Source organism: Hibiscus syriacus, unplaced genomic scaffold (assembly GCF_006381635.1).
Source record: "Hibiscus syriacus cultivar Baekdansim isolate YM2019G1 unplaced genomic scaffold, ASM638163v2 tig00002237_pilon, whole genome shotgun sequence".
In the NCBI taxonomy this organism is placed as follows: Eukaryota; Viridiplantae; Streptophyta; class Magnoliopsida; order Malvales; family Malvaceae; genus Hibiscus; species Hibiscus syriacus.
This window is the reverse complement of record NW_024061918.1, coordinates 4,468,863-4,540,951: the sequence shown is the minus strand read 5'-3', so window position 1 is coordinate 4,540,951 and position 72,089 is coordinate 4,468,863. Positions and strand designations below refer to the sequence as shown.

General features: G+C 33.1%; 3 protein-coding genes and 1 pseudogene across 3 annotated transcripts; 2 read left to right on the top strand and 2 right to left on the bottom strand.

Annotated features, from left to right (window-relative positions):
• The first annotated feature begins 29,725 nt into the window (after nucleotides 1-29,725).
• LOC120139281 lies at nucleotides 29,726-39,741 on the top strand (annotated as a pseudogene).
• A 6,417-nt stretch (nucleotides 39,742-46,158) lies between these two features.
• Nucleotides 46,159-47,556, bottom strand: LOC120142356 (PRA1 family protein H-like). The gene is made up of 4 exons (XM_039157067.1): nucleotides 47,088-47,556; nucleotides 46,740-46,876; nucleotides 46,325-46,396; nucleotides 46,159-46,247 (listed from the first exon to the last, which is right to left on the bottom strand). Exons 1-4 carry the CDS (start codon nucleotides 47,525-47,527, stop codon nucleotides 46,174-46,176), a joined length of 723 nt encoding a protein of 240 aa, XP_039012998.1. The 5' UTR covers nucleotides 47,528-47,556; the 3' UTR covers nucleotides 46,159-46,173.
• A 1,803-nt stretch (nucleotides 47,557-49,359) lies between these two features.
• LOC120142337 (ribosomal protein L11 methyltransferase-like) lies at nucleotides 49,360-51,889 on the top strand. The gene is given in 8 exon segments (XM_039157054.1): nucleotides 49,360-49,484; nucleotides 49,549-49,632; nucleotides 49,721-49,861; nucleotides 50,029-50,094; nucleotides 50,691-50,858; nucleotides 51,169-51,205; nucleotides 51,208-51,473; nucleotides 51,626-51,889. Coding segments are annotated over 7 exon segments (867 nt in total). The 5' UTR covers nucleotides 49,360-49,484; nucleotides 49,549-49,551; the 3' UTR covers nucleotides 51,734-51,889.
• LOC120142347 (protein yippee-like At5g53940) lies at nucleotides 51,826-54,562 on the bottom strand. The gene is made up of 5 exons (XM_039157060.1): nucleotides 54,467-54,562; nucleotides 52,709-52,752; nucleotides 52,324-52,432; nucleotides 52,170-52,225; nucleotides 51,826-52,084 (listed from the first exon to the last, which is right to left on the bottom strand). The coding sequence occupies exons 1-5, from the start codon at nucleotides 54,560-54,562 to the stop codon at nucleotides 52,000-52,002; spliced, it is 390 nt and encodes a 129-aa protein (XP_039012991.1). The 3' UTR covers nucleotides 51,826-51,999.
• Between the last annotated feature and the right edge of the window lie 17,527 nt (nucleotides 54,563-72,089).

The following is a 72,089-nucleotide window of genomic DNA, read 5'->3' as shown; positions in this document are numbered from 1 at the left end:
AAATTATTTTTAATCCTTACTAAAGTGTAAAAATATGTTAAACAAATTTACAAAGTATTTCGAGCCTTAATCGAGTCAAAAATCATTTCTTAATTAAAATCAAACCAAAATGGCCAGATTGCCCAAAGGGAACCGATTCCCCCTGAATGGTTTGGCTCCGAGAAATAACAGAATGCTCGGAGGGAACCGATTCCCCCTGTTCAACGGTAAAAATATTTGAATTTTACACTAAGGTAATCGATTTCCTATGAGGGGGTACTGATTCCCCCCACGCTCCAAGCAGTTTTATTAATTGTTTTCACACTTAAACGGCTCCATTGACTCCACTAATCATCCCCAACATTCAGAATCAATTAAAGGAGTATTTAGACAAGCTTAGAAGCCATTGATCAATAACAAGAAACAAAAATCAACAAGAATCAAGAGAGAATCAAAGAGAAAGCATCAAACCTCAAGTTTGAGCATTTTCAAGCCTATTTCATTCAATATTCTTTTTTACTTTCAAGAACACTTATTGTGCTCAATTGTATTATTCTTGAGTGTTCTTTCTTTGTTCTAGAATTGTACAAAAATCTTGCCTTGTGAGGATTTTCTTGTAAGTTTGCAAAATTTGTATTGTTCTCTTTGGGAGAGAGTGTTCTCAAGAATTTGAGGTATAATTCTTGAGGGATTTGTAAGGTTACTCTTTTTCCTCAAAAGAAAGACAAATTTGTGAATTTGTGAAAAATCTTTAGTGTGGATAGATAAGGTAGTGAATGTAGACTTTGGTTGAGAAAGTCGAACCACTCTAAACCGATTTGCAAATATTTTCAATTTTCTGCAAAAGCTTCCACCGAAATTTTTATTGCCAATTCACCCCCCCTCTTGGCCTATTTCATCGATCGATTAACTCAACAGTGAGAGAATTAAAAATTTTGATTAGAAGTAACAAGTAATGATGTGATAGTGACTAAATCATTAGGGCATGGTTCTCAGGTGAATAAGTTGTGTTGAATTCGTTTGAGGTACGAGAAACTTATTCTGAAAAATATATAAGGAGTTAAAAATGGCTAATTAATAAGAAATAATATAGAACAAGGTTCTGTGCAAGTAGTGTTGACTATCAAGGTTATGTGAGGTTATGTGTAATAGAGTTAAAAAGATCGGAAGAAAATATCAAGTTAAGCTAATCAAGTATGACGTAGTTTTGTTTAAGGTTGTGTATCTTGGCCATGTAGATATAGTCAAGAGGATAAGGATTTGTATATCTTAAGGAAGTTTGAGATGTAGTAGAAAATTATGATATGATAAAAAGAATGTTGATATTTATTTATAGATTAACATAAGTAGAATTTGGAAAAGATTATGTGTATTGTAATTCAAATAAGTATTGCATAAGAGTAAAGGTTTTATCTATGTTGTAAAGCAATTAGAGAATGATGAAAGAAATAAACTGACTTATGATCTTGAGTTAGTGATGATTGGGGTTACCGTGTTGATACAACCCTATTATCTACATGGTGAATGACATTATACGAATTTCTAAAGGTCGAATGTAGGTGTAGAATCGAATGAGTGAAAATAAAAGTTTATTAAATGCAAACACGAAAGATTAAAGTAGAGAAAGCAACATGGGAACGTTAAAATATATGTGTAGACAATATCCCCATCTATTTGTGTAGTAAAAATTCAAGGGCGAATTTTCTTAAGGGGGATATTTGTAACATCCCAAAAACAGGGCTAGTGGCTAAAATATAAGTTTTTGAAACTTTGTGGTTAATTTTGAAAAATTTAAAAGTTTAGGGATTTATTTTGAATATTTTTGTGAATGATTGTTTAGCAAATATTAAAAGAGGAAGGGCATTTTGGTCTTTTGGTAATTAATGAATTTAAAATTGGTTAGTGGTGTATTATATACACAAGGAAGGAAATGAATATTTACAGAAAAATCTAGAATCCTTTCTTCATCCCTTCTTCCTCTTCTCTACGTGAGTGTTTGGCTAAGGTAAGATAACTCTAAGTTTGTTATTTCTTGAATTTTTAAGTTGGTTTTGATTCTTGGGGTGTTAGAAAAGCTTAAGGAAGTTTAAATAGAAGTAAAAACCAAAAGATATACAAGTTATGGGAGGTTGAATATAAGGGGTTTTTAAGTGAATTGTTGAGAAAGAGTTTGTAAATGGAATTTGAAGTCATATTTGACTTGTCATCAGTCAGAATAAGAGATTGAAGAGTTTAGAGAAGATTAATAACAAAATTGAATATTTGGTAAGATTTTTAGTTTCAAGTATTCTAGTTAGATTTTGGATGTTAAGATGTATTAAAGTAATATAAGTTGATTTGAATAAGTGTACTTGAGTTCAAAGGTTTAAAAAGATAGTAAAGTGAGGAAGTTGGAAAATTTTTGGAAAATTTTTGGGTAAAATGAATAAGTTCCGAGCAAGGGGTATCGATACTGGATGAACAATACCGATACTTCAAAGTGAAAATAGGTGATATTTGGGTATGGGTATCGATACTGGATGGACACTATCGATACAATAAGTTAAAAATTGATGAATCCATTAAAGAGTATCGATACCAAAGTAGTAGTATCGGTACCAGGGGTATTGATTCCAATGTTAAAGTATCAGTACCAGTTTTAGAAACAAATTCTAGAATGTAAAAAGGGTATCAATACTGAAGTATATTATCGATACCACAATAAGGAAGTATCGGTACTGTACCTTGGGTATTGATACTATTCAAAGTGAAATGGTGAATTAAGTGCTTCGTTTAGCTTAAGTTATTGGTGATTGATTTGTAGTATTATGAATTTCGATATTCATTTAAATCGTATATTTGTGTAGACATTGAACGAAGGCATGATCCGGACGATTCAAAGTTGTAAGATCGATCTAGAGTGCTAAGTGTTTTGCTTTGACTAAGTGAGGCTAAGGTGAGTGCATACTACTATAATATATGGTGATATGGGAAATAAGACTTGCGATGAGTCTATTTCCAATGTTAGATTGCATGATTTTATGAATACAATTATATTATTGATATGGTTTCTATGTGTACATGAGTACATACATATGTATATATGTTACGTGCATTGTTATTCATGAGCTATTTGTTACATGTTATACTTTGTGTTACATGATCTATGTGGATATATGAGAAAATGATATAAGCTATGTGATCATGACCTATGTGAATACATGTCTGTGTGATAACCTATGTAAACTGATGTAATTGACCTATGTGATTAAATGAAAAAGTGAGATAAGCTAAATAACATTGACCTATGTGATTACATGAGAATATGATATAAGCTATGTGGTAATGACATAAGTGATTATATGAATATGTGATATAAGCTACGTAACAAGGACTTATGTGATTATATGTCTATGTGATATTAAACTACATGATTATATGAATATGTGAAATTTGTAAATGGTAAAGCCCATAAGTATGTGATATGAGAGCTAAGGGTATAATTGGCATGCCAAGAGTCGAGGGTTTTACACGGTCATTCGGGATAATTCTACGTGGTCCTTCGGGACAGTTCTACGTGGTCCTTTTGGACAATACTATGTGGTCTTTCGAGACATTTCTATGTGGCACTTTGGTGCAATTTCTACGTGGCACTTCGGTACAATTTATAGGAGCTGTGATGATAGCATTTGTGCACAACCTCAATGCACTCACATACCTTAAGTTCTCAATGATATACACGGACTATTAAAAGAAATGATATAAATGAACAGTGAATGATAATGATAATGAGAATCATGTTGATGATGATGATATATATATATTTATGCATATATGCTTTTGTTATATGAAATGTTCCATAGTTTCTTTTTATGCGTTTATGATATATTTAGAATATGTCGAAGTGTTTTAGGATTTTTTTCTCAAGAATGTACCATGGGATGTTAAAAAGAAATAACATGAATAAAAAGTGCATAATATTACATGTTCTTATTGGGTGAAGTGTATGATAGTTTATGTACTTATTATGTTTATAAAAGTTAATTATGTAATTACATGTTTTAATGTTCTAATTAAGCATTATATGCCTCACTAAGTCAAAGATTTAGCGTGTGAGTGTTTCACACGTAGGTACAAAGAAACAAGGAGATTAAAGCTAAGCAAGTCAGGACAACATACCCTACTTGAAAATCATATCAGAAAAGATTTGAACTGTATGTATTTTGTTATATTAAGTTTAGTTGGCATGTAATTAAATGTTTAAATCGTATATGCTCTGATCGGTTTTGTAAAACCAGGTGATTATATTTAATGTAAATTATTCAGTTTTATTTTAATGTGCATTTAAATTTTCAACTATCTTGTAAAAGTTAATGATTTGAAAAGTCAATGTGACACCTCAGATTCGTATCCGGGTCAGATACGAATTGGGGTTGTTACACTGGTGATACTAGTGATCGCAGGTCCATGTCTGGACATTATGTTTTTCTTGGGTGTTGTTTGGTTGCCTGGAGTTCGAAGAAGCAAAAGAGCATAGTACAGGAGCATTATTGATACTGCAGCGGTGGTTACATGGTTTACAGCTTTGCTATGTGAACTTGGTGTCTCTCTACCAGACGAACCTGTCATTTGTTGTGACAATATAAGTTTTTGCTATGAGCGTCAATCCGATGTGTCATGCTCGCTCCAAGCATGTTGACCTGGATGTCCACTTTGTTCGGGGGAAAATTGTTTCTAGTCAGCTTCATGTTAGTTATGTTCTAGCTGGATTTCAAGTTGTTGATGGTCTGACTTAGTCACTGGATAAGGCAGTGTTTGAACAATTCAGAGAAAAAATACGAGTGTTACCGTGTTGAAGAAGAGAAAAAGAAGCGGGGAGAATGTTGAGATAGCTCATGCAGTTTTTGCACGTGCGTAGTAGGGCTGCTAAATGCTATTTGTTAGTCTGTTGTAAAACGGTTTTGAAGCTGTTAAGAATTGTGTTACAGCTGAGCTATAAGTAACAGTACATTGTAAATGCAAACAATATTATTAACAATAAATTCCTTTTACTCATTTCTTGTTTCTGCAAGATTTAGCAGTGAGCCTCGTCACTCAGCATCAAACACACATACGTTCCGACCCAACCATATATACCATAGTAAACTCCCAGAGAGAATCTCACAATCACTTACATTGGCAATAAACCTCGAATCCAACTGCAAATTAACAATGAACCATGTTGTCAAGTCCATGGTTAAGAACTCATCAAGTCTATCCGTCCGCACAAACATGATCCAGATCATATGGGTTTACGGACAGCCATGGAAAACATGGTTTACATCCTCCATCACGTAGGAACTTATCGGACAGCATCCGTCATTGGTAAACTGTCAAATTAAGCCGCTGTGAGTTTTTCATGAGTTTACAGGAATTAGCAAGCCAAAGGAAGATCTTGATCTCCTACAGACCCCGAAATCCATTTATCAACCACCAAACACAGGAATCATTTTCCACGCTTGCTCCCGCCTGAATATGATAGGCCGTCTTAATCGAGAAATGCAAATCCGCGTTCCCCTTCCAGCCTGTGAAGTCTCGGGCAACCAAAGAAGGACCCCTAGTTGCTGCAATTCAAAGTAAAATACACCAAGGAAGCAAGTGCTGAAAACGGTTCCAATGCCATAGTCCATTACCTGCCCCCATGTCTGCGACTTTCTCATTACCAAGCAAGTAGACTAGATGATCAGGAACATAAAAGATCAACGGGTAGATTCTGGTAACCAACAATCCCTCCAAAAATCTATAAAGGAGCCATTACCAACACAATGAATTACGTTGTCACGCACGTCCCTCCAAACCATGCAGATACCTTTCCAAACACGAGAGCAGTTCTGCCTCAAGGGATGCTCAAGAATCAAAGCAGAACATTTGTATGTCACGTAAAAACCAGACCCATAAAGCTTCCTTTTTGGTTATATTTTAGTTGTTTAAATATGTGATACGGCCTTAAATAACTTTAATTGTTTAAATGTATATTTACTATAACAATCAATCATACTTCGAACATAATAATATGATATAGCAAATTTTATGAAACATAGTGAAAATAAATTACAATAAATGTATGTAAGATTGCTAACATCGTAGCAAATTTTATGAAACATATCGTGATATTAATTGGTATTACGTATACAACAGTTTAAGAATTATGTATATTTACTATTATCGTTTTTAATAATATATATATTCTAATCAATAAATTGAAAATAATCTTTTAAAAAAAATAAAGCGGTCCATGTACATTTCGGTAGGAGTAAAACGATTAATCTTTTAAAATTTTTATATTCTTTTATAGTTAAATGTTGATGTAAAATTTTAATAAATTTCTAGATAACTGATGTAAAAACTAATATTGATTACGAATAAATATATATATATATATATATATATATATATATTTACTCTTTTATTCTACTTATATATCTTTTAAATTGTAAAAAATAAATAAATTTTATGAATTTAAATTTAATAAAAATATATAAATTAGAAATAATAAATAATATATTTTCTATGAATTATTATATAAATATTTTCATTTGAATATTCAAAATTCAACTTGTTAAAAAAAAGAAATATATAACAATGATAATTTGGTAAAATATATATTTCAATAATCTTTTATTCATTCAACCAAACACTGTAATCTTACATTCCTACTAAACCAACCAAACATAATAATATAACATTCCCAGTAATGTGTCAGGTAATGTTATATTCCGGTAATCATATTCTCAGAGGTAATGTTACATTTCATAAACCAAACGGCCCCTAAGTGTAAAATATCATTACTTTTATAATAAAATTTATAAATTCAAAATAAAATGATTTATAAAATACATATATGGGATTTATTGAATAAAAAAATTATAAAGTAGACCGGCTTACAAATCTAAGTGGGAATTACTGACTAAAAAATTATAAGAAAAACATAAAACTCACACCATATAGCATCAAATGGCATAATTCTTAATAATGACAAATACAAATTTTATCACTCCTAAAGTACTCTATTAATCTAAATACAAGAATACTTGTATGATCATATAAAATTATTTCTACAAATTATATGATATAACTCATAAGGACATAATAATCTTATCTCATAATAGGGTAAATAATGACTAACATATAATCCCACCAACTTTATATAAATGCAATTTAAACAAGGTTTGAAGTATGGATAAAAAATAGTATAATCACGTCGATTTTTGAGATTTTTGTGGCCTTCCAGCGAACCAAAAAATTAGGTCCCTAATCAGATATTTAAATTATAGCTTATATTTGTGTCTTCGGTTGCATTGTTTTTATCACTATTGCAAACATAACAGATGATCTCGTGGTCACTGCAAGTATCGTGGTTGTGAACTTTTAATAAATATGTTATTGTGGACATAACGATTGCGGATATCGCGGTTTCAGACAATATCGTTACCACTGCCTAACGATCATTGTTGTGGTTACATATTGTTATTTAAGTAATTGTTTCTAACAACAAGTGTTGAAAAAAAATATAAATTTTAAGGGCAACTCCATATTAACAAATATTAAAAAATAGGTCTATAATAACAAATATTAAAAAAATAAATTTTAAGAGTATGCTCATAATAACAAAAATTGAAAAAAAATAGACCTTTATTAAAAAGTACTTAAAAAATTAAGCTCATAAAAACAAATAAATATTAGAAAATAAATTAAATTTTAAAAGCATGTCCCTAATAACAATATTGATAAAAATTGGGCTCTTAATAATAAGTATTGAAAAATTGAGCCTTTAATAGAAATGTTAAAAAAGGCAAAAATTGGACAGTTATACAAATATTACAAAAAATAAATTATAAGAGTAGACCCCCTAATAATAAATATTAGGAAAAAAATGAGCCCATAATAATATATATTAGAACAAAATTAAATCCTTAATGACAAATGTTAAAAATAATTAGACTATATAATTGATACAAAACTATTTTTTTCTAAATATAATAGGCTATAAAATTTCTTGGCCTTGGGCAGGTGCCCCTCCTACCCATGCCCAGATATGACTCTGAGTATAATTTAATTTAATATATTAAAAAATTATAGTTTTCTCTCATTGGTGTGTCGCTTATCTATTTTCCTTTTTATCTTTGTTGATTGGAGGCAACACCAACTTTAATGTAACTTACCGACCGTTGGTATTCTTTATTGTCTTTTTCTTGTATTGTATCTCTATTTTTTTTGTTTTTTATTTTCAATAAGTTTGCATGTATGACACGTTTGCATATGTTTTTATAGCACGTTTTCTTCTGCCTTTTGGCATGCTTTAGGTCGTTTGACTATTTTTTTCATTTGTCTTTTGTAAGGGTTGATTTGACATCGCCACAACTGATTTAGATTACGCTTATCTGATATCTTGTTGATCTTCCCTGCTTTGGGCCCTCGAATTGGATTTGGTACCCGATTTGCATTCGTATATAACTTTTTCACGTTGCTCAAGTATGATTTACGATTTGTCGGTTGTCTTTCAATAGCTTGGTCCCTTTTGTGGTACGTTTGCCAATGTGATAAGATCTGTTTGTATCAATCATTGTTCGAACTTCTTGGTTAGATTTTTAATCTTTTCCTGTATGGCCCTTGTGTGATCTTAAGTTGTTAGTTTTATTTCAATGATTATAGGAAATTTTCTAATTATGTTCTTAATTTACTATTGTGATCGTAAATATTTATTATAATTTGGAATATTTCTTATTTTAAATAAAATTAGTTGTTTTATAAAAAATAATAAACAAGGTTTGGCTCATAAAATATGATGCAAGAAAAAGGGCATAAAAGTAATTAAAAGACGAGCTTTTTCCTTTTCGCCCTGCTGATACCGTAGACGATATGTTGGATTTATTTTGAACATATCACACTAATAATACATTATGAATAAGGTGATCTTTGGCTTAGATGTAATAAGATGATCTTTGGTCATGAATTTATCGTTGGTGAAGACATCCTTCAACGAAGCATGCAAATGCAACAGGAAACCATTTATGCTAGCCTCTCCTTTCATCATGTTGATTCAAAATTGAGTACATGTGGAGGTATGAGATTCCACAAGTCATTGGATTGTTGATTTCTTCAAGTCTATCGCTTAATAATCAAATAAATAAATATATTCTCATAAAGATAAATATACGAGATAAATTAATACATGCAGATAAATTATCTTACATGATATACACATAAAAGTAGTGAGCTTAATACAAGATAATATATATTTAAAGATACGAGATAAAAAAATTAGTGAGTAAGATCAATAATAGTAAATTTGAACTAAATAATAATCATAAAGATAAATATACGAGATAAATTAATACATATAGATGAATAATTAATTCATCTTTTTTAATAATTTTGATGTGAATACAATATAATATATATTTAAAGATAAAAATAATGATAAATTAATACACATGAATAAATAATTATTTATCTTACATGATATTTCAAAAAATAATTATCTATCTCCTTTTTAATATGATCAAAATCTTAAAGCAATCTAATATTATTTATATCAGTTTTGATATTTTCATTTTTTTTAAAAAAATTATTTCTATATATTAAATATGTTTTTTTATTTTTAAAACATAAAAAACGTGAAGTTTTTCTATAAAAAAACAAAAACATTTTATGTAAAGCTCATAGAATATAATAGAATAAAGGGTAAAATACATCAGATATCATTGATCTTTGTTCGTTAACTCATTAGTACTGCACTTTAGTTTTACATTCAATTGTATTGCTCCGCTATTAAGTTAGTAATGAGACGATGACGTGACTTGCTATTGTGATCCACCATCCTAAAATGACTTAGTTTTAGTGCGATTGTTTTATCATTAAAACAATGTCGTTTTAGACATTAAACTTTAAGAGCGTATCGATTTTATCACAAACATTTTAAACATTTAACATTTTCTGCACTACACATTCCAGTCGCCGATAGCCAATCACTCATCGTCTTTCACACTAAAATTAGTATCAAAATATTTGTATTTTAACTATTCAATTATATTTTAAAAAATATTTTGATCAAATTTTAAAGATTGAGGGTTGAAGTGGTAAAAAATAGTTAGAGCGAGAGTGGTAAAAATGATAAATATTAGAAGCTAAATTTATTATTATGCATCTAAAAGTAATATATCAAATTAATTAATTAAACATATAAGTTAAAAGAAAAACATTATAAAAACATTAAATTTTTTATTTGAATAATTTTGAAAACATTATTCTTTTATTTAATTATTCTAAAAGATTTGGCCCTAGATTTAAAACTATTAAGATTTATTTAATTATTTAAAAAAAACAATGCCAATAACCCTAGAATATTATGAGCTTTTTTTATATACCTACTAATATCTAGTCTATTAATTAATTAATCGAGATTGAATACTACAGAAGTAAAAATATTATGAACTTTTTTAATCTAATATAAAAAATTAAAATAAAATTGATGTAAGAAATTAAAATATTTTATTTGAGGGAAAAATAGTAGACGAGAATTTGATTGGATAATGATAAAATATGGTTGGATTTCGCTGTCTCGCGGACGCTGTACTTGTCCTTTTTTGTGAAATGACAACCGTAATTAAAGGGCCAAAGAAAATTGGTGGTAAAATTAATTAACCAGTCAACACTAACATTATTATCTTGAATGAGTCGTAAAATGTTAGGTTGGGTTTGTTTTTTTTCAATTATATTATATATATTAAGTTTAATTAGAAAATTATCAAATTTCTTTTCTAGTTAATTAATTTTTTAAAAGAAAACGAATCTTGCAACACCCTCAGATCGATACGGGTGACTTAGTCCGATCTGGGGTGTCACATTAGGGCTACATGAGCAAATTTTTTGTTAAAACATATAAAATCATAAAATAATTTATAAATAAAATACAAGCCCAGAAAATCATTCATATATTACAAACCGAATTAAAATCATACAAGTTCCAGACTCAGTATATATAAAAAAATCAATGTGACCTACATGCCACCGAGTTACACATTGTACCGTACTCTGCAAGAAAAACCAAAAGAACTCTCAATATTGAATTTGCTAGCTACATTGGATTGATTCTTTTAACCTGAAATGGTGAGTAAAGAGTGAGCTTTGGGAAGCTCAGTAATACAGAACTACCATATGACTGCAATAGACCTTCAGGTATAAGTAAAGCATGAATTTTCTTAACGATACAGACATCATAAGGTTCTACCGACGAGCTCAGATTTCATTAATCATTTCTTCATGTAATAGTCAGGAAATCAAAATCTGAAGGAAATATCTAGATAGATACTCAGGAGATTGAGATGAAGATTCTAGTATGTTCTCTCCAAACCAGAATAAATGTAATCATAGTTTAAAAACAATAGTAGTTTATTTCAATAAAAAAGGTTTTAAAATCACTGTAATACCCGAATACTCTATATGCAGTCCCCCAAAACAACATTCATAAGGACTTACCCTAAGCACACATCAAAGGAGCCACCCTAAGGGAGTACCTTTGGTCCTATGGACCTACCCAAGGGTTTCCTTAGGTCCGTAAGGATTTACCAGCTTAATTAGAGCTAAACCTCTGTACTTTAGACTCATATACATATAGTATCCAGCAAAATTCATATTGAGCAATACTTTAATATCAAAATCATGATTCAATAAAAAGTTGTAAAAATGATAATGTAGTTATTTAAATCACATAAATGCCTTCCACTCATACACCAAAATACAGTCCCCATACTGAGGGAGTATCTTGGTGCCTTAGAGTCTATCCAAAGGTCACCTTAGGTCCGTAAGGAATTACTAGCTTGATCAGAGATGAACCTCGATACTGCAACCTACCCAGATAGTATCCCAAAAAAACAGTTCAAGTGGTAACCAGTAGTTCCATGATCTATACTTTAGGCATATCAACCAGTAAAACAATCATTATATCAATTTATAATTTCAATACAAATAAAATAGTCATGTAGCATATAGGGAACACACCAGAAGATTCAGTTATTTTTTGGAGGCAATTGATCGTTATCAGGAAGTAAAAACATAACTTCTGTAGATTGGACGAAATTCAGAATCGATGTCCTTATAAAAAAGGTTCGTTCATTAGCAGATCTAATCAACATTCATAAATTGATGTTTCAAAAAAAATCATTTAAGATTCGAGTGTATTAAAAAGTTACTCATTAACCTTTACATCATAATTATTGAATATCTAAATATAACATGAGTGTTTCCATTATCAAGGTAGATAGAGGTATTTTGGACATTTTAATTTTTGATGGATTCTTAGTAACTTAATCCAATAAGGGTAAAATGGTAGTTTGCATTATTCTGAATTTATATCGAATTATCATAATTTCGAGTCAAATCATACTAACCGATCGCCACCTTGTAAAACTTGTCAATAATTCAAAGTGATATACTTCACGAATAATCACTTCTTAATATTCACTACTGAACAGAGCTAGAGGAGACGATCAGGTATTCGATGGTATTATATAATTTCTATGATGTATCAGTATCAAGAATATTAACATACTTGAGTTATCCTCCATAACCTTTAGGGATGATACCACATAAGTTTATTGGTGTTTATAGAATTTATCCAAAGATATTCACTTATTCCAAGTCGTTAGGATATTTAGGTCACTTCAACACTCGAGGTTACTTCGGTCATCTTAGAGTTCAAGGTATTCTAATCTTTTTGGGGTTTAGAGGTATTTTAGTCATTTGAATAACGAAGACTATTTTTGTTATTTCACAGCTCGATGACATTTCAGTAATTCCTTTCAATCCAAACATATGTACTTTTTCAGGTAATTAGTCAAGTAAGTCTTTTTTGGGTTATTTTTCACCTTCAGGGGCAATCTTGGTCTTTTTACAGTACAAAGGTATTTTGTAATTGTACTCTATAGAGCTATTTTTGTAATTTCTTAACCAAGTATTCATGAGATTTAACCTTTAAAGAAACTAAAAATAATTTTAGATAATGAGTTCAATTTATTTACTAACAAATCCTTGAACTTAGAATTATTTTCAATCGGTCTACCAATTTCTTTTACGAGCCGTCTGAGTCGTATATAGTGTTATGCTTTTATTCCATATTCATTCATTTCCTTCCGTCTAGTCTTTCCATTTAATTCAAACTTGTCATTTATTTAAGTCATTTCAAACAATTCAGACACAAAAAATACGTACTTACTCAGAAATCGGAGATCCCAGGTTTTGAGCCTTTACGGAGGTTATGAATTGATTATCAATGATTCTCCGAACAAATCATGAAATTAACAGGTGAATCAATAATTTTATCATGTCGAAAACCAATTCTCAAGTCATATCCACTAACAAGAGCAATTCCATATCATTTTTACATCTTACGGGCAATTTCGTAATTTCTTATCTGGGTATTTTTGGTATTACAACGTTTAACGAGAATAGTCAGAATTTAAGGTTTATGTGGTTAATCGTTGCACTGATAAATCACTGAACTTGGAATTATTTATTACCAGACTTCTAATTTTTGATAGAGTCATCCGAGTCTTATTAATTTACATAGTTTTTACGGTATTCATATCGAGTTTAGAGATGATTAACTACATACATGTGAAAAAATATGTTCATTCATGCATTAACCAATACCAACATGTTCCATAAAGCATGCACAAGGTAGTAATGTTTCACCTCGATTTTTTAGCCATATCAGTTAACCAATTAAACACCATTTGATCACCCTCGAACTTTAATTCCACATCTCATAATGTCTCGGATATATGGTAAAAGCAATTACATTAGAAACATGACTTAAACGTGAAAATTCGTATTGAATCGGGAGATAAAATGCCAAAAAATATCTTATAGAGTTTGAATTTTTCAAAATAGACTTCAAATTCGAACTCAGAACGTCAAAAAATAAAATATGACTTTTCGAAAAATTTAACTTTTTGGTCAAAGTCAACGATCAATGATCAAAGTCAACAGTTATGTTAACGGTAAAGTGTCATCTTTTTGTGACTACTATATATGGTCACGAAAATATGTGCAAGTATACACAATCGAACAAGTAATACAGTGATGAGTGAGTATCGAATCCACAGGGATTGGAGGAAATTTATAAGTTCAATCACAACAATTTACTATTTCACCTAAGTATAGTTAGTGATGTTATTTACAAATGAGAATGTTGTGGCATAATGAAATGTACGTTGGTGGAGATGAAATAACGATGTAATGGAATATGGTAGCAAATGGAAATGTCATGGTAAATTAAATTGTGTTTAGTGCAATTAAATGAAAATGTAAAGGCAAAACTAATTGTAAACATTTGATTTGATTAATAAGGACTTTAAAATCCTCCCACAACAAGCTACTATGGGAATGAATGATAGGAGTCACTTAGGAAACTTAAGTTTACTTCTCAGGATGGTCTTACTTCTATGCCTTATCTGCCCGACAGAGTTTACTAATGGTGTCCTACACTATCTCTAGTCAAGGGACTCGTCAGGTTCAAGATGTCATGGCAAAACCTATTAGCGTTAGTAAGTGCAGGGATCCTATTGGTTCAAATAACAGGATATGTCACGATAATACCTTTTAGTGGCAAAACTAACATCTAACCTCTTGACCGAGCACTACACTTTTTAGTCGATTAAAATCCTAGCCTTATGTCTAAGGTTGAATTAGGTCTAGTTACTACCTAGAACCCCTTGCTTATGTGGATCATCCCTAGTTTCTCTCAAACACTAAAGATATGCTACTTAGTCATTCTCTCGAACACTAACCAATCTCCTAAGGAATGGCTACTCTCATAGATCCTACAACCTTAAGGCATTAAACATCATAAACAAAACAAATAACAACATACCAATAAAACCATCCATTAAAATAAAACTTAAATAACCATAAAGAACTCCCACCAAATAAGACTAGTTCATGGTGGGATTCGAATATTCCAAGCAACAAAGCAAGAAGTTAATTCATTCCATACAACCCAAATAAGATAAAAGAGAGAAAACAACAAAGGGAATGAAGAAAAGCCTTCGACGTGCACTGCCAGAGCTCCCCTCGACCCCCACGAACTGCCCCAGCTCGCTAGCTCCTCTTGGACGCCTAGCTCGCCACTCCCTCTAGCTTTTTAATGGCGAAATTCCATGGCAAATACGATTGACAGAAAAATGAGAGACCTTTTTCTCTAAAAAAAATTAAGCTCCAGCGGCGTGTCTAAAAGTTTTTTTCTCTTGGTGGCTTCATCTCCTATTTATAGGGGAAAATAAACCTAGGCATTTGTGTTAAAATTCCTAGGATACCCCAATCAAGCTCCTTTCATGTAGGGGGTGAGTAGTTGTGGCAGTGGTCCCCTCCAAGGTAGTTGGGCGTGGTCCAGACAGAATCAGACGACCCAGGTGGCTGATATCTCCTACCAGGTTACTGGCGGTTGAGGGCACGTGAAGACAAAGACAGTTGGCTCATAAAAATATCATCTTTCATCCTTTCCACTTCTAAAATGTCTTCTGATTTGGCATTTGCATTCTGGTCAACAGTCTTATCATGTCACGACAATTCCCTTTTACTTATCCTTGCTCCCAATTCCTACACATCATCAAACAAAACACCTTCCCCATAACACATCATCGTTTACAAAATAAAATGTCGTGACAAAATATATTTCCACCTTATACAACTATATGCTCCTAAATACATCTATATGATCCTATATGAGCCCTTAGACAGTCAATAACCTAAGTGAAAAGGCCCTAAATATGGCCTTTTTCCGGAGTTATCATACCCCCAAACTTAAGCTATTTCTTGTCCTCAAGCAATGGATAATATTAAGCAAAATAAAATTACCATGGCAAGTTCAGATTCAGGATAGTTATATGGGATATAATTTCATACCTCTGAACATTTGGCTTCAACATGCTAGACTAGTTTAAGAAATCAATTACTATCCCCTAGGATAAGATCCTTTGTGTGAGTGTGTGCATGTGATTGTATCAAGTCCATGCTTAACAAATCTAGAAAATTTCTAAGCAAGCTCTCTTGTTTTTCCACGACATTTACAAGTTTACTCCCACATTATTTTCTTCTTCTTTTTTTAACACTACTACAAGAAGAGTCAACCCATCACACCTACCATCCCACACTCTAGGTGAAAATGAGCGTATCTTCCACCCCCGAGCTAGTCAGGTAGAGTCATCCTGTGACTACTATCATTCACTCATATGTCGTGGCTTCCATTTATTTAAATTCAGTTTCCAAGAAATGTCATGGCATAACTAAGTGTCCCTCTACAAATATGTCGAAGCATTTATTCGATATTTCATTAATTGTTTTATGTGGGGTTTTCTTCATTCATTATCAAAGTTTTATTCCAAGGCATGCAAGAGTTCTCTTATAAAAAATTTCTAAGTTCCTTAAGCATGCAAAACATACAATCGCATATCTAAAGGTTTTAAAGAAGCAAGTCCTAGAGTTGGTTATATCATCGTCAACAGTTATGTACATTCAATTCTGGCCATAAAGAGTTCATCATCATCGGGCATCCTTAATTTATTCCAGAAAACTAATTTGAACACTTACTAATGTCATGGCATATTCATTATACTAATAATATCATGCAATCCCATTTACTGAGGCATCTAACATCATTCTCATGGGTGCATTAACTCCGTTATAGAACATTACCACTTGAGTCTAATATTAAAAACCATGATTTGAACATTTACGAAGCAATCCTTTATACCGATCCCAACATTCATACATTGATTCGTCATCAGGTTGACGAAAAGAAGCTATGTCCTTCCTCAGTTGGGTGTTCATGTTCGGTGGATTATACCGCAGCAAAAAAACTTTTGTACAGATCAATCTAAGACTCCATCAAACCCGCTGGAACGCCACTCAACCAAGCCCTTGCTCGGCCACGCAGAGAATATGGAAATAGCTTTAACTCTAATACATCTTCGTGCACTCCTTGTTGACGAAAAGAATTACACACCTCCAAGAAGTTACGAATATGTTGTTTGTCATCTTCATTTGGCATGCCCCCAAATTATCCTATGGAATTTAGCATATTGAACATGACAGGTTTGAGCTCAAAATGGGCTGCCTGAATTTCGAGTGCCACAATTCATGATTTAAGTTGTCCAAGATAGGATTTAAGTGATCATGAATGGAACGAGGTATGACTGTATTCCCAATATTCAGAATTGCCTCGGCATTATGATCTTCCTCATGACTAATACCTTGATTTCCAATTTGATACATGTTTGCACATTGAGCACGTCTTCTTTGCCTAAACAACCTCTCAATCTCATGTTCAATTGGTTCTAATGGCTTGTCAGAGATTCTTCTTGTCATACACCAAGAAAAACCTGAAAAGATAAGGAAAATAACAAGTAAAACTATATAAAAAATAAAAAGTAAAATAAAAATGCTATGACAAAACTAATTAACTTTCAATTGCCAATCCCCGACAACGGCGCCAAAAACTTGTCCGCGTTTTGTGACTACTATATATGGTTGCGAAAATATGTACAAGTATAAATAATCGAACAAGTAATACAGTGATGTGTGAGTATCGTATCCACAGGGATTAAAGGAAATTTATAAGTTCAATCATAGCAATTTACTATTTCACCTAAGTATAGTTAGTGATGTTATTTACAAATGAGAATGTAGTGGCAAAATGAAATGTACGTTGGTGGAGATGAAATGATGTTGTACTGGAATATGGAAGCAAATGAAAATGTAGTGGAAAATTAAATTGTGTTTAGTGCAATCAAATGAAAATGTAAAGGCAAAACTAATTGTAAACACTAAATTTGATTATAAGGACTTTAGACTCCTCATACAACAAGCTACTATGGGAATGAATGATAGGAGCCACTTAGGAAACATAAGTTTACTTCTCAGGATGCACTTACTTCTATGTCTTATCTGCCCGACAAAGTTTACTAATGGTGCCCTACACTATCTCTAGTCAAGGGACTCTACAGGTTGAAGATGCCATGGCAAAACCTATTGGCGTTAGCAAGTGTGGGGATCCTATTAGTTCAGATAACAAGATATGTCACTTCAATACCTTTTAGCGGCAGCACTAACATCTAACCTCTCGACCGAGCACTACTCCTTTTAGTCGATTGAAATCCTAGCCTTATGTCTAAGGTTAGATTAGGCCTAGTTACTACCTAGAACCCCTTGCTTATGTGGATCCTCCCTATTTTCTCTCGAACACTAAAGATATGCTACTTAGTCATTATCTCAAACACTAAACAATATCCTAAGGAATATCTACTCTCATAGCTCCTACAACCTTAAGGCATTAAACATCATAAATAAAACAAATAACAACATACAAAACAATCGTTCATTAAAATAAAACGTAAATAACCATAAGGAACTCCCACCAAATAAGAATAGTTCATGGTGGGGTACGAATATTCCAAGCAACAAGGCAAGAAGTTAATCCATTCCACACAACCAAATAAGATAAAAGAGAGCAAACAACAAAGGGAATAAGGAAAAGCCTTCGAAGTGTACTGTCGGAGCTTCCCTATGCCACCACGAACTTCCCCAGCTCGCTAATTCCTCTTGGACACCTAGCTTGCCACTCCCTCTAACTTGTTAATGGAGAAATACCACGGCAAAGGCGATTGACGAAAAAAGGAGAGACCTTTTTCTCTTTGAAATTAAGCTCAAACAGCGTATCAAAAAGTCTTTTTCTTTTGGTGGCTTCATCTCCTATTTATATGGGAAAATAAACCTAGGAATTTGTGTTAAAATTCCTATGATGCCCCAATCATGCTCTTTTCTCGTGAGGGTTTGAGAAACTGTGGCAGTGGTCCCCTCCAGGCCAGCTGGGCGTGAACCAGACAGGAGCAGCTTACAGCTGGGTGTGGTCCCGACAGATTCAGACGACCCAGGTGGCAGATGTCTCCTACTAGGTGACTGGCGGTTGAGGGAGCGTGAAGTAAAGACAGTTGGCTCATAAATATCATATTTCATCCTTTTCACTTCCAAAATACCGTCCGATTTGGAATTTGCATTATACTCAACAGTCTTATCATGTCACGACAAATCCCTTTTGCTTATACTTGCTCCAAATTCCTTCACATCATCAAACAAAACACCTTCCCCATAACGCAACACCGTTCACAAAATAAAATGTTGCGACAAAATATATTTCCACAACATGCAACTATATGCTCCTAAATGCATCTATATGATCCTATATGAGCCCTTAGACAATCAATCACCTAAGTGAAAAGACCCTAAATATAGCTTTTTTACGGAGTTATCATAAAGTCAACGGTCAATCAAAGTCAATGTGTTGACTCTGTTCGCGTTGACTTAACCGGAGTGAATTAGCGTGTTGACTCAGCTCGACCGGTTTAGTCTGATAGGATCGGTTTGGTTTGACTTGATTGGTTCTAGAAGGCTCATGAACCAACAGATGAGCCTCACGCACACTGTCGGTACGTGTGACAGTGAAGAAGGTCATTTTGGACGGTTGATTTACTCCCAACTCAACTATATGCTTAAATTAGCCATTATCAACCCATAATCACAACAAAAATCATTCAGAACTTACCCCCCAATGGCGGCGGTGGTGACGAGATTGAGAGATGATGATTTTTATCAGGTTTTGGTTACGCGATGCCGGAGAAGCCAATGGAGGCAGCGATGTGCTGAACGGTTAGCTGGATCGACATAAATTAAGGAGAATCCGAACGTCAAAGTGGGTTTTCGAAGGGACTTAAACAACCTCACTACAAGGATCGATAACATTTTTCGAAAAGGGTTTGAAAGGGTTTTGGTCGACGTAAGGTGGTAGTCATGATGGGAGTGGCGGTACTCTAAAGGTAGCCGAACGGTGGGGAGTTGACTGTGGAAGGTGACTGCACTTAGGGATTTGGGGGTGAGGTTTGATTTAGGGATTTGTTTGAGGTTTGGGTATTATAACTTGCGTTTTAAATGTTACAATAATTTTAAATTGAAAAATATCATGTACAGTGCCCTAACATAAACAACTAAGGCATGGGTGGCCATGCTGTTGAATAGGGGTTGGAAACCCCTAAGCCGCCAACTATATTATTATTTTTCAACTGACCAGAAAAATAGGAAAATTAAGGGTTAAGTCCCTAAACTTCCCACAACTTTTAAACTGGGCTTCTAGTTTAAAAAACTTATAATTTAGTCCCCAAATTAGATAATTAATTTATGATTTATTTTATTTTATTTTTAAAAAAATAGGGTTGTAACAATTCTCCCCTAAAAGAAATTTCGTCCTCAAAATTTACCCAAGTTATAAAAAAATGTGGGAAGAGCTTTAATCAATTCTTCAATCTCTTAGATGTCTTTTAAAGGATTATGATTCATCTACTAAACCTTAACCAACTGATTATGCAAAGATCTCTTCTTTGTCAAAATTTTAGAATCTAAACAAAATTCTCCTCGTAGAACCAAACAAACCTTAATTACCATTCATTAATTAGAATAACACTTGCTTACTTCCAGTGCAACATGTAGACATAAAAGTTTTCTTTAATACGAGCAACATCACCTCGAGATTTACATTTTTACTAAGTATTCAAACATTTTCCTTTAATCTCATACAGGTCAAATCATTGGGGTAAAAAGCTCATCACTTATTGGGTTTTAAACTCATAAAATTGGAACAAGAATGATTCCAAAAATTCTTCAATTCAGTACATCATTGCAAACTTTTGGGTAAAACACCTTGTCTAAGTTTGGACCAAATACCTTGTTCTCCAATCTACTTCGGTAGCAGATCTTAATCTTAAAACTTTACTTATAAAGTTTGGTTACGAGATTATCTTCACAAAATGTTTGGGGGTAGTAAAACTCATATTCAGGTCGGGTGTCGGGTAAAAATATTTGAACAAGTAACTTTTACATTACTCGAGAGGTGATTTTCAGAATCTGGAAAAATGTTAACGACAATCTTTTCCTTCACATATCGAAATATAATGATAAGAATACATTGATATTTTAGAATGTGACTTGACATCAGAGTTCTCGCTCAGAAGAGTACGGTCATAATCTAGGGGCATGTACAAACCAGACATACAATGACAGTCGATCGACCGATCTACTCAAAAGACTCGGCTAAACCTAAGCTCTAATACCACTAAATGTAACACCTTTAGACCGATACGAGTGACCCGATCTGATCCGAGGTGTCACATTAAGGCCACCAGAGCGACCCAAAGTAAAAATCCAAAAAAATTAAGATTTTTTATTAAAACATGTAAATTCATAAAATAATTTATAAATAAAATACATGCCCAAAAAACCATTCGTATATTACAAACCTAATTAAAATCATACAAGTTTCAGACTCAGTATATATAAAAAATATCAAATGTGACCTATATGCCCCCTAATTATACATTATACCGTACTCTGCAAGTGTCCACGTTTTATGAGTACTAAATATGGACGCGAAATATGTACAAGTATACACAATCGAACAAGTAATATAGTGATGAGTGAGTATAGTATTCACAGGGATTGGAGGGATCTTGTGTAAAGTTTATACACTATTCTAAAGTAACTAAGTATAGCTAATGGTATTCACAAATGAGAATGTTGTGGCAAAATGAAATGGATGTTGGTCGGAATGGAAAGATGGTGTATTGTAATGTGGCAGCAAATCGAGATGTTTTGGCAAAATAAATAGAAATGTATTGGAAAAAGTAAATTGAGTGTAGTGAAATCAATTGAAAATGTGAAGGTAAAATATAAACATTGGTTTTAAATAAACTGACTTTAGAATCCTCACACAACAAGCTACTACGGGAATGAATGATAGGAGTCACTTAGGAAACTTAAGTCTACTTCTCATGATTGTTTTACTTATATGCCTTACTTGCCCGATAGAGTTTACTAAGGCTTCCCTACGTTATCTCTAGTCAAGGGACTCGACAGGTTCAGGATGCCATGGAAAAACCTATTGGTGTTAGCAAGTGCAGGGATCCTATTGGTTAAGATAACATAATATGTCACTGTAATACCACTTAGCGACAACACTAGCATTTAACCTCTCGACCGAGAACTACTCATTTTAGTCGATTGAAATCATAGTCTTATGTCTAAGGTTGGATTAGGCCTAGTTACTATCTAGAACCCCTTGCTTATGTAGATCTCCCTAGTTTCTCTCGAACACTAAAGATATGATACCTAGTCATTCTCTCAAACACTAAGCAATATCCTAAGGAATGTTTACTTTCATAGCTCCTACAACCTTAAGGCATTAAACATCATAAACAAAATAAATAACAACATACAAAAACAATCATCCATTAAAAAAACTTAAATATCCATAAGGAACTCCCACCAAATAAGACTAGTTCACGGTGGGGTTCAAATATTCCAAGCAACAAGGCACAAAATTAATTCGTTCCATACAACCCAAATAAGTTAAAAGAGAGCAAATAGTAATGGGGTGGAGGAAAAACCTTTGACGTGCACTGGCGGAGCTCCCCTTGGCCACCACGAACTGCCCCAGCTCGCTAGCTCCTCTCGGACGCTTAGCTCGCCACTCCTCTAGCTTGTTAATTGAGGAATGCTACGAAAAAAAAATATTGACGGAGAAATGAGAGACCTTTTTCTCTCTGAATTTCAAATGGCATGTGTAAAGTCTTCTATTTTGGTAGCTTCATCTCCTATTTATAGGGGAGAATAAACATAGGAATTTGTGTTAAAATTCCTAGGATACCCCGATCAGGCTCCTTTCACGTGAGGGTGTGATTAGTGGTTGTAGTGGTCCCCTCTAGGATAGTTGGGCATGGTCCTGACAAAATCAGACGACCCAGGTGGCAGATGTCTCCTCCTAGGTGACTGGCAGTTGAGGGCAAGTGAATACAATGACAGCTGGCTCATAAAAATATCATATTTCATCTTATTCGCTTCCAAAATGTATTCTGATTTGGCATTTGTATTCTGCTCGGCAATCTCACCATGTCACGTCAATTTCCTTTTGCTTATCCTTGCTCCCAAATCCTGCACATCATCAAACAAAACACCTTCCCTATAACGAAGCACCGTTTACAAAATAAAATTCCTCGACAAAATATATTTCCACCATATACAACTATATGCTCCTAAATGCATTTATATGATCCTATATAAGCTCTTAGACAATCAATAACTTAAGTGAGAAATCCCTAAATATGGCATTTTTACGGAGTTATCAGCAAGCAAAGCCTAGAGAACTCCCAATACTGAAGTTGTTAGCTACATTAGATCGATTCTTTTAACATGAAATGGTGAGTAAAGAGTGAGCTTTGGGAAGCTCAGTAATACAGAACTACCAGATAATTACAATAGGCTATCAAATATAAGCAAAGCATGAATTTTCTTAACGATACAGACATCATCAGGTTCTACCGACGAGCTTATATTTCATTAATCATTTCTTCAAGTAACATTCAGGAAATCAAAATTTGATGGAAATATTCAAAGAGAGACTCAAGAGATTGAAATGAAGATTATAGTGTGTTCCCTCCAAACTAGAATAAATATAATCATAGTTTTAAAAAAATACTAGTTTATTTAAGCAAAACGGGTTTTAAAATCACTGTAATACCCTCCACCTGAATACTCCATATGCAGTCTTCATAAGAACTTACCCTAAGTACACAACAAAGGAGTCACCCAAAGGGAGTACCTTGGGGCATATTGGCCTACCAAGGGTCTCCTTAGGTCCGTAAGGATTTACCAGCTTGATCAGAGTTGAACCTCCGTACTCCATACTCCTACTCATATAGTATCCAACAGAATTCAAATTAAGCAATAATTTAATATCAAAATCATGATCCAGTAAAACGTTGTAAAAATGATAATGTTGTTATTTAACCCATATAAATGCCCTCCACCCGTACACCAAAATACAGTCTCTATACTAAGGGAGTGCCTTAGGGCCTTAGAGTCTACCCAAAGGTCACTTTAGGTCTGTAAAGAATTACCAGCTTGATCAGAGCTGAACCTTCATACTCCAGCCTACCCAAATAGTGTCCTAATAAAATAGTTCAAGTAGTAACCAGTAGTTCCATGATCCATACTTCATGCATATTTCATTTTTACAATAAAACAAGTAACCAATAAATTATTACATCAATCAGTAAAAATAATCGTAAATAAATCATATATCAATTTATAATTTTAATACAAATAAAATGGTCTAGTAGCATATAGGGAACACACCAAAAGATTCGGTTATTTTCCGGAGTTAATTGATCGTTATTAGGAAGGAATAACATATAACTTTTGTAGATTAGACGAAATTCAGAATTGAGGTCCCTATAAAAAGGGTTCGTTCATTATCAGATCTAATCAACATTCAGAAATTGATGTTTCAAAAATCATTTAAGATACGAGTGTATTAAAAAAGTAGTCATGAACCTTTAAATCAGGATTGTTGAAGATCTAGATATAACATGAGTGTTTCCATTATTCAGGCAGATAGGGGTATTTCATTCATTTTAATTTCTGATGGATTCTTAGTAACTTAATATAATAAAGGTAAAACGGTAGTTTGCATTATTTTTAATTTATAACGAATTATCATGATTTCGAGCCAAACCGTACTAATCGATCGCCACCTTGTAAAACTTGTTAATAATATGGACTGATATACTTCAAGAATAATCATTTCTTAATATTGATTACACTGGTCGAACAGTTCACTTTCATAATCAACACTAAACGGAACTAGAGGAGACGATCAAGTATTCGATGGTTTTATATAACTTTTGTGATGTATCAATATCAAGAATACTAAAATACTTGAGTTATGATCCATAACCTTTAGGAATGATACCACATAAGTCTATTGGTTTTTCTAGAATTTGTCCAAAGACATTCACTTATTCCAAGTCGTTAGGATATTTAGGTCACTTCAACACTCGAGGTTAATTCGGTCATTTTAGAGTTCAAGGTATTATAATCATTTTAGGGTTTAAGGATATTTCAGTCATTTGAATATCGAAGGTTATTTTTGTTATTTCGCAGCTTGATGACATTTTGGTAATTCTTTTCAATCCAAACATATGCACTTTTCTAGTAATTGGTCAAGTATGTCATTTCTGGGTTATTTTCACCTTCAGGGGTAATCTTGGTCTTTTTACAATACAAGTGCATTTTTTTGTAATTTTACTCCATAGAGCGACTTTTGTAATTTCTTAACCAAGTATTCCCGACATTTAAGCTTTAAAGAAATTAATAAAAAATTTGGATCATGAGGTCATTTATATAGTAACTAATCTCTGAACTTAGAATTATTTTCGGTCTGTCTATCAATTTCTTTTGTAAGTCGTCTGAGTCATATATAGTGTTATGCTTTTATTCCATATTCAGTCATTTCCTTATGTCTAGTCTTTCCATTTAATTCAAACTTGTCATTTATTCTAGTCATTTCAAACAATTTAGACATAAAAAGTACTTCCATGGTGTTAGTCCTTAAGTGTTTGCTCAGAAATTGGGGATCCTAGGTTTTGAGCCATTACGGAGGTTATGAAAATATTATCAATGATTCTTCGAACAAATCATAAAATTAATAGGTGTATCAGTAATTTTATCAGTTTGAAAACCAATTCTCATGTCAAATCCACTGCAAGAGCAATTTCATGTCATTTTTACATCTCAGAGGTAATTTTGTAATTTATTATCCGATTATTTTTTGTATTACAATTTAAGGTTTATACAGTATTATTTATTACCAACTTCTAATTTCTGATAGAGTCATCCGAGTCTTATTAATTTACATACTTTTTACGGTATTCAGATCAAGTTTAGAGATGATTAACTACATACATGTGATAAAATGTATTCATCCATGCATTAACCAATACCAACATGTTCCATAAAGCATACATAAGGTAGCAATGCATTACCTCAATTTTTAGCCATATCGGTTAACCAATTAAACTCCATTTGATCGCCCTCGAACTTTAATTCCACATCTCATAATGTCTCGAATAAATGGCAAAACCAATTACATTAGATACGAAACTTAAACGTGATTTTTTTTAATCGGGAGATAAAATGCCAAAAAGTAGCTTGTCGAGTTCGAATTTAGCAAAACAAACTTCGGATTTGGACTCAAGACGTCGAAAAACATAAAATATGAGTTTTTGGAAAATTTAACTTTTGGTCAAAGTCAACAGTCAAAGTCAAAGTTAACTCTGGTCAAAGTCAAAGGTCATGTCAATGGTCAAGTTAACGGTCAATTAAAATCAACGTGTTGACTCTATTTGAGTTGACTCAATCGAGTTGACTTAGTGAGTTGACTCAGCTCGACCAGTTTCGTCTGACTGGATCGGTTCGGTTTTACTAAACCGGTTCCAGAAGGCTCCTTGACTGGCAAAGGATCCCTGCGTGCACTGTCGGCGCGTGGCGGCAAGTACGACGGCAACAGAGGTCATTTTGGACGGCCAATTTACTCCCAGCTCAGCTATACACTTAAATTAGCAATTATCAACCCAAAATCATAGCAAAAATACACCAAAGTCACCGAAAATCATTCAGAACTTACCCCCAATGGAGGCGACAGTGGCGCGATGGAGAGGCGACCATCCTTACCAGGTTTTGGTTGTACGATGCTGGAAAAGCCAGTGAAGGTGGCGGTGTGATGAACGGCCAGTCGGATCGACGAAAATCGAGGAGAATCCGAGCGTCGGGTGGGTTTTCGATGGGACTTCAACGATCTCACTATGGAGATCGGTGGCACCTTTTGAAATGGGGTTGGAGGGGTTTTGGTTGGTGCAAGGCGGCAGTCATGATGGGAGTGGCGGCGGTCATGATGGTAGTGGCGACGATCTCCAAAGGTAACCAGATGGCGGGGAATCGGCGGTGGAAGGTGACTGCACTTAGGGATTTGGAGGGAGGTTTAATTTTGGGATTTGTTTGGGGTTTGGGTATTATAACCTGGGTCTTAAACGTTAAAATAATTTTAAATTAAAAATATCATGTATATTGCCCTAGCCTAAATAGCTAAGGCATGGGTGGCCATGCTGCTGAACAGGGGCTCGAAACCCCTCAACCACCAACTCCAATATTATTTTTCAACTGATCAAAAAATGAGAAAATTCAAATTAAGTCTATGAACTTCCCATAGCTTCTAAACCAAACTACAAGTTTCAAAAACTTGCAATTTAGTCCCCAAATTAGACAATTAATTTATAATTTATTCTATTTTATTTTTAAAAAATAGGGTTGTGACAAACCTCATTAAAAACTCATTTTAAGACCTATAAGGAGAAAAAAGTGTCATAGGACCTTGTATTACCATAATAAGATTCATTGGATAGAGTCAAAATACAAGGTATTTCTAGAACGAAAAGTCCACTTATCCAAAATATGTACAACAATACTACAAACTCTAGGAATAAAGCACACTCTGTAATTTAAATTAGCATCCAAAATCCCACGAGCTTCGGAAGATGATAGAACAATAAATTTAAGGTAAAATACATGTATTGTCACTAAAAAGGTATTCGAGTTGCTTGGAAATTAAGATAATATACTTTTAACTCTTTTATATTAGTTGTACAACATTTTCATTTAATTTGCTTATTTATACGGAATGAAGGAACAAGTTGGGACTTAAGCGCTTCTGAATTCGTTGCGGATGGTTTACACGTCAGAATTGTGTAAAAATGAAATATTATGACCCTCAAGTACTTTGATACGTTAAAATAAATGTTTAGGGTGCGTTTGTGGATGATTCATGAGTTAAATATGATATTTTTGAAACTGAATATCGATGCTAGATGGATTAATATTGACATTGTTCTTTGTAAGGTGAAATTTGAGTAATTTGCCAGGTAATACCGAACTCTTATTATTGGAGTATCAATATACTCTAATATCGATACGAAAGGAAAGGTATTTGAGAAGAATTTCAGAACTATTTTTACTGTTCTTGGAGCTCTACATTATTAGTACTCTTGTTGGTGAACTTTTGATGTTGCTTTCATTTTGATACTTTGGATGATTTTTTTTAAATAGTCTATGATAATTAGAAAGTAATATATATTTATATTTTTTAAATTTATAATGTACACGCTCTTCATACATAACTGTTTGAACCCATAATTTAAAAAAAAAACACTTTTAACATTGATGTCACATAATGAGTTCTAATTTGAATGATTTACTGTTATTATTTAAGTACCTTAAAGAATTAAGTTAAAAATTTACTTATACAATTTTTAAACATTTCACATTTCAAAAAAAAAATACTTTTTATATAAGGGACATCATTTGTTAAAAATAGTTTTTCAAAGCAATTTTATATAAAAGGGAGGTTACTTTTAAATATTTTGAATTTTGATGTTTTGATATAAGAAATAAATTAAAAGTATTTTTAGATTTAATCAACTATTTTAAGAAACAACTAAAAATCTAAAAAAATTGAAAATTACGTTTTAAAATATTTTCTAATTTAGTCAAAAGAAAATCAAACAAATATGACCATCATCATCCTTAAAAATATATTTTTCCATACTTAAAAGATAAAAATGATTAATCTTTTGAGAAAAAGATCGATCTATTTTTTACAATAAGAGAATCAATCCATTTACCAAAAGAATCAATCCATTGAGACAAACGATCGATCTTTTCTTTTTCTAACTATCATATATTTAGAAAATGATCATTCCATTTTATAAAAAAAATCGATTTATCGTGTTTGTAATCATTTGTAGGTAACGACTATTTTTTAATGTTTTTTATATTTCTAAAATTTTAGTAATGGCTTAAATCCTTACCTTTTTATTTAAAGACCAAATAAGTCATCAAATTTTTAATTAAAATTAATTATATCCTCAATTTTGACCGAAGAATTAATTAAATCTTTCTATCAAATCATCATTTACATGTGAACCGTCACATTATCATATTGAATCGTCACCATTAACTTTCATGTTAGCGTGTAACCATTAACGCTAATCAAAAGATAAAATTAATAAATGAATTTTAGGGTAAAATTAATATAATTAATATATATAAAAATATAAGTTTTACTAGGCAGAAAAAATGCCACTAAGGCTATAATGGCGATGAAATTCAATTTCCCATTGTTACTACATGTTTTATGATACCATTTTAAAGGTCGACAATGGCTCAGCCCAGTTTAGCTATAGGGGTTTGTTGAGCCATGTTGACCTAAGTGGGCCATAATGGATCGGTTCATTGGTTTTTTCCCAATAAGGTAAACCGGAAAATTATTTAAGAAAATAAGATAAGTAAAAATTTATTTTGGGATCTATAATATTTTTTATAGTATTTAAAAAACTCATCACGTTAAGATGATAAGTTTTTTTAAAAAATATTTTTTATTTAAACTCGTCACGTCGAGATGATTAATTTTATAAAATATTATAATTTTTTTTTATTAATTTTTATTATAACATGATAAAAAATTTGAATAAAAAATATCTTTAATTAAAATTCATCACATCAACTATAATAAATATAGTATATTTCTAAATAAACTTTTATATGTCATATTAAACTAATTAATTAAACTGTTTGCTCTATTGAAAAAAAAACCCCGGTTAATTTGTGTCTGAAAATGAATACTGACCGGAGCGATGCGTTTTAGTTCATCTAGACTCAAGAAATTAAATTTACTTGTAAATAAAATGTAAAAATAAAAAAAAATTACACAGCGGAGTCCTCCATTAACGAACAACTTTTGTTTTATTCTTCGATCTTTTGAGAGCTCATAGGAAACAAATTCATTTCTCTCGATGAAAACAGGGAGAGACTATTATTGAATTAACGAAAGAGAAGGTCTTCCTGAAATAGAAGCAGTGAAAATTTAAAAGAAAACACTTCTCCAACAGGAATAAATGCATGTAATGCAAGGGGGGAAAAACCAAGTTGTTGAGGTTTTTTTTTTGGTAAGGTAAATGACTAAATGTTGTTGGTGCGATTTCACTATCAGGAGAGAGTGAAATTTTGTAATGGGTAGTTGCTAAATTTGTTTTTAAGGATTCTTTTTGTTTTGGTTTTTGTTCGCATGTCACTTTAATATATTCTTTCTTTCACCTTATGGAAAAAGGAAATCTTAATTTGTTGTGTTCTTTTTTCGAGTTGTCTCTTTGTTTATGCTTTGCTTTCACTGTAAGAGCTTATGAGCATATTATGATTTCAATTTTTGGTAAAAAAAGATTTTCATTTTAATTGGTTCTTTAGATCTTGAAATGTGGGATTTTCATGGTGTGCGATTTGGTTCTTTTACATGTGTTTTTATATGAGGATATTCATGGGTTTTGTTTTCAATTTCTGTTTCAAGGATTGGGTTCTTGAGGCTTGTTTTGGCAATATGGAACTGGGTATTGAACTGTAATCGAAGAATGGGTGGAATGTGAATGTTTTGAGGGGTTGGGTTTTGGGTTGGTTTGATATTTGATGTGAAAGGGGTTTATATGTGGAAATGGCTGATATAGCAGGTTTACATGAAGCAGCAGGGTCTAGATTTAGTCAAGTGGAGTTGATTGGCAGAGGATCATTTGGTGATGTCTATAAAGCGTAAGTCTACTTTGATTTCTTTCATTATCACACTGCCTGAGTGGATTTGCATTGTCAGAGAACTTCAAGCGAATGTAATAGTGTTACTCTTGATTGAATGTAATATGTTGCTTATGTTCTAACTTTGTTACCTGTGTTTAATTCAGGAGTTGCTTGGTGCCCAGGAGGAGTAAATTAGTGGAATAGTGATAAATATGCGGATGCTATTGTTGAATTTATATATTTTAGTGTCTAAGTTGAAAATATACCATGCTTCAAAAATTTGAATTTGTACTTTTAATATGAATACAAAGGAAAGAAGATCTTCCCGTGAGTGGGGGAAAAGGAGTCTCAAGGGATGTTGGGTGCTGAATGAGCCATAAATTAACATCTTATTCACTTCAGTTAGGAGTTTATGGAGACATCTAGTTAGTCTATGTAATAATAAAATAGGTTCAGAAAATGACTGGTTCAACTTATGTACTGTTTAGGAGCATTGCTAATCTTTAACAAACTATTGGAATGGATTGCAAGGTTAGAAATATTGAGTGTCCTCAATAAACTTAGTTTTAGTTGTGTTTAAAATAGTTGCAGAGTGTTCTCATTTGAACTCCCCTTGGAATAGAGCCGATCATGTAATAACTGGTATCTCCTTTGTCCTATCAAGTCAAGCTGGTATTTTGTCTCTTTTTCCTGAGTTTATCAGATAGATTAGGCTGATATTTTTGAAATAGGGTGCTCTAGTGAGCCATTTACTGTCATATTTATTTGCCTATTTTTTAATGGCATGTCAATTGCCTGGGAACACCGATACCATTTTAAATTAGTTGCTGACATTCTATTTCACATTTGAGGCATGTATGCTACTTTATCTTGTTTGACTATGTAACTGCTAGTTATACTGCAAGACATCTCTGACTGGTTCTTTTCCATAATCACGTTGGACTTATGACTGTTTAAATCATGGATCATAATTGATGAAAATATGAGATGGGTAGCTGATTCCTCTCTTGATCTACAGGTTTGATAAGGAACTGAAGAAAGAAGTTGCTATTAAAGTTATTGATTTAGAGGAATCGTAAGTTGTTAGCTTTGTTATTTTTGTTTAATTTATTCCTTATTTATTTTAAAGGCAGGTAGTTGCTATGTGGAAGAAAGTTTTGTTTATGATCGTCTGTTCATTTTCAATTTTTTAATTATTAACTTGCTCTCTTTTCCTCATCTTTCCCTCATACTCACAATCTGTATAATTGTGAGCTTTTCTGATGAGAAAACCTTTTTTTCCTTGATAAATAAGAATCATTAGTTTGTACATATTAAGCAAAGCAAATTTATATTCCCATTCATCCAAGAAGTCTCAATACATATAATCAATTTGAAAGTGAGTTTGTAGATGCCTTTATTTACTGTAAGTAGATGTGGTATTTAGCAACTTCCATTCACATATTGTGTGTTTTGCTATTCATATTTTCTGTTTCTTATGTATGCTTTATTTTTATTTTTGCATTTTGCAGTAAGCATGAAATTGAGGACATACAGAATGTATTACCTTGATATCTTGTGAGCTAATATCTGTAGTAATTAACGAGTACGTTACTAAGTCTTCCGTATGTGATTTTTTTTTTTTGTTCCAGGAAATCTCTGTTTTGTCACAATGCCGCTGTCCATACATCACCGAGTATTATGGCTCCTATCTTCACCAAACCAAGAAATGGATAATAATGGAATACATGGCTGGTGGTTCCGTTGCTGACCTAGTAAATTACTTCTATTACTTGCTTCTACACATTTGGTGCATGATATTTGATTGAATAATGCAGAAGCTTTGCTCCTAAATTTTCATGAACTCTCTTGGCATTTAATTCTTGTTGAAAGCTTATGGTGATTCTATTGCATGCAATTGAAAGCTGATTTGCTTCTATTACATGCCAAGATTCTTTTGGTGTTTATTTCTTGTTGAAAGTTTATTGTGATTCTTTATGTGCAGCTCCAGTCAGACCCTCCATTAGATGAAATGTCAATTGCATGTATTTCACGGGATTTACTGCATGCAATTGAATATTTACATAATGAAGGAAAGATTCATAGAGATATCAAAGGTTTTCTCTTTTATTCTTTCTTTACCTCCCCTTATAATTATAAATGTAGTTTTTATAAAGATAAGATAAAAATTTAGAACATTTGGTTTTAGAGACTTGTATAGGCATATTTTCTGCTTTAAGTTATTTGTCTCAGTTATTTTTATCCTTCCTTCAATTTATATAAATAGTTTTTTAATTGACTCATACTTTGTTAACTAACAAGATTTTTGATATATCCGTTGTCAGCGGCGAACATTTTACTATCTGAGAATGGTGATGTTAAGGTACTTCTCTTTAATGGGCTCACATTTAGCATGAACTCTTTGCATTGAGTGGTTATGAGTGTAAGTAAAAAATGGGTGAACATATATGCATTTTGCTGCTGGAAGTTCATTTTATGGCCTTGCAACAGGTTGCAGACTTTGGTGTTTCAGGGCAATTAACAAGGACGATATCACAGAGAAAGGTACAGTATTTTGTTTAAGATGCATCATTTTTCCATTAAGCCTCTGGGTTTGCCGCTACACTTTTAGAAAAAAAAAATCTATGCCTTTTAGTGACTTTGTGATCTCTCTCTCATGGCATCTCCCTATCTTTGCTGTTTAGAAGCCAAGTTATAACAACCTTTTTGGGTAAGTTTTAATTTAACCGAAGCTTTTGTTTGTCTCTTTCTATTCTAAATCAAAGGTTACATTTGATTTAACATCTCTAGATTTTGAAAAAGAAAAGCTTTCAATTTAAGGTTTTGTAATGGAATTCAGTTTCTTGAAAACTATTTAATGGTTTTTAGTCCTTGAATTAATAAAAATTGAAAAAATGATTACTAGTAATATGAGAGTTAAGGTTATAGGTGGTCAACGGAAAAAAGGTTATAATATTTGTATGTTATGAAACTGAAAGTTGGACATGCAATTGGAAATGGTGGGGTTCAATTTGGTCATGAATACAAGTGATTCTGGATTGCAACCTTTTTTATATACTCTCCATTTCTAACTATTATCTGCATCTTTTTAGTTGAATCAGAAATTGTCTTCTCTAGGTAAACTGCTCTATCAAATGACTGCTTTAGTATGGTATTGTGGTACTATTGCCAGTTTCCATCTGTTTGATTTTTACCTCCAGTGTTTTTGTCACCAGGGCCCTGATTGTCTTAGAAAGAAACTTGAAATGATATTTATCGAAGGATTAAAATCAGCTCGCGTTCCATTTACCCAACAATTGTTTTTTTATGCAAATAGTGTTGCAGGTGGTCTCATTGTCGTAATGACCATCAATGAACTAATATGGTTAACAATGTTCAGACTTTTGTAGGAACACCTTTCTGGATGGCACCAGAAGTGATTCAGAATACAGATGGATACAATGAAAAGGTACTTCTAAAAGCTGTGCTTTGGAATTTTTGTCGAGTTACTGCTATTACCTGCTATCCATCTTCTTATCCTCTCCCTCGTAGGCACATGCACAGCTTGCAATATATTGGTATGCTAAGCCTTGTTGAGCAATGTGCGTTCCATCATTGGGCTCTTTGCTGATACAGGCTGATATATGGTCTTTGGGGATAACTATGACTGTGATGGCCAAGGGAGAACCTCCACTTGCAGACCTTCATCCTATGAGAGTTCTTTTTATAATACCTCAAGAAAGTCCACCTCAGGTAATCTCAATAGCTTTTGTTATCATTATAGGTTTATGTTAAATAATTTATTCTTATGTTCTCTCTCATTATGGAATGATCATATTTATGGTTAAAAAATAATTGAAATTTCTATCCTGCAGTTGGAAGAGCATTTTTCCCTCCCCCATGAAGGAATTTGTTTCCTTATGTTTGAAGAAAATACCCGCGGAGGTAAACAGTTCGTTTTTTTTATCATTTTGCTTATCCCTCTTTCATGTCAATTTTCTTTGTAATTGGTACACAGGCTTTTCCACATTAGTAGTGTCAGAGATATGATTGTGTCTATGCATGGTAAATTGTGTTTGAAATTGAGTTCTTTTCTTTTGGGGCACTCAACAATTCCTTGTGTTTGGAAAACTTCTCGTTTTCTACATGGAAAGGGATTGTGTTTGACCCCAACCAATAGGGTAAGGTGTAATTATTAAGTAAAATGGACTATTTTGATATCTAGTTTTCTCCTAACTATCAGCCATCCATTAAAGTGCAACATTACCGTTGGTGTTTTGATGTCAAACTATTCTGATTTGTATATGTGATCCTAGGATTATTGGCTTAATTATTTCTGAATGCTGTAAACTGCCTTTGTTTTTTTTTATCTGTTTAATTTCAGAGGTCTAGTGCCAAGGAACTTCTAAAGCATAGTTTTATAAAAAAATGCTTGGAAGAGTCGGAAGCTTCTGGAGAGAATTAGGTACCTTCATGAACTTGGGGTTTCATAATCTACATATGATTGGAATCTGTATCTGACCGAGTTTTGAGATGTCAAAGCACCTTGGAGCGCACTATGCTTATGGCATATATGTTGCAGACATGTCATGAGAAGAGGATGTTAAGTTCAGAGTACCAATCTTGCATTGTTTATTGTAGTTAAGATGCTTGTGTTTCGTGTTCTCAATAGAGAGCGTCCAAAATACCAACTAAAGGAAGATGGAGAAACACCCAGAAACGGCCCTAACGCTATAGGAGAATCAACTGACACTGTGAAGGTGACGAGAGATATTAGAGGTGATGAAACTGTTCGAGCTAGGTGGGTTGATTGTGTTGATTAACAGTAATTTTCCTTTTTATCTTTATGGGATTCTTACTGACTTGTTTGCACAGCAGTAATGCGGGGAAAACATTCAAAAGTGCTGGATGGGACTTCAGCATCGGTGGACCAAATAGTACAAATACTGTCCGAAGTCTTGCAATACCTCCTCAGATCGGAGAAAGGAAACTCGAAACTTCATAAAATCAAACGATACCAAGAACTCCAGAAATTGGTAATGCCCTTAATGAATCCCGGGAAGCTTCTTTTAGGAAAGACACAAGAGAGTCATATCGTGATGAACATCAAGATAATGACGAAGTAAGGTTCTTTCTGTCTCTCTCACACTGCACGAATCAAAGTCCAACAATGCAATTTATCATTGCTTTTGGCGTCATAAGTTCTTCCCTTTTGTCCTATGGCCTTAAGAAAAAGATGTGTTGCATTGGATGATCTAGTGACTTCAAAGACTTCCATTATTCTGAAAGTGACAGAGTGGAGTTTAACATATAATTTTGTTGACAAGTATGATTAAACTTTTAGAGAATTCTTTTCTTGTTTGCTGCCAATAATGTGGCTTGAAGTTAAGTCCACATGGCCGGATTCACCCATCATTTCTGTTAGATTAAAGCCAATTTCATATAATCCTTTCTTTTTAAGTTTCTTATACCCGACTATTTCCCTTTTTGTTGAGGACATGAGGCCAAGCTAGGTGATGGAATCTTATATTGTGAGGCACGACCGCACGAGGCACAAAAAATGTGCTTGCCTGAGAGAAGGCACAATATTTAGATGTTTGTACATATACAAAATAAGCTAAAAATATATAACAATGTTCAGAAACTCAGAAGCGTTGCCTAGTTTTGTAAGTTTATTATTTGAGTACTTGCATGTTGAGATATAGAGAGTTCAAGATTGTTCCTTATTATAGGTACAGTTAATGAAGAAATCGTAAATATAAAAGAAATTCAAGTTAACTTCTGTCAGGCTGGCCATTTCTGTTCCTATCACCTTATAGAAAAGCACATAGTCGTACAAGGCTTGTGTGCCTGATCAAATGTGCCTTGCATGAAATGGTCTGAAGTGCTTTGTTTTCTAGAACTGCCTAGGCATGTGGCTTTACAACACTGACTATAATATACTTCTACTCGAATATCTTGTGACATTGTTTCTTGGTGCTCTATTCCCAGGATGAAATGTCTTTCAGCAGGTCAGGAACTATGGTCATAAGTTCTCCTAGAGGATCTCAATCATCAGCTTTGCTTCGTGACTCAAGCTCTCTTGTAAGCTTCCTTCACTTTCTTCAAAGTTATCTTCAGAAAAATGTTTAGTAGATAGAGTTTTTGTTCACTTTGTTTCTCTCCCAGACATTGATTTTATTGGATTTTAATGTTCTGCGCAGTCTAGTAGCGCATATGCTTCTTTAGAAGATGCTTCTACCAGTGGAACTATTGTGTTCCGTGGCCAAGCTGATGGTTCTGATTCTCCTCAAATCCCAAGACCCAGGCAAGGAATTCAAAATAGAACTTCAAGTGCATCAGTTGAAGATGGCGCTTCAAATCTAGCAGAGGTGGTTTTTAACTGTAAACCCTTTTTGTTTGTCTTGTTTGGTCGTGAATTCATGTGTTATAGAGCGTAAATTTATTTATTAATAATTGATATTAATACGTTTTATGATATTTATACAGCTTCCACTGTTTGATCCGACTAGTTTTACTGTAGTATATCTCTAACATGCATTTTTTTTATAATTTCTTTTACTTATTTTTCTTCATTCTATCTATAACAATAACTACACAAATCATTGTCTAGCTGGATTTTTCCGAAAGCCTTTTTGTTGTATAATGTGTGTATTATCGGTTATGCAAATTTATCCTGTAGAAATCCGAGTTCACAATAGAACTTGAATTTTTATTAACTTCTAGGTTGAGAGTGTATGATCATGTTTTCTGTTGAAAATCTCATCTTCTAATGTCGATTCAGGCGAAGGCTGCAATTCAAGCAGGGTTGAGGAAAGGAAATGCTAGGGACAGGTCTGCAAATAGTAAGCTTAGTAGTCCTGGCCATGAAAATGGAAGAAAAGATCAAATGAGTAACAGTTTCAATTCTTCTAGGTAAGCCTGATAAAGCTATGTTACTCTGACTCTACTTAGTGTCAAATATGAGTATGTTCTATTTTTTTTCTCGATTTTCCTTGTGTTTGGAGATTATTGGATGATCATAACTCCCTGTCCAAAAATGTGTCTTAACTTGGGTGTTGGACATGAGTACTTCTAGAAAAATGAAGAGTCAGAGAGTAACATAATGATGAAGAACTATTTTTTTATCTTTATTTGGTTGTTCCAATATCTCTAAAGTATTGTAATTCGGTTCCAGTGGTACTCGTGAATTTGTTGATGCACAAAGATTATTTCCAAGATCACGCCAACCAAGTGACGACGAAGAAAATGCTAAGATAGCATTGGCATCTGTGCCACTATCAATGTTACTTATCCCTTCTATGAAAGAGTTGCGTACACATAAAGATGCTTACCGATTATCAAGGATGCAGTATGTATAACTTGAGTCTTGGTACGGACTCTAATTCATCTGGATCAAAGTACCTTCATAATAATGATGCGAGTGACACAAGGCTCCGGACCAATTTCTGTAAGTGGTTAATCAGTAAAAAGGAATTCTGTTAAGGTGGAAGATGAAAAAAAAACCTGGGACTGGAGTGGTTCATGTTAAGAGCTTGTTTCTGAACATGATTCTATAGTGTCTACTTTGTTTTCCCATTTTATTGTATCAGCTATCAACTTTTATTAAGCCTGAATCAAATTTTTCGATATCTCATTAGTATGGTCAATGCACGCAATGCAGGTTATTTCTGACGATTCAGAAGGGTCAGTTGTGCGTGCAGTTACGAATTCCCTCATAAACATGGAGCGCACAAAACCTGGGTCTTGTGAAGCTCTTGTTTGCAAGTTGCTTGAGCGATTGGCAAGGTTAAAAGTTTTTACTTTGTGTCCTCATATAATCATGCCCCTTGTACGTAACATCGCTGTGTTTTAACACGATGAAACTCAAGCAGAAGTAAAATTTTGCAGCTCAAAGGAATCTTCGATAAAAGATATGCAAGAGCTAGCCGCTCACAAGTTCAACAAGGGAAAGACGACTCTCAAGATACACAAAACGCAAACCCAGAAAGTGACGGTCGAAAAAAGCAGCAGCATTAAGAACTTCCTTCAAATTCCAACTTGGGCCCTCTTGCTAGATTTATACTTTCTAGGTTTGTTGAAATATTACTCCCGTAACCATCTAATGTTTTCTAGGTTTGTTGAAATATTACTCCCGTAACCAACTAATGTTTTCTAGGTTTGATGCTCGTGTTGAACACGGTGCTTCAAGAAAAATGAAGAACCGTAGCAATAGATATTTACACATATAATTCTTGTTGATGTGGATACAGATGATATTCTGATGGTAAGGTGATAATGGACAACCGGATGTCATGTAGTTACGCATAATCATATTCGAAAAGTTACAAATTTCGAATATTTTTAACTGTTTTGGGGTGTTTAATTTTCTTATGTGATGCAGTTGGCAAAGCCAAGCATGGATTGAGATCTCAAACCAACCTGAAGGAAAATGTGAGATTTGATTACATATCTCAGGTCATGTATGATTCTTGCTTCATAAAAGGAGTGTGACAAATCCCTTAGCTCCTCATTCTCCATCTTGTATTTCTCTGCCAAACTACCCAAGTCGGTAAATTAGTAATAATGTTACTCGTACTATAATTTTCTTTGACTGTTACTTTTTCAAAATCACAATGAGATAATTTATTTAATCACATATGATGGTTTACGTGAAGTTCAATGCATATACACTTGAAAGCTCCTCCAGGCGGTGGCGGATGCATATGATCTCATAGGGTCAAATACATACAGATTAGATATTAAATACAGTTCAACATATTAAAAGAATAAGGGGAAAAAATAAGAAATTTTGTATACCTATTATATTGAAAAAAAAAGAGTATTAAAATTTTGGATTCTCATTTCTAAATTTTTGGATCTGCCAGGTGGGGTTGCACGTGGAGCCTTTTTATGGTTAGGCAGTTCATGTAAAAGATAGGGTGAAATGATTTGCCATGATATGGAGCTGCAGAGTTCACATGATCCTTGATAACTGCTCGACTTAGCAAGGTGATTCCTCGATGTCGTTGAAATGGAAGTTTTCGGGGGCTAAAACTGGCCATGAGAGGTGTTCCGGCGATGTTTGGAAAATATATTTGTGTACTGAATTCAAGAAATCGTTTAGAAAATGTCTAGTTTTGTGAAAGAAAAAGAAGATAATCACATAAGTCAACATTTGCCTTGCCTCCGGTTATGCAAGATACATCGGTCCATTCGAAAGTCAATCCACATTGTAATGACCCATTTTCAGCCGGGCTATTTTTCAAAGCCCAAAATCAATATATATATATATATATATATAATCACTTTTAGGCTTAATAAATTTTTAGTGCTTAAACTGTATCTTAAAATATAATTTGATGCTTAAAGAATATTTTGCTAACAATAGGCGTTTAACGCTTCTAACGTTAATACTTTTAAGTGAACCGTAACAACCATTAAATTTGATCATTATTTTATAAATGTCATACATATAAAATTTTAAAACTATTTTGTTTTAAAAAAATCAATATTCTAATTTAAAAATAAAACTCAAATTTTACAGCTTGCCATCGGTAGGCTCGGTTTGTGGCTGTCAATATTAAACACCAACAAAATCTTCTCACTGAAGTGACCAAAACTCAATCTCTTATTCATCGTGAAACTGTGATGGATCGTTGTAAAAAATACCACAAAGGTCGTCAAATTTTTAGGTTTTTCGGCGATTTTGATAACTATAATCGTACGTACAATACATGGCCGTTACCGATGAGTTCCTCGTCATACTGAACAAAAACTCAACTAATGGTGACCCTTCGAACATCCGAACACGTCAAACAAAGGGACAAAAATTCCTCAATATCCAGAGCATTCAATGCCCCGACTCACTCTGCCCCAAGGCACGTCCGACAATTCCAAAGCCCAGCGTCTGACCCGCTGATCCCCGATAGTACCAGCACCAAATGCGCCAGTCACCTCTCAATTTCACGCCATCTCTTAATATAATTTGCAAAACAAACCAGAGAGGATAAGGGGGAGAAAAACAAGATAGAGGATAAGGGGCCGTCGACCACGCTCAGTATCACCTAGGGTTCAGAAGTCGGATTTCAATCCGATCCGGATCGGTTTTTATCCGATTTGATTTTTTCTCATAGAAAAAAAGTCGGTTTATAAAATAACCGGTTGTTTGGAGGGCCGGATATCCTAACCGGTGTAACCGGTTTCGGTTTTAAAAAAATCAGTTTTTTAAAAAAACCGGTTATAAAAAAAACCGATTTTAATATTATTAAAATTACATCGTCATCAATTGCAACAAAGTTTACGATAATTTGTTGAAAACATTTTGATATTTCGATATAACAAATTAAGTTAAATGAATTTTAAGATTTTCCAAATAATTTTCTAAGTATATTCAATATAATTATTCGAATATCAAAACATTACTCCAAATATTTCAAAAATCATTTTTAATCCTTACTTAAGTGTAAAATTAAGTTTTAATCTTAAAACAATTTCAAAATAATCTTTCAAAGTATTTCGAACCATTTTAAAGCCAAAAATTTCAGATTGCTCAGAGGGAACCGATTCCCCCCTGAAAGGTTTGACTCGGTCGAAATATTTGAATTTTACACTTAGGGAACCGATTCCCTATGAGAGGGTACCGATTCCCCCCACGCTCTAAGCATTTTTATTAAATGTTTTCACACTTAAACGGCTATATTATCTTCATTAATTATCCCTAACGTTCAGAAGTGATTCAAGGTGTATTTAAGCAAGCTTAGAAACCATTGATCAAAGACAAGAAACATCAAGCAACTAGAATCAAGAGAGAAACAAAGAGAAAGCATCAAACCTCAAGTTTGAGCATTTCAAGCCTATTTTCATTCAATATCATTTTGCTTTCAAGAACACATATTGTGCTCAATTGTATTCATCTTTGAGTGTTCTTTTCTTTGTTCTAGAATTGTGCAAACAATCTACCTTGTGAGGATTTCCTTGTAAGTTTGTAAATTTGTATTGTTCTCTTTGGAAGAGAGTTTTCTCAAGAATTTGGGGTATAATTCTTGAGGGTTTGTAAGGTTACTCTTTGTCCTTAAAAGAAAGACAAATTAGTGAATTTGTGGAAAATCCTTAGTGTGGATAGCTAAGGTAGTGGACGTAGACTTTGATTGAGAAAGTCGAACCACTCTAAATCGCTGTGCAAATCTTTTCAATTTTCTGCAAAAGCTTCCACCAAAATTTTAATTGCCAATTCACCCCCTCTTGGCCGATTCCGTCGATCGATTAACTCAACATAATTGAAATACTTAAATACTTCCAAGTTTGATAAATTCAAATACTTAAAAACTTCCAAGTTCGATAAATTCAAATACTTAAAAACTTCAAGTTCAATAATTGAAACAAAGTTTACGATAATTGAAATAAAGTTTAAAAATAAACTACATTGCCATCTCTTCTTCATCATCTTCGCCTTCTTCGTTTGGAGGGGATATTCCAAGTTCGACTTCTTCAATGTGTAAGTTTGCTTCCAAATCGGCATCAATTGCATCTTCTAGGGTGGTGATATGTTGCTTACGAGCCGCTCCATCCAAATAATCCTTTAAACAAATGCATACTTCCACCGACTCGGGACTTATTCTTGATCTCCGTTGCGATATAACCCTGCCACTAACAGAAAAAGCGGATTCCGAAGCTACCGTAGAAGCTTGGACAGTTAGTAAATCACGGGTCATGGCGGCTAGAATCGGAAATTGTGCTTCCTTTTCTTTCCACCAAGCTAAAATATCCAAACTTTCAAACTCTTCAAATGTCATTTTTGATAGAAAATCGCATGACATGTAATTTCCCAACTCGCTACTTGGGGTGGTAGTATGTTTGGATTGGGAATTTACAAGAGTGTTAAAAAAGATTTAAATTTATGTTACTTGGACGTCTACTAGATGATTCCGCATTCATTCTCATTTGATCGTGTATTACACTACTTGATCCGTATTTAGTTAAATAAATTGCAAACATGTCTCGAAAACATTTGTTAAAATAATTTATTTGGTTTTGGACAAAGTTGGGTTCATCATCGGTTAGATTAAAAGCAAACGCAATTTGTTCAATTAGTGTTTCAACCCTGCCAACATTTAACGTTGGGTTTAAAGCGGCAGCACAAGTAAAAATGGGGAGAATCTCCTTAAATATTTTAAAGTTTTCCTTCATTGCAAAGCCAATTCTTGAAAAACTTCGGTTTCAAATTCAAAGTCATTTAGTCGGGTAGCCAACAAAAATATTTGATTAAGAACCAATGGGCTAGTAGGGTAATAAACACCGGATAAAAAAGTTGTTGCATTTTTAAAAACCCCAAGCAAATCGGTTATTTTGGCTATAGTTTCCCAACTCGAATCCGGATAAATGTTTGGGACATGACCCCTCTCGAAAAGCCGATCGTGAAATGTTTGTAATGTTTCCCTTTGCCTTAAGGCAGTATGCATCATCATCCAAGTTGAGTTCCAACGAGTTGGATAATCCAAATTAGGACCCAAAGTTTTTTTATTAACGGACTTACAAAATCGTTTATACTCATTTAGTCTTTTGTTGTTGTTACAAAGAACCGATTTTATCATTGTTTTAAATTCTAATCTAATCGGCTCAATAACCTCCAAACCAGCTTGCACGGATAAATTAATTATGTGTGCAACGCAACGGGTATGAAAAAACTCACCGTCTAAAATCGGTGAAAGTAATATTTTCAATCTTGGAACCGCGTTTGTATTATTCGATGCATTATCAAATGATATAGAAAAAACTTTATTTTCTAATTTATAAAGACAAATTACCCTTTTTAAAAGTGTAAATAAATTAGCACCGGTATGCGGGCTCACCGAATAATTCAAACGCGATTGTTCTTTTCATCATTTGCCAATTATCTTGATCTAACCAATGTAACGTAACGGGTAAAAAAGAATTTCCGGTATTATGAGGGGAACTCCAAACGTCACATGTAAGTGACACACCATAACGGTGTTCTTGAAATCCTAAAATAATTTTTTCCCTCGCCGTACGCCACATTTTTATAGCATCTCTTTTAAGGGTAGTACGACTTACTTGAGTATAACGTGGTTGCATTAATTGTTGAATTATTGTCGTGAAATCTTCATCATCAAAGTGGTCGAACGGCAATGCTTTTGTAATCACGAACTTTGTAAACGCTTCTTGTAATTTTTCGTTGTCGTAAACAAAAACACCACCTTGCGATGTAAGATTCGATTGACTAAGATCCGATCTTGAGTGAAGTGCCTTGCATGATTTTGTCAAATGGTTCTTCAACGTTGTGTTTCCTTCCGATGCAAGAAACTTTAGACAAAGTTTACAACGCGCCCTCCTCGAGCCATTTGACATCTCACATAAATTGTAGTGATCCCAAATATCTTTGTTTCGAGTGTGTTCGATCACTCTCACGACTTCAAGGTTTTCCCCGACGGAAGATTCAACCGTGTTACTCATGATGAACAAAAAATTACAAAAATAAGATTTGAGAGATGTTTAGGTGTTGTGTAATAAGATTTGAGAAAATTGTAATCAACCAAATACATCCCCAACCTATTTATACATGTTTAGGGTGGTAAAATGGTAATTTTTTAAAGAAAAAAGGTAAAAACGGTCACAAAACCCCCCAACGGCTAGTTTTTTAAACCCAGACCGGTTTTTTTTCGGATAAAAACCGGTTTTTTATCGTGTAAAAAAACCGGTCTAGGTTTTTTTCTCCAAACCGGTTAAAATAACCGGTTTAAAAAAATCCGATCCGGTTAAAAAAAACCGATTTTTCCCAAATCCGGTTTCGGATATTTTTTTCGTAAAATCGGATATTCGGATTTTTTGTGCACCCCTAGTATCACCCAACAGAACACCATTGCATCACCATTCTCCAAGCCTCTTGGCTACACCCGTCACCCATACCCCAACATCTCGACCAACCACCGCCATGGAACAAATCCACGACTTGCACCCAAACTTCCACCATTAACCCAAAAGCACAATACCCTTCACTTCCCTCAACCAACTACCATAACTGAGACCCTAACACCCAACCGAACACCACAACCAACAGCTCAAAACGACGAGAAATAGAAAAAAAGAGAAAGAAGACTTAACCCTTCGTCAGTCGGTGGTGACTTGAAAATACAACGACGTTGAATAAAATGGAAAAAGACGCATACGAAGCCAAACCCCAAAAAAATGAAAGGAGACTTTGAGCTTTTCCTTTGGGTTTACCCAATTTTCTATAAAAAGTGAAAACTAAGACGATGTTAATGTTGACGTATTATATTTTCCCTTTTTTTTCTTATAAATTTTAAGGTAAATTATATGTTTTGTACTTTTAAAAAAATTAATGATCATGATAATGTGTGTTCATAAGATAGTGTAACATTATTGAAAAACAATTAAAAAAAGTCACATCAGCAATTTTTTTAACAATAGATTACTAAAATAAAACCAAAACATGATGCTAACTATGATCGAAAAAAAATTATGCGACCTAAACGAAACAAAGGTTTTAGTTGGGGTACTAAACATGTAGCTTACCCTTAATTTTATAATTGAATGGATAGGAACATTTACAAAGATCTTGAGTTAATATTGTTTGATTTTGTTATCAAACTTACAATATATATTCTTCAGCTGAAAATCAAGAGCTTCGATTTAGCCAAATTCCAAGTTTCATATGAAGGTAAGAAGTGGCTGCCATTGTAGCAATACTTTCACTTTCAGCAATGTTGATTCCCAGCACAAAAGATCAATGTTTCAGAGCTAAACTAAAGAGTATTTCTGTCAGTCGTATAAACATTATGTCAAAATCCCAGACACATGTATATTTAACTTATCGTGAGTTTTCTTTCTTTATTAATCTGGAGTAAGTACAAGGCCGTATCATGTGTGAAACACAAGCATGTTCGACGTCTTCTAAGTTTTCCTATTCGGAGAATCATTGAAAGGTCCTAAACATATATCCAAGTAGGATGAGAGTATCAAATATGGATGCTTTAAGAAAAATGAGGAGTCGGATCAAAACATTCAATCATGGAAAGTTGTACACAGAGCAGCAGGGTAGCACAAAGGGGTTGAACCTAACTTTTGGAGCTCAATGACTGGAGTTTGTTTTTAAACAACAAGATACAACAAATCATTACAAAAGAAAATTCTAATTTAGAACTAATAGAGGGATTGCAGGCAAAACAAAAGTTACAAATCGAATTATACTCACCTCTTCGATTTCTATTCGAGTTCTGCATGTAGCAAAGTTTAGGACATTAAATGAGATGCACCGTTTAACAGCAAACTCTGAATGAATCAGCCAACTTCCGAGCAGGAAGTGGGAGAGTGAGCTTTGATGAGGAAGATACAAAAAAAAAAAAAAAAAAAAAAAAAAAACAGCATATGATTGACAGATAGCAAAACAAGATCTTTTATCCAATGTTTATTGTGTAATAATGCACATTTCTTTTTCTTTTTTTCATTTTTTTTCATTTTACATGTGCTGAGAAAAGACCAACAACTAAAAATCATCCAGCAGATAATAAGCCATTATACTATAAAGAGGATTTTTTTGTATCTCACTGGAAAGAAGAAGTTGATCTATTGCTGCAGAAGTAAACCGCAAAATGGAGTTGGCCATATTCTTGTTAGGTTTGCTGTAATCTCCTATTTCCATGATCTAGCTCGAGAAGGTTGCTTTGTCGGAGTCAGCTTCCGGAATGCGGCATGCAAAATCATAACTACAACGGGAATTCAATTATAAGTTCAAACAAATTAAAAAATCATCAATAGAAGTTTTTTTAAATACAATATTTACCTATATAACTGACACCAATGGTACAACACAAAGCCATTTGAACATTCAACCATAGCAAAATAATTGCAGTAGCTGCAAAAGATGAAAGAAAGTTGAGCATTATATAACTAAAAGAAAATAGCTTCTATCTGCTAGTGATCTCCTTCGCTTTCACCTTTCTATACAGTATCTACAATCTTCAATGGATTGCATTATTATCCAACAAGAACTAGTTCATACAAACCGTAATCTACGAAAATTTAATATTTTGCAGTTTGCTTGAGGCAAGGGTCATCTTTTGCAGATAGAAAAAAAATGAGTAATCATTCAGAAAGCTCTACTCGTAAATTCCAAACATTGACAGGCCATCATAAGATTTCACTAAAAATTTCAAATTCAAAAGAAGATTTTACAGTGCTGAAGTTCGAGAACTAACCACATTGCACAATTCGAACCAAGATCAATTGAGTAACAGGAAACCTATCCAAACCCCATTTATCACTGAAGAACCTGAATGAATCCCAAAGTGCCAAACTTGATATCAACCCAACAAGTGCAAGTGGCAGCTGATACCTATGAAACATAAACAGAAAACAAGCAATTAGCAAAGATGGCTGTATAAACTATCTTAATTCTTAAATTTTTCTTTTTCTCTTTTCCCCACAACTTTCTGAGGAAACAAACGAGAAAACCCAATTTACCAATCCTTGGAAAGAACCAAAACAATCCTCACAATTAACAACAAGAAATAAATGCATATGAAAGAAGAGGATTTTGAGCTTACAGAGAACAAGCGAAGAAGAGAATAAAAAGTGAGGCATAATTCCGCGCATAACGCTTAACATTCTCTTGAACCCTGAGCCTCACTTGAGAAACCGAAGCTGGAAACGAATAGGACCCAAAATCCGCGAAGAACCCTTTAGTCCACGAAGGAGTTTCTCCAGAGAAATCGTTGGTGGTGAGCTTGGCGAATGGGTTAAACGTTAACAGGGAGAGCAGCGTCCACAAATGAGAGAGAAAAGAGACCAAATATCTTAAAAAGAAGCTGCTTACTGGGATGGTTATTGTAGAGTCGCTGATTGTGGGAGTGGTAGCGGTAGCGGTTGTGGAGGCGGCAGCGGCAGTCTGGTGGTCGTCGATGACATCTAGGTAGCCGGAATCACGGAGCCACGATTCGAAGGTAGGGTCGGGAACGCTGAGAGATAACGGGTTAGAGGAGAACATTTCTTCTCGGCTCTATTTGTTTTTTACTTTTTTTTTTCATTTCCTTTTTCAGGGACTCTTTGATTATTAAGTTTTGGAAATTATAGGTCAAATTCTGACGTTAGCCCCTCTATTATATTCAAACTTTTTTATTTTTGATCTTTCATATTTTAAATTTTATAATTTTATTTGGGCTTAATATCAAAATAAGAATCCAAACTATACACTTTTATCTTATAGGTGGCTAAACTATTTTTCTTACTCATATTGGTGTTTAACGTTTTCTTTATTATCATTTTACATCCCTAATATTTTCTTTGTTACCATTTTAGACGCTCAGCCGTTAACCGCCATTAAAAAATTTGTTAAGTGATACGTGTCACGTTCTGATAATTTTGAGAATTTTTATTTAAAATAAAAATATATATTTAAAAAAAATAAATTTTTTAAATCTTAAAAAAAAACCTAAAATTTTTAAAACATTAATTTTAATCTTTTTGACACCCCCGGACATCATCAACACCGTTAATTGGCCAAACACCCAATGACATGTAACTGGCCAACCACTCACAAACAAAAATCTCATACTTTTACAATCGATCGAACACTAAGTCCCCTAAATCTATAAATTTTTTAAATACAAATCCTTAAATCTAATACTCAAATCCCTAATCATAATTCTAAATTTATTATTAAATTCAACTCAAAATATAATTAATTGAAGCATGGGATGATGCGAGCGCACAGAAGCACCGACGAAGGGGAGGGAGAACAGGCGGGGTAGGGGTGGGGGTTGGAATTGCACAAGTTTTTTTTTTAATTTATAAAATATGTTTTTTTAAATCTCAGAATTATCAGAATATATAATGTGTCATTTAATGAGATTTTTTAATGACGGTTAATGTTCGGACATCTAAAATGATAACGAAAAAACGTTAGACACTTAAAATGATAACTGAAAAAACGTTAAGCATCGAGATGAATCAAAAATAATTTAGACACTTATTTAACAAAAATGATATAACTTAAACACTTATTTTGATATGAAACTTTTTATTTGTAAATTAAAATCGATAACTTTTTTAATCATTATTGTTAAAACTTAAAACAGGACATAAATAATTACTTTTTCTGAATTTAATTGTATGACCAAAATCATCACTCTAATGACAAAAGAATATAATTATAGTTATAAAAACGGTTGTTATCAACTTCCGTCTACTAAACGTAACATTTTAAAATTATAACAAAAAATATCAAACTGGGATAGAGAATTCATATCTCAAAAATTATGTATTTAACCACCCAACCATTTACATGATTCTATTTTGGTCACCTAACTATTATTTTTTTCAAAATTATCACTAACGTTACGTTTTGATTTTATTCTAGTCATTCTTTGTTCATGAATTAACGGCGATGCTGACATATCGTCATAAAATAATGTCAAGTCATTATTAAAAAATTAAAAAATAACTTCAGCAGTTCTGTTAATTTTTTAACAGCAAATGACCAAAATAAAACTAAAATGTAACAATGATGATCATAAAAAAATATACTTTAGTAACAAAATATCTCAAATAATTGAGTGACTAAATATGTAATTTACCTTTTTGTTTCTCACAATTTTTATAGGGTAAACCCGTTTACCGCCATGTATATATTCCGAATTTCCAACTAAACGTTTAAAAAGAATTCCAAAGAATTATCTTTTACAATCCAAAGAAAATGGCAGAGTCATTTCTTCAAACACCTTACCTTAACTTCAAGCCATGGATTCTGCACTCTCTCACGCCGTTTCATTCATCCATCCCTCACTTCCCTCTTCAAAAACGTCAATGAAAAATCCCAACCATCACTCCCCACAAAGATTTTCCCTCCTCTGTCTCATTGTTACACCTCAATATCTGAACCCGCTTCCTCTGCCTTATTATCCCCTTATCTCTCTGTTCGTTTTCGATGTCGAAAGGATATCTCTGTAAGGTTTAATTCAGGAAATCTAAATATAATCCCCTTTTTTTAAATTTTTTTTGGTTGTTTAGGATATGTTTTCTGAAGCTCTTATGTGCTTTGGTGCAACTTCAACTACCGTGGATGAAGATGACAATTGTGATGCTTCTACTGAGGTTAAGCTTCATTTTCACTATGCTTAAAGATGGGATTTTTATTATAATTTAAGATTGGGTTTTGAATGATTTTGTGTTTCTCACGCAGATATGCATCGAGTCCATATTTCCTGAATCTGAAGATGTGGATGTATGCATCTCACAGGCTGCTGATTCTGTAGGCTTAAAAGAGATACCAAGTTATGAAGTTAAAACAGGTGAGCATTATGACTGGATAAAGAAAACTCAGGTTAGTTTTGCTTTTCTCATTCTCTTTATTTCATTTGCTGGTACAAAATAGGCCATGTGTGGAATATGGAAGGATTGCTGATACTGGGAGATGTTTAGTTATACTGTTAAAAAAATCTAATTTCATTGATAATATGATTTGAACCCTTGTTTTTCTGTTTGAGATGGGAATCATTTGATCCAGTTGAAGTGAGTGAAGGACTTTGGGTTGTCCCTCAATGGAAGATTCCCCCGGTATGGTTATATGTCCCAATTACTTTCTCTAAGATCATGTTGCAGTCCCTCCTTTAATTACACACAGGCGGCATGTTACCGAACTCTCTCATTTTTCTCTTTTTAAGGTACTCATAACCAACACCATGACATAGATTCGCTACAACATTTTAGCATGCCCGTGTTAAAAATATACTTATCCCACACTCATCACCTGATCTAGATAACATATTATGCTACTCTCTTTACTATTTTAGACACTTTTTTTTTATAAGAAACTATTTTAGAGAAACTAGTGGCTTAAATCCACAAGGGTGAATATCTTGGCCACTAGGCCTTTAAAGCTAAGTATCTTACTTCCATTTACATAGAAAAACTTGTTTATATATATATACATTGACGATGGAGGTTTTTAACCCCACGAATGATGTTAAGATTCCAATATATGTCTTTAGACTTTAATTGATTTTTTGGAAAATAATAACGAAATAAATGAAAACTGTGATGAAATCTTAAGTTCTTAACATTGCTTTATTGCTAGTTTATCGAATATTATCCATATTCGAGCATTATTGGTGAATTGAACAAGTACAAGGTATTTGCTTTCAATCCTTTAGGATGTTGAAGCAACGAATATTGTTCTGAATCCTGGATTGGCATTTGGAACTGAGGAGCATCCAACCACCAGATTGTGTCTGTTGCTGCTACAAAGATTGATCAAAGGAGGAGAATACTTCTTGGAGTATGGCACAGGTTCTGGCATTTTGGCACTAGCAGCACTGAAGGTAATTATTTCTTAATTATGAGTGGATTCTTAAGCTATGTTACTCAAGCTCGGGTATGAGTGTTAGACAGGAGTATATTCGATTATTTCCATGTAGATGATGAGTCAGATAAACACATGTCGGAATCGTTTTCGAGACATCTAGACATAGTATGCGATATGACCGTTCAAGGTCCTCAAACCACAAGGAAAAACATGAAAAAGAATTTTGCATAGCTTATATTATATATGTGTTCTTATCCGGCACTCACCCAAGTCCAAGTAACCACTAGTTTAACATGCTAATTTCTCAATAACGATGTGACCTGCAGTTTGGTGCTTCTTTGTCTGTTGGAATTGATATAGACCCTCTCAACGACACAATGCCACTCTCAACGACATAGGCCCTGAAAAAATGAAATTACGCCTGGTTTCCAGCAACACTTCCCCTCAATTGACGAACATAAAGATGTTCGAAAACAGACTTCATACGAGACTGGTTGAATCAGAACACAAAAAGTACGATGTGATCGTCGCAAATATACTTCTAAATCCTTTGTTAGAACTGGCAGATGATATTGTATCTCATGTTAGGCCTGGTGCATCAGTTGGCCTTTCTGGTATTCTTTCTGAGCAGGTACTTTTCCCAGAAACTTGTTGAGGACTCTCTGTAGCAATAGAAACTTGTTGAAGACCATCTCTGTAGCAATAGAAACTTGTTAAAGCATATCTACCAACAGGATAATATTCACACTTTATCCGCCCTGCTTTCCATCATGTTTTACGCTGATTCCTTATATTATGGATCGATATTCTCCATTGCTGGACAACATATCTGTAACAGAGATGGAAGATTGGGCTTGTTTAAGTGGTACAAAGAAACTGACAGGCAACTGAGGAGCATTTTAGAACATGTACAAGTAGAAACAGAGATGGTTAAATTACTGTTAAAATTGATATTCAGTTCTTATATTTGCTCAGCACAAGTATAATCACTGAGAAAATATGCAACTTGTATCATAATTGAAGTACTCATTGGAATCAAGTTACAACACCTAATCTTACATGGCAATCATTGCATTATTTCTTTATATAATCTACAAAATTTACTCCTTCCCTTATTAGATCTTGCTTCAGATACAGTGGCTACAAGTTACAACATTCTAAGCATCTTCGCCGTCACTCATACTAGGACAAGTATCGATGTATACTTCTGATGCGCAATCGATTTCATCAACAATCCTCCCCCTGTCACGTGTAGAGAGCAAATAAACATATATGATGTTTTATTGTCAAGAACAAATAGTGAAAATCCGAAGGCAAAAAAGCTTACCGCTCGAGAACAAATTTTCCTTCTTTGTACTTTTGACTCTTCTCATATGCTGCCTCCTGCCCAAACAAAGATGGAAGATTCAGAGATTTATAATATCCAGAACTCAATTTACTGAATAGATGTGTATGTGCGTGCGAGATAAGACAGAAATTACATATTTCCAGCCAACAATTTGTCCGCAGCAGCAGCAAAATATATCAGCCACGGTATGCATTCCGGAAAGCATCAGCCTCTCTTCTAGGGCTCTAACTGTTATATTCACCCTGAATCATGAAACTGTCAAAATGACAAGCAACTCGAAGCATTCATCAGCCCACACGAGTATGAAATATTTCTCGGGCAAATGTCACGAAACCTTGAAAATTCACTTCCTTTGAAAGATCATGGTGGTATAATTCAAAATTTTCAGTATTTCACATTATAACTGCTATAAGGATTAGCCAGCAGTTTTAGCAAAAAAAAAAAACAGCAAAATCGTTTTAAATAAAGAAAATGAATTTTTAAGTCGATCAATCATTGATGAAACTATGAGATCTTAAGCGTCATTGAAGAGATAGGCTTTCCCCCGGCGACAATGGAAGGACTGAACAAATAATGAAAATGCCAAAGAAGTCATTAGCAATTGAATGGAGTTGACACCTGTGGGTTTTTTTATTTGAAAAAACAAAATACAAAACAATTCCAGAACCAAAGCATACAGCTGAGGGGAACTATTTGAATGAACTCTTAAGAAACCAGAACAGAAATATGAGCAAGCGAGAAACACTGAACGGATTAACCATCTAACATTACACGTGAAATCATTGATTTATGTAATAAAAAGATATAGTCTATGGTACATCTACAAACATGTTTACTGAAGTCACTTTATCTCAATACTTAAAAGTATATTTTTATTCGTGGTTTCAAAGAGCAGCATTTGTATTTTCTTTAGTTTTCAGGATTGAATATATTACCTTTGTATCTTGAATGGACTCGGTGGAAAACATCTCCATAAATAAAGGGGGGTGTCAAACCGTGTTGATAGTTTTTCTTCTCCTTTCTAATCGTGGCGTTAATGGGAGGGTGGAAACCATCTCGATAGATAGGGGAGCAATCTTGGTCATTCTTGTATTGTTTGACTCTAAAGTTTGTTGCTTGCTTCTATCATAGGACTGCCAAATGAAAATTGACCAGGAAAACATGTGGAACTAAACAAGATTCTCGAGGTTTAAATACAAACTCGCTAAAATTATTTAGCAGTTAGGAAATACCAATTAGATTTTAATGAATATATGAATTATTTTTTATTAAAACTGACAGAAATATAAATATATATTTAGGTACCTCAGCAGGTGGTAGGAGGCATCCTAAAAGAATAACCTATTAATCCTATAACCAAGATAGTATTGGTGTTTCTCGGCTAAAGAGAGCATTGCAAATTGGAATAGCTAATTATGATAGAAAAAAGAAACAGAAGATCAAATTCTTCCAACATGACAGGTTCGAAGATCTCTAATAACGTATGCAACAACACCTACAAGCAATATATTCCAAGAAAGCACTGTAACTTCAAAAGGTTAATGAAAGACTTAATTGCACAATGCGAAGACAGTGCAGATAATAGTTCGATAAAAGACAACTGAGGACACAAGGCAGAGTCGATAAATCAAAATGGCTAACCAGACAAAGCAAATAAATCTTTCAGTATGTTGACACAAGGCTTTTAGGTAAGGCAGATCAAACAAAAAGTCCCCACTTCAGAATAGAACAATCGCCATTATCTAAGGCCTCAAACAATCAAAGAGATTTCCACATCTTAAGGGATGATGAGTCCTTTGGTAGGGTATTTTAGTGTAACTCTTCTTATTTAGTTGATTTTCGATCATTTATTTCCATTTGGGGTTCCTATCCATCCCCCTAATGAATCAACAGAATTTGAACATAAAAATTACCAAGTTAAATCTATTTGACAAGTGAAAACAATCATAAACTTCCCCCTCCCCCAAATTGGCCAATTCACCGTCTTCTTTTTCAGAATCCTAAACTTTGAGGTTCAACTATTTCATATTTCCATCATCAGAACCTAAAAAACAACTAGTTATCATGTTTCTCTAGTGTTATCTTGATAAATAATAAGATACACACTTCTAAAGTTCTCAACTTTAAACTTGCTCCCATCAGTAGCAGCTAAAAGAATCAACTTTTACCATGAAAAATAATAAGAAAAGTAATTGATGATAAATGAAATAAAAATAGGTTAGAAATGGGGGTTGGGGGGGCGCCAGAAAGAGTGAGGGAAAAAAAGAAGTGGGTACGCTGGAAACAAGATCATCAGGGAGAGCCAAGTGAGTTCTACAAAACTTGCATCTATAAGACCTTCCATCAAGCTCAACCACAAACACCCTCCCCATTCCATCTTCTTTTGTTCTCTTTCACAGCTACGGCAAAATCTCAAGTTTCAGATTTGTGGGTGCATTTTCATGGTAGGAGTTTCTGGGTGGTGATAAAAGATTTGTGGGAGTTTTGGGGTCAAGCCCATTAACCATTTCAGATTTGTTCTTTGATGCTATCAATAGAAAGAATCATGTGGTATTTAATATTTTAATTTTGCATTTATTTATTTTATTTATACATTTAATAAGATAAGTACATCTTCAATATTAATATTATATTAATTAGTTCATCTATCAACTTGTTATTTTTTTTACTTCAAACTTCATTTACTTTTATTATTAACATTGATTCTTGATTTTCTTCATGTTTCATTTATGATAATTTTTATATTTTTTAAAATTATTTCAGTTTTATAATTTTTGAAAAAATATACAATTTGAAATTTTGTAATAAATTTTAGGCTTATTTATTGTTTTCTTACTTTATCAGAATTAGAAGTCTACTTTGAATCAATTTTTTAGTTGGATAGATTAATCCATTTTTTTAGAATTTTTCAAGAATTTTTAATTTTTTTGTTGTCGTGACATTTAAAATAAAATAGTTGCATCAATAAATTCATAAAATAAATTATTATTTTTGTACAAAAATTTGTTTACATCACCGTTCATTAACATGCAAATAATTATAGGGGGAGTTGTTCTTATAAGTCTTGAATTTTAGTAAATGTGTCTGTAGGGTGTGTGTATACGTTGTCAATGATTAAAAAAATATTTTAAACAGATATTGCTCTTGAATTTTTCAAGTTTTATTCACAAAAAGGGAATTATTATATTGAAAACCCCCCTTTAATAATTTTTTTTGAGAAATAACCACCATGTGAGATTAGTTAGAAAAATAACTTTTAAATTGTCAATGTAAGATACCTCACGTTCCGTAAAAAATAAGATCAAACCTCGCATTTTATGAAAAAAAATTCATACATTTTTTATTGCTTTTATCTAATATTAAATGATTTTATCTGAAAAAGTTGATGGGTATCGTGCCCTATAAAATGTTAGATCCAATAAACGTGTTTTATAGGATACGAGATAATCCTACATGAGCTGATTAAGAGTTATTTTTCTAAATAATATGACATCAGAATTATTTCTAAAAAAAATAATTAAAGGAGATTTTTAATATAATAACGCCAAGAATAAGTTTGAAAAATGTTTTGTTCTCTTTTAAGGGTTGTGAGGAGCACATCCTCAAAGTTTTTTTAGCCCCAACTCTCTTACGTCAATCAATGTCTACACTAAAACAAAACTATGATCTTTACAAAGGAGTAGGCGTAATAAGACCCAAACTTTTGAAATATGATCAGCTAACTTATCTAAGAACAAAACATTTTTCTTAAAGGAATTAAGACATCGTCAATACATTTGTTCCTCACAAGTCAAGCGATTTAAAATTATCTTTGAACAAACACCACTTTATACTTACCTCAGATAATAATAAAAAGTTTGGATATTGATAAAAATTATATTTATTGAATATTGAATACCTACGTCCTCAAATAAAAAATATTTACATTTCCAAAATTATCAAAGGGTTAAAATAATTTTAGAAATTGATCCTAATATCGATAAGGGACTTTGTTGGCTAAATAATCAAAGTGGAGTTTGTTTAGGAAATATAAGTGCTGGAAATTAATTGAAAATCTAGGTAATTTGTTGTGCGTGAAACTCGTCGTATGAAAATAAATAATAAATTTTATAAAATATAATAAATAATTGAAACTCATCATGTCATGAGTTACTAATAAATAATTGAAAATCACAAGTTTTATAAAATTTTCATTGAATTCATATGATGGATTTTATTATTTTAGTATATTTTACAAAACTCGTCATGTGAATAAATGACATTTTAGTTACTTATATTTTTAATGTTTTTCCTCACCACAATATTTTAAAATTTTCATTGAATTCATACGAAGAATTCTATTATTTTAATATATTTTACAAACCTTGTTGGTTTAATTTTATTTAGATCGGATTTGGTTTGGATTTAGTTCGAGTGTATGATAAATCGGGTCGGGTCAATTTTTGGATAGGTTAGTTTTCAGGTCAAGTGATTATCAGATCAATTATTTTTTGATTTGGATCAGTATTGAATCAGTTGACTTTTGGGTCGGATTAATATTAGATTGGTTAGGTTTTGGGTTGGGTTGGGTCAATATCAGATTGGTTAATTTTCAGGTCGGGTTAATATCGAATCGATTGATTTTCGATTTGGGTTAATCTTTGAATCAAGTAATTTAAGCTGAATTTGTTATGAGTCTAATTAAATATATATATATATATATATATAATTATTGACATATTATTATAAAAATATCTTTTTGTTTATTAATCTTATCATTTAGGCTCAATTTAGTTGTGAGTCTAATAAAGAATATATAGAATTTCGGTTTGGATTGTTCTTCGTTCGAATTAATTTCGGTTTGAGTTATTTTTGGAGGGTTAAATTCTTTTCATGTTGTTATCTGTTTGGGTTATTTTTCGGTCCAGATTGCTTTCGGTGCAGATTAATTTCGTTTCAAATTATTTTTGATTTATATGTATTCATATTAGATTAGCTAAATTTTGGATCGGATATCATTTGGGTTGAGTATAATTCTTGTTTCAGATCAAATTTAATCATTATATTCGAGTAAATATCGGATATTAAATAAGATAAATTAATTTGGATAATTAGATTCTGATAAAATTTATTAGTTCTATTCTTTATAAAAAGAATTTTTATTTCAATCAGCCGATCGTTAAATAACTAAAGGAAGATGATATGACACATCCACAAATCAACATAATATAATTTTATACTTAACTTGGTGATTGAGCGCCATAACCATTTCCCAAAAACCGAAGCTAGACGTAAGAATGGACGTTTTTACCTAAAAAATCACTCAAACAATTAATAATTACTTGTCAGATATTCATTGATCAAGTTTTACTGATCTAACACTTATTTACTGATATAGACACGATTGATATCTTCCATAAATATCCCAAATCGTCCGTCACTCCCCCTTAATTACCACCTACTCCCCTTATAAATATAGGGATGGCAACGGGCCGGGTTCGGGCCGGGTATTGGTCCCCCGGTCCCTGTCCCCGTTTAAAAAACCGGTACCCGTCCCCGTTTAAAATACCGCAGGGATTTAAACGGGGATCCCCGACGGGTAATCGGGGAAAACCGCGGGGAAACGGAACGGTTATTTAAACGGGTATTGGGCCGGGTATTGGGTCGGTATTGGGCCGGGAATCGGGCCGGGTATATATATATATTTAAATTAAATATATATTTTTTATTTAAATTAAATTTATTAATTATATATATTATAATATATATATATATAATATATATATATATATAATATATATATAATTATTTTTAATATTTATCGGGTCGGGTATCGGGGCGGGTAATCGGGTAATCGGGGCGGGGATTACCAAACCCGTCCCCGTCCCCGTTTAAAATAAATAGGTTTTCCTCATCCCCGTCCCCGTTTATCATCCCCAAACCCGATCTGTTTAATTCGGTTTTCGATTTTCCCCGTCGGGTTCGGGTTTTTTTGCCATCCCTATATAAATACCATCTCATACAACTCTCAAACCACACAAAAAAAAAAACACTATCCTTCGTAGTTTTATAGTTCATTCTAACAAGTTTAAAGTGAGTTATGTTATTGTTTTTAGAAGGTAAAATTATTTTTATTATATTATAATCATTAAATAGTTTCTTATTTTATTATATTTGATTGTACTAATTTTTTATGCTTTGCAGTTATAAAAGGAGAGGCGATTTGTTGCGTTTAGATATAAATCATATCTTGATCCATTTTGTGGGTACGATAACAATTTGAAATTGTGTTATGTTAATTATTTTTAATGTTATTTTAGTATTAGTTTATATTTTAATTTGTATACTATTTATTTAATTAGGGGAATGCCCATATATTAGATCCATTTATTCGTAACGCTAAATTAGAGATATCAAATCGTGTCTAGTTGTATTTAGCCGAGGTTGGATTGTGTTACATAGCTAGATATAAAGGGCATTGTAACCTTGAATCCAACATTATTTCTACATTGGTCGAGAGGTAGATACCAGAGATACACATTTCATCTATCATGTGGGGAGTGCACTATTACAATGGAGATGTTTCCTTACATTTGAGGCTTCCGGTAGATGGGGATGTCATTTATGAAGTGGCGGATGGAGATTGGCATTCCTTGTGCGAGGAGTATCTTGAAGGTATCTCGCCTAATTTCAATGGTGGTCGAATACCGTTATCATAGTTGGCTACAAATTTTCAACAGTTGAGCGATGAATGTTCGAGGAAGAGGCTAAAATATTTTCCTAGGCTTGCATATTACGACTCATAGGAGGGATCTTGATGTCTGATAAATCTCACAACCAAGTTCATTGTATGTGGTTGCATCACCTCGCCGATTTTCTAGTTGTCGGGTTATTTAGTTGGGGCTCCGCAGTTTTGGCATCTCTGTATAAAGAAATGTGCCGAGCAACTGATTATTGAAAAAATGCTATCGACGGATGTCTCCTGCTTCTATAGTCATGGGCGTGGTATCGCATGCCCTTTTTATGTCCGGCGGTGAAAAACATGTTAGTCTTCCCGTTATTGTTGAGATAATTTCAATACTGAGTTTGTATATAAATAATTTTTTTGTATAATGATTTTTTTTTATATTGAATAGGTGGTCATGTGTAAGGAAAGATTATCGTTAAATACTAGACGAATTAGAAGAAATTCGACTACTCATTGATCAAAAAGTTGGTACACGGATATGCATTTAAATTTTTTCATTTACCTTTAATTATCGTTATATAATTAAAATATTATTTTGAAAAGAATTATATATATATTTTTTAGTTTCAATGGACTTCTTATGCTATTGACAAAATGAGGCATTGTATCCCACCTAATATGAGTGGCCCACTAGATGTATGGATGATAGTGGTCCCTCTGATAAGTTATGCTATTATCGAGTGGCATTCAACTAATTGTGTGCTTCGACAATTTGTTTTCGTACAATCTATTCCAGAAGCACTTATGAGTCTCGACAATTTGTATAACATCGTCAGACGGGGGAAAAAATAAGTCAACTGGCTGATTTATGTGGGAGGATTGATAAGAACGAGCCCGAAGCTTTCATCAGCGTCGAGAAAGACGTCTATCGTCATAGTCGCATCGTCCCCTACTAGTAGATGGAGAACAGACGATTTTGGTTCGCCTTCAGCTGCAACACTAGAACCATCACAACAGCCACCATCTATACTGGGTTACATTCCACAGTAATTCCAGATGGGGATGCAACCATTTCAGATGGCTCCACAACTATTTCATATGCCACCACAACAGGTTTCGATCCCATCACTATAGTGTTTTATGACCCTCTAGGCAGATATTACAGTTCCATTCTTGTAGATCCAACGTGGGCTTCATATGCATCATATTTGGCGGGTGATGTGCCACCACAGACTCAGAAACCTCCGACCCAATTTTTGCATTCACCGATGTCTATGTTTTCACAATTTTCTATGAGCGGTGGGACGGTTAGTCATACACCTCCAGGGTCCTTATTCTATAGAGGTGGTACATCATCATCCGTCCCTGATCAATAAAATGTATCTGCTACTGCTACTGCTGATGATGATGATGGTGAGAGTGAGGAAGAAGAAGAACATATACGAAGAAAACCTCATCAAAATAGACAACCATCGCCATGTGGAACACTTTCGAGATGTAGACATCGATATATTTGTTTAGTTTGTAATGTTTTTGTTGAATTAATATTTTGATATAAAATTAAATTGCAAAATTGTTTTTGAACTTAATTGAATTTGTCAAAAATTTAACAAAAATAATTCAAAGTCCAAATTAACTTGAAAATTTTGTTTTAAATGTTTTTTGACTTAGTCAAACCTTTCCAAAAATAAACTCGGTCGTTTTCACATATTAAAGTTAAGTTTCCAAGGATTTTTTGCTCAAAGGATCAATCCCCCTTTAAAAAAGATCGATCCCTTGGACAACAGTGAGTTTGGGATCAATCCTTTCACCAAAAAGATCAATCCCTTTTAATAAAAGATCAATCCCTTGTGTATTAAATGTTGTTTTTGGTTTTACGTAATGACCATAATGATCCCCAACTACTCTAAACGGCTAGAATTAATGGATAAGGTATAAATAGAAGGTCAAAGCTTCCCAAGGTCATCAAGAATCTTGTTGAACCAATCTACCAACATCAAAGCTTAGTTTTGTGTTTAATTTGTAAATTCTTTTTTCTAAACATACTTGTGAGCTACATTGTTTATTTTGCTCAAGTATGCTTAATTAGTGCAAACTTATTTACCTTTGTGAGGTTTTTCTTTAGTTTGCTAAATTTGTAATTACACTTTGGGAGAAAGTGAATTCAAGGTTTTGGGTATAAACCTTGAAGTGTTTGGAAGCTTAATCTTCACTTGAGTAGCCCATTACTTGAACATAAGCGAAAATGAAATAACACAAGCTGATATTTCAATTAAAAAACAATTGCATTGGCACATCATCAATTTTTACGTGATGATAAAAGAGATAGACATTTTTTCCTATTATGGCCTAGGTTTGTACAATGCCCACATCTTTTTTTTTTCTTTGGACGTCTCTCGAATATCCATATCACAGTGAATTCTAGTGGATTTTGGATGACTTGGTTCCCTTAATAAGGATGTATCTGGTACAATTAGAAGATAATTCTGAACCTCGTCTGGATCTTTCTCATTACCTATAGGGGAACTCAAATTCATATACCTTAAATACTTCTGAAAGTCGGTATATGGGATCCATAAAATGGTTAAAGTCTTGATGGGTATAAGAGAAAACTACTATAACATGGGAGCATGGATACTTCAGAGCTTGAAAAACTTATAGTCACACCACCTGTCTTGTAGATTAATTCTGAACGAGTTAGTTACAATCCCTTGAAGAGGTCGTGGCATTTCTGTGACACGAAATAATTTACGGGTTCGAGAGAAGCTAGTTACAAACATTCCATTTGAAGCATCAACTCTTTTATTGTAGATCTACAACTAATCTTGGGTGATAAACACGATAGTTTTGCATCCAAGTTTAAGCTTGTCCACCGAGCTGGGCAAAAAGTACTCTTAAACGAAAATACATTCTTTTTAACCAAAGTTGTAACTGGTAAATGACGCCCCCTTTAAACTCGAATTGATAGCCTCAGCCAAGTTGGTCATCATGTGTCCATATCAAAATCCACCATCATATGTATTTGTCCACATTTCTTTATTGATGAGGCTAATATAATTGTATCCTTGCTCATTTTTCCCTCGTAGTTCTTGAAGCATGCACTTAAACGTATGAGGTAGTAGTTCGTAACCTGAGCGATTTATGTAGTATTTACTGTTAGGTTCCCATAAAAAATAAAATTCTACAGAAATAAAATTCTGAAATATAACATACCCATGCACACAAGTAATTGGCATTCATCATTCGTCTTGAACTTTCCATGATAGTTCGTGAACTTTCTACGATCTGAAATGACATAGATATTTCACTTGTGACATATGCAAGCGTAAGTTTTTGACCAAAAAACCCAAGAATTTATATATTCTCCTTCAACAAGGGAAAAACCAACTAGAAGAATATTGCGATTGTCATCTTGAACAACTGCCAATAGTAGAACTTGTTGTATTTTCCATACAATAATATCCCATTAATCTAGACCACAACCTTGCAGTATTTCACAACATTAATGCACTGTGGGTAAGTCCAAAACAACCGGTAGAATTGACATCGATCACGAAGCCCTCGATTATTGTTGTATGCATGGCAAGTTTCGAAGTCCACTATTGTCCCAAGATTCAGTCTGTGCACTACCTAAAACCAACTTGGTAGTTCATTGTAGGATGAATCTCACTCACCGTATATTTTCTTAATGGCATTCTACTTTGCCTTCCATGCTTTTCTGTAGGAGACGGTGTACCCATATTAAGATTGTATAGTTGAAATAAGCACAATAATAGTTATATGAGAGCGTTCTTTGACAATGGGTATGATGAATTAGTAGATAATGCCAGACTTCAAGTTGGGATAGTTCTGGTTGATCCCTCTAGCACAACATGTATGAGGGCTTTTGTATACTGTTATTTCCCATATATTATTTTTCTTCTTTCTCTTCGAAACATGAACCATCTAGTTACATTCGTTATCACCTTGGACACAGTAGCATACATACTTTTCGGTGGTGAATCGGTCGACTCTAGAGTTAACAAAATTACGAATGTTGTAATTTTTAATAGCAATATATCATCGCTTCTTCTTTTGATGGAAACTCCATTTCGATATTTAACTCACCATCATTGACTGATAAGTTAAATCCATAGTCACTAGCATTAGGCATATCCATAACTTCTCTCCCATACATTGCACCATATTCAGCTTCTTACATGTGTGTTAGAGGTTCAATATGTAATACCCCAAAAATTAGATAATGACCAAAATGCAATTTTTGAAAGTTTGATGGTCAAAGTAGAAAATTTGGGAAAAGTTTAAGGAATTAAGTGGTGATTTTTCCAAAAAGAATTTTATTCCATAAATGGATTTATTTAGTTACCAAATTATAAATTTGGTAAAGTTTGGTGACTAAAGTATAAACTTTGAAAAGTCTAGGGACCAAAATGTAATTTAAAAAAATTACAAATGGGTCACGAAAATATGAAAATAAAAATATTATTTTCACATTTTTAAAATGTTGGAAAATAAATATTTAATGGTTTAATTCCATGTTTAATTTGGACCGATGGATTAAGGTGATTAAATTGTAATTTTTGGAAATTACAAGGGCAAAACGATAAAGTGGAAAACTATTTTGTTCATCTTTGACTATTGAAAGATGATGATAAGGCTGATATTTCTCTGATTTGGAAGATGATAAGGATAAGTATCTAGGTTTTATGGTAATCATGAAGTTTCATTAAGGGTATATTGGTATTTTCCCAAGTTAATGAATTAAATATTAATTTAAAGGATGATAAGCATGATATCAATCTAAAATATCATGCCAAAATGTTCATCTTCTTCAGCAAAGGACGTGAGATATCTTCCAAGGTAAGAAAATATTTTATTTTCAATTTATGAGTTAATTCCTTGGGAATTCGAGTTATGCCGTGAAACAGGAAAGTGATCTACGCGAAAAACGCTATTATTTGGTACCAATATTGCTTTCTAATGTTGCTGGATTTCAAAGATCCCAAATCTAATGGTTTATGTTCATGATAGAGTTCATGAAATTGATGATGAATCTTGATGTTTTTGAAGTTGTAGATTCATTTTCAAGCTTGATTTATGGTTATAACATGTTCAATCTTCCTATAAATAATTCTTTAAAATTCGGTCAAAAGAGGAAATTGTAGAACTTTGTGTTCTGATGAGAGTTGATTAGGGATTTGATTTTAAAGATGTTATAAGGTTGATTGAAAGTTGATTTCAAGCTTTAATCAAATCAAAATCGAGCAAAATCATGAAAAACCTAGTTTTGGAATTTTAAACCATTAGGCCTTGGTCTTAAAGGATGAGAAAAATTATGGAAAAATTATATAAGGTCTGGAAATGATGTAGAAAGTATTTTACAAACCTTGGAAAAAAATTTGGGGACCATTTTGCAATTTTTAAAAGTTGGGGGACCAATTCGGCAACTTTGGAAAAGTTGTGAATGGTTGTAGAATTGTTTAATAGTTGATTTACTACACTGAAAAATGTTGTTTTGGATTTTAAATGAGTGTTTAGATGTGAAATATGACTATTTTGGAAGTTTGAAAAATATTGGTGATTTAAGTACAACTTCACATAGTTAGGGTACTTAAATGTAATTATGGCTTTGTAAAAGCATTTGAATGGTAATAATTTCAATGCATGAATTTTTGGCATTAAGAATCTAAGTGATAAAATGGTGAAGGACCATTTTGAGTAAATTGAAAAAATTGGTTCCAATGTTAAAAGGAAATTTTAAGTGTTAAATATGTGATAGAAAATGAGTTTCAAATATATTATGGAGTTATTTTGGGATATGTTTATGTTAGTACAATACTAACATATGTATCGTTATGAATTTGTGATTTATACAGATTCATGATTGATTTGTGATTGAAGCAAGTCACGTATAAAAAGAGGTTTATTGTGGAACATAGTGAGGCACATATTTAGGAATTTATAAAGTGTCAAGGTGAGTGCAATACATGCATGACATTGTACATAGATGTTTTATACATCATGTACTTAGATGTTTTATACATCATCATGAAGACTTGCGATAAGTCGACCTTGTTTATATCAGTATGATATTATGTCATTTTTATAACTTCAATATGACATTGATATGTCATAGTGTGAAATTATAATGCATTGATCATGAATAATGTGATATTTTACCATGAATGTTATTTCGGGTATGAACTGCCCAATGTAAAATATTGATAATATATTTTGCCATGGATGGATCAAATAAAATAGACTATATGCCCAAGTAAGTCATTGAGGAACAAGGTATAGTTGGCATTCAATAGAGTCCAGTAGCAGGCTGCATATTCGGGATACACTAAAGGATACCTAGTGTATATGGTGGGCACGACCTTATGTGTCATATTCGGACTGTACTTAAGGATACCTAGTACAGATGGTGGACACGACCTTATGTGTCATACTCGGGATACGGTGCTTTTATTTGACTCGTGTACCCAAGGTCCTCAGGGTTTTATATTGGGTTATGGTCTATGTTTTATGGTTTATTGGTTAATAAATGGTAACCATGCAAATAAGCTTACGAGATTATGGAATAATGGCAGGTATATGTGTAAAATAAGCTTACGATCTTATGTGATTAAATGGTAAGTATATTGATAAAATAAGCTTACAAGCTTATTGGATTAAATGGTAAATATATTGATAACAACAACAACAACAACAACAACAAAACCCTATTCCCATATGCAATGGGGTAAGGGGGAGGTAGGGTAGTAGGCTGTCCACCAACGCCAGGTTGAGAGCAGCTTCCGTGGAAGACCTCCGGCCAGTCAAAAAATTAATAATAAAGATAAAATGTAATGCATGCTTAAATAAATAAATAAAATACGTAGTTGAACAATCTTCATATGCAGTCCTCATATGCACGTCTGTAATGGAAAGTAATCTCTACAAATAGACCCCTGCATAAAAATATCTGCATATAGACAGAAACGTAAGATCCGACCAAAAATATAAAGATGAAACATGATGAGCAGTATACACAGAATTCAACGATAGCAGGCTTCGAGAAGGGATAAAGTCAAATGGGTTAGAACCTAAACTAAGGGAACACTACTCCGCTACCTTAGTTCTAGGCCTTCATAAATTCCAATGCTAGAAACGTATAAAAAGTACAATTAATGAAATTACTACAAAGGCATTAAAAGAAGACTAAGATGATACACCCAATGGATGTGACTCGCCCTACTCGGCTACCCTGGTCTTAAGTCGCCATAATTTCCTATCAGAGGTCATGTCCTCAGTAAGGTCTAAATCCTTCAAATCAGATCTCAAGCAGTCTTCCCATTTCCCACCTTGGTCATCCTCTCCTTCTGGTACCGTCGACTGTAATCGACTCTACCCTCCTAACCGCATCCGATGGTTGTCGTCTTTGGACATGCCCAAACCACCGTAGTCTTCCCTCTCTCAATTTTTCGGATACAGGCACCACCCCCAAGGACATCCTAATAGCAGATCTTATGGCAAAATATATTGATAAGATTTTATATTATGTTGATCATGGTAAAATATTGGACATGCATGTAACATGAACTTATGGCATTTGTTTTTTACATTGAAATTCATGCATGAGTTGTATTGCACTGTTTATTGTTTAAATTACCTCACTAAGTATATACTTAGCGTGTGATGATTTTCACACGTAGGTAAAAAGCCAAGAATAGAGTAAAGAGTACAGGGCACTCCGAGCATCCATGAATACACTATAATATCAGTAAGACATCCTATGATGGATTTCTGACTTAGATAGTGGCATGTAATTATTAATGTTCAATTTGCTTTGTTGAACAAATTTGGAAACAAAATGGTAACTTTATATTGATGAAAGGTTAAGATTTTAGGAGTTTTATATATATTTTGCTGAAATTACTGTAGCAGTGCATCGATACACATTTTAAATTCAAAGTTTTTGTGCATCGGTACACTGTTCACGATACTATTCATAAAAAAATCTTTTGCCATAAAATTTGTTATAATGAAAAAAAAATTCATATGATATGATATTTTTATAATATCATTTACCATTTTAAGAAAATAAATTTTAAATCACTTTTGGAATTGGAAATGGTTTTTGAAATTCAGAGCTACAGGTTTAGCCGATTCTAGGCCTAAACAGAGTTTGTTTTGAGTTAAGAAGTGTATACATGCCACTAGGATGTCAAAAGTTATTGATAGTTGTATATATACTGTGATGATGCTTATAGGGAGTAAAGTTACTCTTTATTAATGTATGATGATTCTAATTATGTTAAGATATCGGAAACTAAAGACAAAGGTAAGAAATTTTAAAATGTTGAAAAGAAGATCGAGATTGAAAGGGACCCGACATGACTTATGTAAAACACCTTAAAAGGGTGGATGTTGTAAGGAATTTCCTCCATTTTGTGAAAGAAATGCCCCAGCTTTCAATGAAGTTTATAAATTAGAAGAATCATTCAAAAGTTTGAATAGTTTACAAGAAAAGTCGAATCATATGAGAATCCAGAGGAGATTTCTGAATCTAGTGATGATTCTGATATTCCTCCAGGTAAGCTTAAATAAGTGAGAAATATTTAAGCTAAGCATTAAATATTTTAAAGCATTGTTGATTTGAGTAAGAGGAAATAAATAAGCGGTAATAAGTTGTCCGCTAAAAGTTTAAAGAAAGTTGAGTTATTAGTGAATCAAATGGTTATGAGTTGGATTGAGAATAGATATTAAGTCCATGAAACTAGATAGAGTTACCTTGTGAAGGTAAATATGCGAAAATGGATTGTCCAACATTCCATCCTACAATGAAATATTGTTTATATTGAGATGGATTCTCAAGAACTTGAAAAGTGTCAAGTTCGTAATGATAAGAAAAATAGTAAATTTGCTTGATAGTGTAATTTTAGCATTAACTGCTATGAAGTTATTGCTACAAATTTATCAAGTTTTCTTATTGAACGATGTGGACATTTAGACTTTCATTTGAGATGGAAAATGTTTCAACTGTTCGAAAATTTTATCTTTGGATCTGGAAAAGTTATACAGATTTCCTTAAGGTATTCCAAAGTGGAAATATTCAATTCTACTTGATATCAAGTGTTATTATGGCAAAAGACCTATAGGTCGCGATACAAGTGTTGGACAGACAAATAGTAAATGTCCGATAAAGATTCAGGAGTTTATGTTGTTTATGAATCTTATGGGATTATCATTAATGAGTTTTAGATCATTTTGATCATGAGTTGCTTGTCTCTGCATTAAGGTTGGGTTAAAGGTCGCAAGAAGTGATTAATTTAGAAAAATGCGGAGAAATTAAAAATTTTAATGATTGATGAAAAAGTGAAATCATCATTAAGGTGATATCAAAAATGGTTACGATTAAGAAGATGTAAGAAGGATGCATAGCTTTTCTAGCTAAGGTGATAGATACTCAAGTAACTGAAGTAAGATCATATGATATTTCCATAACTTGGGAATTTCCATATGTCTTTTTAGATTTATTATTTGGGTTACCTCCAGATTGAGAGGTGAAATTTAATATTAATGGTTATCAAGACATTAATCATGTATCTATGGGTTTGTATTGAATGGTTGTAATTGATTTAAGAGAATAAAGAACCAATTGCAAGAACTGCTAGATTGAGGATTCATTAGACTGAGTATTTTACCTTGGGGTGAACCATTGTTGTTTATAAAATAAATTGGATTTATGCGATTATGCATAGATTATGATAGTTAAACAAAGTAACTATCAAGAACAAGTATCATCTTTTGAAGATTGATGACTTGTTTGATTAGCTTAAGGAAGATGTTTCAAAGATAGTTTTTAGAACACGGTATAGACACTACGAGTTCGTAGTAATGTCGTTTGGGTTGACAAATGCTCCAGCAGCATTCATGGATTTGATGAATCGAGTATTTCAACTTTATTTAGATCAATTTGTGGTGGTATGTATTGATGACATTCTGATATACTCGAATACAAAGATAGAGCATGATGCTTATCTTCGTGTTGTACTTGAAATACTTAAGGGTAAAAACTTATATGTTAAACTGTCAAAGTGTGAGTTTTGGCTATCAGAAGTTGATTTTCTTAGTCATGTTGTCTCAACATATGGCATAAGAGCTAAAAAATATATATATTAAAAGAAAAAGAAAAAAAGAAAACAAAAAGAAAGAAGAAAAAGAAAAAAATGAGAGATGCTTAAAAATATTTCACTTGTGAAAAAAAATGCGAGACTAAAGACTTTGAAATCAAGTCTGATGAATGTCTATGTTATCGAGGAAGAATTTGTATTCCTCATGATAATGAGTTGAAGAAAGATATTGTTTCTGAGGCACATTACAGTCTACTGGCTATGCATCTAGGTGGGAACAAAATGTATCAGCATGTAAAGCGTCATTTTGGTGGTCGGGTATGAAAAGAAACATTACTGAGTTTTTTGCTACATGTTTAACATGTAAACAAGTAAAAGCTAAGAATCAAGTGCTTTGGGATTGTTGCAACTTATTTCTATTCCAGAGTGGAAGTGGTAAAGAGTCACTATGGATTTTGTTACTGGACTACCTTTGACATCAAATAAAAAGGATTATATTTGGGTGATAGTGACCAGTGAATTAAATCAACACATTTCATTTTGATGCGAATGGACTATGCATTGGATAAATACAGATTTGTATATCAAGGAGATAGTTCGATTACATGGAATGTCAGTATCCATTATATCCGACAAGGATCCACGGTTCACTTTAAGATTTTGGAAATATTTGCATAAAGTTTTGGGTACTTGATTGAATTTTAGTACGATCTTTCATCCACAGACGGATGGTAAGTTAAAAAGTACTATTTAGATATTAGAAGATATGTTGAGTGCATGTGTGATTGATTCAAAGGAATCATTGGAAAATAAAAGTATTTGCTTTTAGTAGAATTTTCCTACAATAACAGTTATTAATTGAGTAACATGATGGCTCAGTATCAAACTTTATATGAGAGAAAATGACGAACATCATTAAATTAGTTCGAGTTAAAAGATCAAAATTTGTTGGCCCAGATTTATTAAAAGAGGTTGAGGATAAAGTAAAGATAATTTAAGATAATCTCAAAATGGTATTTGATCGGCAAAAGTCTTATGCATACTTGAAGCGAAAAGAGATTGAATTTCATGAAGGTGATAAAGTTTTTCTTAAAGTATCGCCTTGGAAAACAAAATTTTGTGTTTTGAGTGCAAAGGAAAACTAAGTCTAAGATTCATTAGACCTTATGAGATATTAAAAAGAGTTGGACTGATGGCTTATCAGTTAGCATTAACTCTGGAGGTAATTGAGATCCAGAGGTGAACAAAGTGCACAATGTTTTTCATGTGTCGATGCTTAGAAAGTATCGATCAGATCCTTCACATGTCATTGCATATGAGGAAATTAAGATCCGACCAGATTTGATTTATGAAGAATAACCAATACAGATCTTGGTTCAAGAAATCAAAGAACTACGTAGCTTTATGATTCCTCTATTCAAAGTGATTTAGCAAAATCATAATGTGGAGGATGTTACTTGTGAAAGAGAGGAGGATATGAAGAAATAATATCCATAACATTTTCATACCAAGTTGAAGAATTGGATTAAACAGGTTCAAAATCTAATGATTAGTCTGATCTTCACAAAATCCTCAAATTAAGAAGGAAAAATCGGAATTCAAGAAGTTGACAAGACCAGAAGAGGTTTTAGCATAAGGCGTAGGCACGGTTTATTCATCCTAAACTATCGCAGAAGAAGTCTATAGTTAAGGCGTGGGTACTCTTACCAGTCCGTATAACCTTAAATTAGGGTTACGAATTTACAGTGGAAAAAGAGCAATCCTTATAAAAGGGGAGCTATAGTTTTTATAGAAAGTCTTAAAATTCGAGGATAATTTTTTTTAAGGAGGGAAGAATTGTAATACCCCAAAATTTAAATAATGACCAAAATGCAAATTTTGAAAATTTGATGGTCAAAGTAGAAAATTTGGGAAAAGTTTAAGGAATTAAGTGATGATTTTTCCAAAAATAATTTTATTCCATAAATGGATTCAATTAGTGACCAAATTATAAATTTGGTAAAGTTTGGTGACTAAAGTATAAACTTTGAAAAGTTTAGGGACCAAAATGTAATTTTAAAAACTACAAATGGGTCACGAAAATAAGAAATTAAAAATATTATTTTCACATTTTTAAAATGTTGGAAAATAATATTTAATGGTTTAATTCTATGTTTAATTTGGACCGTTGGATTAAGGTGACTGAATTATAATTTTTGGAAATTACAAGGGCAAAATGGTAAAGTGGAAAACTATTTTGTTCATCTTTGACTATTGAAAGATGATAAGGCTGATATTTCTCTGATTTGGAAGATGATAAGGATAAGTATCTAGGTTTTATGGTAATTATGAAGTTTCATTAAGGGTATATTGGTATTTTCCCAAGTTAATGAATTAAATATTAATTTAAAGGATGATAAGCATGATATCAATCTAAAATATCATGCCAAAATGTTCATCTTCTCCAGAAAAGGACGTGAGATAGCTTCCAAGGTAATAAAATATTTTATTTTCAATTTATTAGTTAATTCCTTTGGAATTCGGGTTATGCCATGAAACAGGAAAGTGATCTACGCGAAAATGCTATCATTTGGTACTAATATTGCTTTCTAATCTTACTGTATTTCAAAGATCCCAAATCTAAGGGTTTATGTTCATGATAGGATTCATGAAATTGAGGATGAATCTTGATGTTTTTTAAGTTGTAGATTCATTTTCAAGTTTGATTTATGGTTATAACATGTTCAATCTTCCTATAAATAATTCTTTAAAATTCGGTCAAAAGAGGAAATTGTAGAACTCTGTGTTCTGATGAGAGTTGATTAGGGAATTGATTTTAAAGATGTTATAAGGTTGATTGAAAGTTGATTTCAAGCTTTAATCGAATCAAAATCGAGCAAAATCATGAAAAACATAGTTTTGGAATTTTAAACCATTAGGCCTTGGTCTTAAAGGATGAGAAAAATTATGAAAAATTTATATAAGGTCTGGAAATGATGTAGAAAGTATTCTACAAGCATTGGAAAAAAATTTGGGGACTATTTTGTAATTTTTGAAAAGTTGGGGACCAATTCGGTAACTTTGAAAAAGTTGTGAATGGTTGTAGAATTGTTTAATAGTTGATGTACTACACTG

Excerpts from the sequence above, each read along its gene's own strand:
- LOC120142347 (XM_039157060.1), bottom strand. The coding sequence starts at position 54,562 with ATGGGGAGGGTGTTTGTGGTTGAGCTTGATGGAAGGTCTTATAGATGC. Across the intron at positions 52,753-54,466 it reads CTGATGATCTTGTTTCCAGC|TCCTTCCATTGTCGCCGGGG; the intron begins GTACCCACTTCT and ends TTATTTGTTCAG. Across the intron at positions 52,433-52,708 it reads GCCTATCTCTTCAATGACGC|GGTGAATATAACAGTTAGAG; the intron begins TTAAGATCTCAT and ends TTCATGATTCAG.
- LOC120142356 (XM_039157067.1), bottom strand. The coding sequence starts at position 47,527 with ATGTTCTCCTCTAACCCGTTATCTCTCAGCGTTCCCGACCCTACCTTC. Across the intron at positions 46,397-46,739 it reads GGTTCGAATTGTGCAATGTG|CTACTGCAATTATTTTGCTA; the intron begins GTTAGTTCTCGA and ends CATCTTTTGCAG. Across the intron at positions 46,248-46,324 it reads CATTGGTGTCAGTTATATAG|TTATGATTTTGCATGCCGCA; the intron begins GTAAATATTGTA and ends TTCCCGTTGTAG.